At 36.9% G+C, this 72,089-nt stretch overlaps 1 pseudogene; it reads left to right on the top strand.

The window, feature by feature from the left end:
- The first annotated feature begins 24,471 nt into the window (after positions 1–24,471).
- Positions 24,472–24,837, top strand: LOC113925107 (annotated as a pseudogene).
- Positions 24,838–72,089: the final 47,252 nt, after the last annotated feature.

The following is a 72,089-nucleotide window of genomic DNA, read 5'->3' on the forward strand; positions in this document are numbered from 1 at the left end:
AATCACAGCACACACAAAGTACAAAAATTAACTTGAAGTAGAATATAATCTAAGTGTAATGAAAATTATAAAACTTAAGATAAGAGAAATCTTAGTGACTTTGAGTTAATCAAAGATTTCTCATATAGGACCAAAAAAGCACAAATTGTGTAAGATTGATAAATTGGGCTATACCAAAATTAAGTTTTATAGACACTATTAAGATACTGTTAAGAAAATGAAAAAGCAGCCATACTCTGGGAGAAAGTATGTGCAAAGCATACATTTGACAAAAGACCTTTAAGTATAAAATATAAAAATCTTTTATAATGCAATAATATGAATACAAACAACACTATTTTTTAATAAGCAATAGATTTAAATAGGTAATGTCCCAAAGAAAATATACACATGACAAATAAACCATGAAAAGACACTCAACATCATTAGTCATTCAGGAAATGTAAATAAAACCACAATTAAATACCACTACATACAAATTAGAATGGTTAAAATTCAAACTGACAGAACATATTTTGGCAAGGGCATGGAAAACCTGGAACTCAAACTGCTGGTGGAGATGCAGATTATACAACCATTTTGGAAAGCCATTTAGTAGTGTCTTGTACACTTAACATTTGACACAGAAACTCTACTTTTACATATTTATTCAAGGGACAGGAGAATATAAGTCCACATGAAGATTTGAATTTGAATCATCATCGGTGATTTGTTCATAACCAACTGGGAACAATTCAAATATCAATCTTTGGATAAACAAATTGTAGTATGCCCATATCATGGAATATTAATCAGCAATAAAAAAGGAAACATCTACTGATATACTCATTGACGTGGGAATCTCAAAACACTATATTAAGTGAAATAAGCCAGACATAAAGACCACATAGTGTATGTTCATTTATATGAAACTTTAGAAAAGTTAAAACTATAGCATTAAAAAAAAGATCAGTGGTTGCCAAGAACTAAGGGCAGAGGGAGGCAATTAATTGCAAAGAGGGATGAAAGACTTTTGGGGGCTATATAAATGTCCTATATCATGATTAGAGTGCTGATTACATAATGTACACATGTCAAAACTCATTAAAACTTTATAACTGATTATAATGTAAATCATATCTTAAAGGTGATTTTTAAAATATTGTAGAATAGAAAATTTGAAATAGTCATTATGTGCTTATTACATATTGTTTACATAGAAACCCCAAGAGAATCTATCAAGAAGGTATTTTAAAAATGTCAACTGTTGTTGACAATTCCACAAGATTATCTGACAAAAATATAAAACCTTATACTGTAACCCATATGGAAGTAAAATATAACAAGGGAATTCATGTGAAAAGCCTTTCAAAGAAAACACAGACAAATATCTTCATAAATTTAAGGCTAGAATTTATCTGACAAAAAAATTCATAAATTAAATATTGATTTCTTTCATCAAACCAAAATTTAAAATTCCTATGACAAAAGATACTAGTTTTCTAATGCTCCTTAACAAATTATCCCCAAAACTTTGCAGGTTAAGCCATAAACATTTATTATCTCACATAATTTCTCAGCATTAGGAATCTAGGATGGCTTAGCTCTGCAATGCTGGCTCAGGATTTCTCATAAGTTTGCAGTCTAGGTGTCAGCCAGACTGTGGTCTCTGAAGACGAGTTGGGACTACTTCCAAGTTCATTCACCTTGATGTTTGGCAAAAGGCTTCAGTTCCGGACTACTCATAACATGATTTCCACCAGGACAAGTAAAACATGCATGCATGAGATAGAGTGGAAGAACCCAAGATGGAAGTCACAGTTGTTTTTTGACCTACTCTCAGAAGTGGTCATTTTTCCCATGGTCTATTTGTAAGAAATGAACCAGTAAGTCCAGCCCACACCTAAGGAGAAGAGATTACATAAGGTTTGGAATACCAGGAGGTAGTGATCATTGGGAGTCACCTCAGAGGCTGCCTACAAAAGACACCATTAAAAAATTAAAATAGAAAACATTGACAAGGAGAAAATACTTGCAATACATGTAGCAAACAAAGTAACTGTAGCCAGGACACATAAAGAAATCTAAGAAAACAAAAAGAAAAGGCAAAAACAAACAACAACAAAAAAAACAAAAAACCCAAAGGCAAAATAAGCAAATTTAACTAGAAGGGCCTAAATATACTGGCAAATATTTATCTGGAAAAGTCTTTGACCTTATAATAAACAGAAATAATGTGAAATAAAACATGTATTATTTTGTACCTATTATATTAGCAAAAACTTAAAAGCCTATCAATACTTGGCAAGGATTGGGGCCATAAAGTGTCTCACATATTTAGATAGGAGTGCAAAATTACTTTGGAAAGCAATCTTGCAATTTCTAGTAGAGTTGACAACAGAAATACCCTATGGCCTTGGCAATTCTAATCAGATACATACCCTAGAGAAACTGCTACACATAAGTCCCAGATAACAGTCTTCTCCAGACAAGTAGAGAATGTTCACTGCAGCTTTGTTTGCTTTTACAAAATTCTAGGAACATCCTAAATATTCATCAAAAGAGGAATGGATAAATAAATTATAGAAATGAATACAATATAACCAATAAAATGAATGAGTGAAACCTAAGTATATTCACATAACACAAATCACAAAAACAATACTGAGTCAAAAAGAAAACTGTGGAATAATATGTGAAGCATATTCACATGCACACAAATATTTCCAATACACACAAAGCACAATTATACTACTTACAGATGCATAAAAATAGTAAAAGTATAAAAACATGAGTTATAAGGATAAATTAATAACTTAATGACAATAGTTGGGGAAAAAAACAAAAGGGCATTATTTTAATAATACAATTGGGAAAAAAAAACAATGTTAATTCCAGATGGCAATATATTGTTCTTGTAATTTTCTGTATTTATTAAATTTATCATGCAGTATGTTACTTGAGTACCTGAGCACCTGACAACCTAAATATGAGTAAGACATACTCCTTGTCCTAAAGGAACTTTCACCCTCATATCAGTGAGCTCTTATTACATAAGGAACCACATTAAAATTCAATGAATTTAGGGGTGCCTAGGTGGCTCAGTCAGTTAAGTGTCTGACTTAAGCTCAGGTCATGATCCCAGGGTCCTGGGATTGAGCCCCACGTCATTGGGCTCCCCACTCAGCAAGGAGTCTCCTTGTGCCTCTGATCCTCCCCCCGCTCGTGTTCACTCTTACGCGCATGTGCTCTCTCTCAAATAAATAAAATCTTTAAAAAAAAAGATCTCAGTGACTTTAAAGAATGATCACTTACTCTCCTGCACCTGAGCTCGGCTGAAAAGCTGCAGATTAAAGCTGTACTTCTGGACACAATCTACTGTGCTCCACAGTGATCTCAGGGGTAGCCTAAGCATGTCCTGTTCATGGTGATGACAAAGATCGTAAAAAAAAAAAAAAAAAAAAACCAGAAACCCACGAAGGTATCTTGAAGACTAGGCTTGTAACTGCCATGTAGTAACTCTATCAGATTTTGTTGGACAAAGCAAGTCTCATGACCAAGACCAGCTTCAAAGAGTGGGAAAGATGCACCAGCACCCTGATTTCTGTATCAATTATTTCACTGCACTTCCACCTATTCCTTCTCTTTTTGGTCTTAAACTTCCTACTGGTCTTAAACTTCTTATTAACATATTTCTTCCTAAAGTAGAATTGAAAGATCTTTCCGCATTAAAGGTTAGGCTTCTAAAAGTTATAAAAAGATTCTTCAGATGGTAGTTAATAATGAATGTAGCTCAAAAATAGCCACTTTTTTCCTAATTAGATATTTCCAGAGGAAAATATATAAAAATAGCCATATCTCCTTTCATCTTATTCAGCTTTAAATGAAGCAAAATTAATTTTTTTAATTCCATTGTTTCTTTTAAAATATCATGCCAACATAAAATAAACATAGTAAGGAACAAATAAATACCACTCCACTAATTCTTGTTCTTAAAATGTTTAAGGTAAACAAACAAGAAAAAAGTCTGTAACAAAGAAAATAACACTATTACCTTACATTTGTTAGTATGGCTTGTCAGGAGGGCAGTTATTAATTTATTGCCATTTTACAGATGAGGGCTTGAGACACAAAGAAATTAAAGGAAATTTTTAATGAATTAAATTTTTTTAAAAATTTATGTAGAAACACACCAGGTCGTGGGTCAGGATGATTTGGCTTCTCGCCTAGGACTCTTTCTATAATATCAAGCTATGACAATAGATGAATATGCATTTTTCCCCTGAGTTCAAGATAATAGTAAAAGATGATAGCTATCTGTCTAACGAGGCATGACTGAAGAGACCACAGTTCATTCCTCACATCTTACTAGCCCCACTTCTCAGGTTATAATTTTCCAAAAGCCTTAGCTTAAGAAGAATTATATTAATTTTTATATACTTTTTTCTACTTTTTAATTTTTTATTTTTAAATTTATTTTTACCAAAAATTGACATTTCGCCCATGCCAATCTCTGATTTTTACTTAATCATCTTACCTCCATAGATAGAAATTCACATTATCACCTTCTGCTTTTCTCCTGAGCAATGCTTTTTCTGTTTTCTGGGAACATCCATGATTTTTTAGTATAGTCTACAGTACTATGATTTCTAATAACTCAGGAGAAAGAAAACAAAAACACCAGTTGTAGTCAACTAATGAAGTAGATCATTTTAAAGAAACTTCTTCTAATCTTTCCTTATAGTTGAAATTTTCAGTCCTGTAATGGTTAATTTTTTTTATTTTTTTATTACGTTAATCACCATATATTACATCATTAGTTTTTGATGTAGTGTTCCATGATTCATTGTTTGTGCATAACACCCAGTGCTCCACGCAGAATGTGCCCTCTTTAATACCCATCACCAGGCTAACCCATCCCACCACCCCCCTCCCCCCTAGAACCCTCAGTTTGTTTTTCAGAGTCCATCATCTCTCATGGTTCAACTCCCCTTCCGATTTCCCCCACTTCATTCTTCCCCTCATGCTATCTTCTTCTTTTTTCTTTTTTTTTTAACATATGTTGCATTGTTTCAGAAGTACAGATCTGTGATTCAACAGTCTTGCACAATTCACAGCGCTCACCATAGCACATACCCTCCCCAATGTCTATCACCCAGCCACCCCATCCCTCCCACCCCCCAACACTCCAGCAACCCCCAGTTTGTTTCCTGAGATTAAGAATTCCTCATATCAGTGAGGTCATATGATACATGTCTTTCTCTGATTGACTTATTTCATGCAGCATAACACCCTCCAGTTCCATCCACGTCGTTGCAAATGGCAAGATCTCATTCCTTTTGATGGCTGCATAATATTCCATTGTGTATATATACCACTTCTTCTTTATCCATTCATCTGTCGATGGACATCTTGGCTCTTTCCACAGTTTGGCTATTGTGGACATTGCTGCTATAAACATTGGGGTGCACGTACCCCTTTGGATCCCTACATTTGCATCTTTGTGGTAAATACCCAGTAGTGCAATTGCTGGATCGTATGGTAGCTCTATTTTCAACTGTCTGAGGAACCTCCATACTGTTTTCCAGAGTGGTTGCACCAGCTTGCATTCCCACCAACAGTGTAGGAGGGTTCCCCTTTCTCCACATCCCCGCCAACATCTGTCGTTTCCTGACTTGTTAATTTTAGCCATTCTGATGGGTGTGAGGTGGGATCCCATTGAGGTTTTCATTTGGATTTCCCTGATGCCGAGCGATGTTGAGCACTTTTTCATGTGTCTGTTGGCCATTTGAATGTCTTCTTTGGAAAAATGTCTGTTCATGTCTTCTGCCCATTCCTTGATTGGATTATTTGTTCTTTGGGTGTTGAGTGTGATAAGTTCTTTATAGATTTTGGATACTAGCCCTTTATCTGATATGTCATTTGCAAATATTTTCTCCCATTCTGTTGGTTGTCTTTTGGTTTTGTGGACTGTTTCTTTTGCTGTGCAAAAGCTTTTTATCTTGATGAAGTCCCAATAGTTCATTTTTGCCCTTGCTTCTTTGCTTTTAGCGAAGTTTCTAGGAAGAAGTTGCTGTGGCTGAGGTCGAAGAGGTTGCTACCTGTGTTCTCCTTTATAATTTTGATGGACTCCTGTCTCACGTTTAGGTCTTTCAACCATTTGGAGTCTATTTTTGTGTGTGGTGTAAGGAAATGGTCCAGTTTCATTCTTCTGCATGTGACTGTCCAATTTTCCCAACACCATTTGTTGAAGACACTGTCTTTTTTCCATTGGACATTCTTTCCTACTTTGTCGAAGAGGAGTTGACCATAGAGCTGAGGGTCCATTTCTGGGCTCTCTATTCTGTTCCATTGATATATGTGTCTGTTTTTGTGCCAGTACCGTACTCTCTTGATGATGACAGCTTTGTAATAGAGCTGGAAGTCCGGAATTGTGATGCCGCCAGCTTTGCCTTTCTTTTTCAATATTCCTCTGTCTATTCGGGGTCTCTTCTGGTTCCATACAAATTTTAGGATTATTTGTTCCATTTCTTTGAAAAAAGTGGATGGTATTTTGATGGGGATTGCATTGAATGTGTAGATGGCTCTAGGTAGCATTGACATCTTCACAATGTTTGTTCTTCCAATCCATGAGCATGGAACGTTTTTCCATTTCTTTGTGTCTTCTTCAATTTCTTTCCTGAGTATTTTATAGTTTTCTGAGTACAGATCCTTTGCCTCTGGTTGAATTTATTCCTAGGTATCTTACAGTTTTGGGTGCAATTGTAAATGGGATCGACTCCTTGATTTCTCTCTCTTCTGTCTTGTTGTTGGTGTATAGGAATGCCACTGATTTCTGGGCATTGATTTTATATCCTGCCACTTTACTGAATTCCTGTATGAGTTCTAGCAGTTTTGGGGTGGAGTCTTTTGGGTTTTCCACATACAGTATCATATCATCTGCAAAGAGTGAGAGTTTGACTTCCTCTTTGCTGATTTGGATGCCTTTTATTTCTTTTTATTTTCTGATTGCTGTGGCTAGGACTTCTAATACTATGTTGAATAGCAGTGGTGAGAGTGGACATCCCTGCTGCGTGCCTGACCTTAGGGGAAAAGCTCTCAGCTTTTCCCCATTGAGAATGATATTCGCTGTAGGTTTTTCATAGATGGCTTTTATGATATTGAGGTATGTACCCTCTATCCCTATACTCTGAAGAGTTTTGATCAAGAAAGAATGCTGTACTTTGTCAAATGCTTTTTCTGCATCTATTGAGAGGATCACATGACTCTTGTTTTTTCTTTGGTTAACATATTGTATCACGTTGATTGATTTGTGGATGTTGAACCAACATTGCAGCCCAGGGATAAATCCCACTTGGTCATGGTGAATAATCCTTTTAATGTACTGTTGGATCCTATTGGCTAGTATTTTGGTGAGAATTTTTGCATCCATGTTCATCAAGGATATTGGTCTGTAATTCTCCTTTTTGATGGGGTCTTTGTCTGGTTTTGGGATCAAAGTAATGGTGGCCTCATAAAATGAGTTTGGAAGTTTTCCTTCCATTTCTATTTTTTGGAACAGTTTCAGGAGAATAGGTATTCATTCTTCTTTAAATGTCTGATAGAATTCCCCTGAGAAGCCATCTGGCCCTGGGCTTTTGTTTGTTGGGAGATTTTTGATGACTGCTTCAATTTCCTTAGTGTTCAGGTTTTCTATTTCTTCCTGGTTCAATTTTGGTAGTTGATACATCTCTAGGAATGCATCCATTTCTTCTAGGTTATCTAATTTGCTGGCATAGAGGTGCTCATAATATGTTTTATAATTGTTTGTATTCTTTGGTGTTGGTTGTGATCTCTCCTCTTTCATTAATGATTTTGTTGATTTGGGTTATTTTTCTTTTCTTTTTGATAAGTCGGGCCAGGGATTTATCAATCTTGTTAATTCTTTCCAAGAACCAGCTCCTAGTTTCGTTGATCTGTTCTACTGTTCTTTTGGTTTCTATTTCATTGATTTCTGCTCTGATCTTTATTATTTCTCTTCTCCTGCTGTGTTTAGGCTTTATTTGCTGTTCTTTCTCCAGCTCCTTTAGGTGTAGGGTTAGGTTGTGTATTTGAGACCTTTCTTGTTTCTTGAGAAAGGCTTGTATTGCTATATACTTTCCTCTCAGGACTGCCTTTGCTGTATCCCAAAGATTTTGAACAGTTGTGTTTTCATTTTCATTGGTTTCCATGAATTTTTTTAATTCTTCTTTAATTTCCCCGTTGACCCATCATTCTTTAGTAGGATTTTCTTTAGCCTCCATGTATTTGAGTTCTTCCTGACTTTCCTCTTGTGATTGAGTTCTAGTTTCAAAGCACTGTGGTCTGAAAATATGCAGGGAATGATCCCAATCTTTTGGTACCGGTTGAGACCTGATTTGTGACCTAGGATCAATTCTGGAGAATGTTCCATGGGCACTAGAGAAGAATGTGTACTCCGTTGCTTTGGGATGGAATGTTCTGAATATGTCTGTGAAGTCCATTTGGTCCAGTGTGTCATTTAAAGTCTTTATTTCCTTGTTAATCTTTTGCTTAGATGATCTGTTCATTTCAGTCAGGGGGGTGTTAAAGTCCCCCACTATTATTGTATTGTTGTCAATGTGTTTCTTTGCTTTTGTTATTAATTGCCTTATATAATTGGTTGCTCCCACGTTAGGGGCATAGATATTTACAATTGTTAGATCTTCTTGTTGGATAGACCCTTTAAGTAGGATATAGTGTCCTTCTTCATCTCTTATTACAGTCTTTGGTTTAAAATCTAATTTGTCTGATATAAGGATTGCCACCCCAGCTTTCTTTTGGTGTCCATTAGCATGGTAAATGGTTTTCCACCCCCTTACTTTCAATCTGGGGGTGTCTTTGGGTCTAAAATGAGTCTCTTGCAGACAGCATATTGATGGGTCTTGTTTTTTCATCCAATCGATAGCCTGTGTCTTTTGATTGGGGCATTTAGCCCACTTACATTCAGGGTAACTATTGAAAGATATGAATTTAGTGCCATTGTATTGCCTGTAAGGTGACTGTTAGTGTATATTGTCTGTGTTCCTTTCTGATCAATGCTGCTTTTAGGCTCTCTCTTTGCTTAGAGGACCCCTTTCAATATTTCTTGTAGGGCTGGTTTCGTGTTTGCAAATTCCTTTAGTTTTTGTTTGTCCTGGAAGCTTTTTATCTCTCCTTCTATTTTCAATGACAGCCTCGCTGGATTAGTATTCTTGGCTGCATATTTTTCTCGTTCAGTGCTCTGAAGATATCATGCCAGTCCTTTCTGGCCTGCCAGGTCTCTGTGGATAGGTCTGTTGCCAATCTAATATTTCTACCATTGTAGGTTACATATCTCTTCTCCTGAGCTGCTTTCAGGATTTTCTCTTTCTCTCTGAGACTCGTAAGTTTTACTATTAGATGTCGGGGTGTCGACCTATTTTTAGTGATTTTGAGAGGGGTTCTCTGTGCCTCCTGGATTTTGATACCTGTTTCCTTCCTCACATTAGGGAAGTTCTCTGCTATAATTTGTTCCAATATACCTTCTGCCCCTCTCTCTCTCTTTCTTCTTCTTCTGGGATCCCAATTATTCTAATGTTGTTTCGTCTTATCGTATCGCTTATCTCTCGAATTCTGCCCTCGTGATCCTGTAGTTGTTTCTCTTTCTTTTTCTCAGCCTCTTTATTTTCCATCATTTGGTCTTCTATATTGCTGATTCTCTCTTCTGCCTCCTTTATCCTAGCAGTTAGTGTCCCCATTTTTTATTGCACCTCATCAATAACCTTTTTGATTTCGACTTGGTTAGATTTTAGTTCTTTTATTTCTCCAGCAAGGGTTTCTCTAATAACTTCCATGCTTTTTTCAAGCCCAGCTAGTATCTTTAAAGTCATGATTCTGAACTCTAGGTCCGACATCGTACTAATGTCCGTATTGAGTAGGTCCCTGGCTGACGGTACTACCTCTTGTTCTTTTTGCTGAGGTGACTTTTTTCGTCTTGTCATTTTGTCCAGAGGAGAAAAGAAGAATGAGAGAACAAAATGCTAACAGGTTAACAACGTCCCCAGCAAATATACTCTATACAAATCAGAAAAGACCTGAAACCAGGGGAAAAGAAAGGGAAAGAAAGAAAAAAGAAAGAGAAAAAAACAAAAAAGAAAAAGATAAAAACAAAAACAGAACAATACAAAAAAAACAGAATATGATCAAATATGATCAGGCTAGTGCATAGATCAGTGCCACACACTAGATTTTGGGCGTATTTTGGTCTGTTAGAAAAAAGTGTCTTCTAAAATTTTAAAGGAAGAAAGACTTATTATACGTACAAAATAAGGGTTGATACAATGAAGGGATGGAAGATGACTGTAAAGATGAAAATTGTAAAAGATTTTATAAAAGGAATTGATAAGATAAGAAGTTGTTTGAAAAAAGAAAGAAGATTTAAAAAAAAAGGAAAAAAAAGGGAGAGAATGTGATCAGGCAGGAGACTAGAACAAAGCCATACACTAGTGATTTAGGGTATATTTTGATCTGTTAGAAGAAACTGTATCTCAAAATTTTAAAGAGAGAACAACTTATATATATATATGCCAAAAAGAAGGGTAACTACTATGAAGGGATAAAATATGACTCTAAAAATGAAAAATAAAAAATGTTTTTAAAAAAAAGGGATTGATAAGATGTTGGTTGAAAAAGGGAAAAAGAAAAATTAAAAAAAAAAAAACAGTTAAAAAAATTAACTTTGAAAAACTAATGAATCATGGTAAAACAAAAGCCATGAATTCTATGTGCAGTATTCCCCTAGAGCTGGAGTTCTCCCATTCTCCTTGATCAGTAAACTTGGTCTTGGCTTGCTGGCTGTTCGTGCAGATCTTCTGGGGGAGGGGCCTGTTGCTGTGGTTTCCAAATGTCTTTGCCGGAGGCGGAATTGCCCCGCCCTTGTCAGTCAGGGCTAAGCAAGCTGCTTGGGTTTGCTCTCAGGAGCTTTTGTTCCCTGCAAGCTCTCGGTACAGCTTTGGAGGAGCAGGGTGAAAATGGTGGCCTCCCAATCTCCACCCAGAGGAGCTGAGAACTTGGGGCCCCGCTCCTCAGTGCGCCCCCAGAGAGAAGCAGTCACTCCCGTCTCCCTGGTCTCTAGCCACACTCCGTGCGCACCCGGACTATGACCAAGAGTTTCTATCTCTGGCACCCGGCCCCGTGTGGAGTCTCCAAACCCATCAGATCCCTGCGGTGCGCTCCCACGCCGCTCCTCCCCAGGGAGGAAGGGGAGTATCCCCAGCTCTGCCACTTGTTGGGTCCCTCCTGGAAGAGCAGTGGCACGACTGGGCTGCGGATCACAGTTTATGGCAATCCCGAGCTGAGAGCCTGCGCCTCGGCTCCATCTCTGCAGCTGGCTTCTGCGCTCCAATACCTGGGAGCTCTCCTGCACTCAGGCACCACCGGTTTTTCTGTGACCCCGAGGGTCCTGAGACCACACTATCCCGCGAGGGTTCCACCGCCCCGCTTAGCCACTGGAGCGACGTCCCTCAGCGGAGCCAATTTCTTAAAAGTTCCGATTTTGTGATCCGCGGCTCTCACTTGCCAGAAGCGGCCAACGGAGGCCCCCTCCCCCGCCGTCTATCCTCCCGAATATCGCCTCGGATTCACTTCTCCACAAGTCCTACCTTCCAGTAAGTGGTCGCTTCTCTGTTCAGAGAGTTGTTGCTACTCTCTTCTTCGATCTCCTGTTGAGTTCGTAGGTGTTCAGAATGGTTTGATCCCTATTCAGCTGAATTCCTGAGACCAGACCCTGTAATGGTTAATTTTATGTGTCAACTTCACAAGACCATAGGGTACCCAGATATTTGGTTAAACATTCTGCATGTGTCTATGAGGGTATTTCTAGATGAGATTAACATGTGAATTTGTAGACTGAGAAAAGCAGATTGCCCTCCCCAATGTGGGTAGGCCTCATCTAATCCACTGAAGGCCTGAATAGCACAGTTCTCAGGCCTTCAGACTTGACTGGAACTTTATCATAGGCTTTCCTGGGTCTGGACTACTCAGCCTCCATAATCATGTGAGTCAATTCTATATATAGAATAAAGAGTTAGCTCACTATACACACACACACACATATACACACACATAGATATGGATAGAGATAGATATACACATACATATGCATATACATATAGATTTCTCCTGTTGGCAGGGCGTCTGGTTGGCTCAGTTGGTTAAGTGCCTGCCTTCAGCTCAGGTCATGATCCCAGGGTCCTGGGATCGAGCCCCATATCAGGCTCCCTGCTCAGCAGGGAGTCTGCCCCTCCCTCTCCATCTACCTCTCCCCCAGCTCATGCTCTCTCTCTAAAATAAATAAATAAAATCTTAAAAAAAAAAAAAGATTTCTCCTTTTGCCTCTGTTTATCTGGAGAACCCTGACTCTACAAGTACCAAAACAAAATCCTAAAAAATTCCATAGCTGACTTCTTTTGGAACCAATCAGCCAATATTCTGGGCTACTAATGTACTTACATAAGAATCTTGGTATTTAAATAAATGGCAAGATGGCATGAAGCCAATTAAATAACAGCTCGGTACCTAATATAGAATGATGGGATATTACAACTAAAAGGGAGTTTAGAGGTTATCTAAACTCAAACTTTTCCCTGCACACATAAGGAAAAAAATTGTAAGAGGTTAAATGACTTGCCTTAGCCAAAGATAGTTAAAGACAAAAGTAGAAATGAAACATAGGTCTCCAGATTGTCATTATCCAATCTTCTCTGTACTGCATTACATTGTTGTCTTTATAGTTGTGATTATAGTTTGACTTGAGGTCTCTGAACTTTCTCTGTGGTCTCTCATTATGAACATATGAACACTGGTTGGAATAAAGTTTAACCGTATATCCCACCAAACAGCAGTCAGCCAGCAGCACATACCTACTAATCACTGATACTGACTTAATTACATTCACAAGGCAAAAGCTTTCCAATATAAAATTATGGTGATTATAAGTAAAGAACAGAATATATTTTACTGCCTCTACATTTACTTAATCTTGAAACATTTTTCCAAATATCTAGTGGACAAAGTCCTTCTTGCTGAGAAAATTTCACAGTATCATAAGAGAAAATATTAAGAAATTTTATCAACTCCACAATTCATAGTAAGAAGCAAAGACCTAGGATGGGTGACTAAGAGCCATGTACACAGGAAAAACTCCCTGAAAGACAAAATAAGCAGAAACTGAAAAATATCAAGGAAACTCTTCATACACTAGCCACCAAAGGAGATTTAATCAATGCTACTTATAAAGGGCGTTTGGATCTGAGGACAGAACCCAGATTATCTAACACCAACTGGATGTTGTCCACCTTAAAATCTAGGTTCAAATATGATATCATCTACCTAGAATTTCCAGGATTTAAGCTATTCAAGATGATCAGATCTCCTGAGTTTAGATACCAACAATTTTAAAAATATGATCCCTCTCCAACAACTTCTGGATGCACTGTCTTGATTTCCATTTCATTAAATGGTTTAAGAAATAAATGCGCACACACATATACACATTTACACAGTTATAGTTCATTATAGTCATTGGAATTATATCATCAGCACACACTGAATTGTACTTCATTTATTACCATTATGAGTTGTCATTTAAAAATCCTTTTAGAACAATTCCTTTGTTTGCATGTTTCTGAAGTCTAGTGTCAGTCAAAAGAGAAAAGATCCCCACATAACTTCTCCAATGTCTTTATAAAGTAGTATTTTTTTTTCTCCTGTAAATTTGTATTCATCATATGGTTTTTGTATAAAAGCACTGGCAATGACAAGTGATCAAAGAGAAATGGAACTTTTTGCTGGAGAAGTAGAATTAATGTCTCTTTCTCTCTTTCTCCTAACTCTGTAATGTTCCAATCCCCTCCTAGGAATGCCAGGAATGAAACAGAGCTCGGTTAGGTTTCTATGGCTATTTCTTTTATTTTTTTTTAAGATTTTATTTATTTTTTTGAGAGAGAGAATGAGATAGAGAGAGAGAACATGAGAGGGGGAGGGTCCGATGCGGGACTCAATCCCGGGACTCCAGGATCATGACCTGAGCCGAAGGCAGTCGCTTAACCAACTGAGCCGCCCAGGCGCCCCTGGATTTTTCTTTTAGTAACTGAACCCAAACCTACCTGAATCGCAGCAACCATAAATGGGTTAAACTAAAAGAATTTGCTGAAGAAGTCAATTTTCTGACAGTTCTAAATATAAGTATTACTGATCCCAGAAAAAGCCTTCATACTGCCTAGTCTTCAACCTCAACTTCATAGTCTAGAAGGGAACATGAATACAAAGTACTGGTAGAAAACAGTTGATCCAATATAGTTTACAACATATTCTGAGCAAGTGAGTGTGGCTGGGAAGCATACTAAGCTCTGGGATCAGTTACATCCAGAATTGTGTAAGACTGCTGAATCACAGACCTGTACCTCTGAAACAAATAATACATTGTATGTTAAAAAAAAAGAAGAAGAAGAAGAAGAAGAAGATGGCAGGAAGGGAAAAATAAAGGGGGTGAAATCAGAGGGGGAGATGAACCATGAGAGACTATGGACTCTGAGAAACAAACTGAGGGTTCTAGAGGGGAGCGGGGTGGGGGGATGGGTTAGCCTGGTGATGGGTATTAAAGAGGGCATGTACTGAATGGAGCACTGGGTGTTATACACAAACAATGAATCATGGAACACTACATCAAAAACTAATGATGTAATGTATGGTGATTAACATAACATAATGAAATAAAATTTTTAAAAAATTACATCCAGAAGTGAAAAAAGGTCACAAATAATATCTAAGTGGGATAACCCACTGATGAGCTATAAGAGAACTAACTGTACTGATAGTAATGTAGAGACAACTTGTTTGTTCCAGTTTAATAATCCTTGTATAGAAAACCCAGCAGCAAAGGGAAACAAACATGTTGGGTACAACAAGAACCATTCCATAAAAATGATTCCAACATTTTTTTAATCTATCTTTAGTGTCCTATATTCATGCTATTCAACATATTTCCCCCAACTTCAGATTATCATTCACCAAATGCCCTTCAGATCACATGTAACCATCCCATTTAGACTGGCTGAGTAAAGTCATCCTTTATGTGTATTAGGCAATTCCTTCTTATAAAACATGTTGATTTCTTTTTTTTGTCTCATATTTAAATTCTTCAGGTTAGATTTTAGTTGGGAAATATCAGTTAAACTGCTGTATTTATTTATTTTGACACTCAAAAATTATTTTACTTGCTACAGAGCAGAAGTATAATTTAAACATCTGCTGCTGAAACACCCATCTTTGATACAAGGCATACCCATTGGCAAAGAAATAAGTATTCCCAAAAATAAATACATAATGCATACTCTAAACACATTTGTACCACACATTGAAAAATGAAAGGAACAGATTTCCTTTTGGATCATAGATAAATGTTATCATTTCCCTGGAAAACAAGCCTCAACCAATTTGTCAAAATTATTGCGCTCAAAGTAGGAAGTCTTTTTTTTTTCAATCTACTGAATTTAAGATATTTGGACTTCATAAAACAGAGGGGATTTAAAAGGCTTTTGTGTGCATATTGTCATTCTGAAAACAAGAACTATAAGCACCTGCTTTTAAGTTGCTCCCTATATGCTCCCAAACCAGTGAGATCTAAACCAGGAGAGCTCAATTTGTGTCTTCTATCTCATTCATAAATTTCTCGGGCTTCAACCAAAATTGAATGCAGTTTACATATGTAATATTTATAATGAGTTAAGTTTCATGTTCAACCCACACCCTCAAAAATGTTAAAGTTGTGAAGGCATTATGAAATTATAATACAGGCAAATTCTGGCAGCTCTGTAACCTCCTTCCAGGTGGAATTCTTAAGTTAACAAAGCTAAGAGTCATTGGTCTTTACCATGTTAAAGATAACCAGATCCAAGCCCTAAAGTCTACCACTTCATCTATAGTTCTGTTATTCATCTTTGAAAATCAGCAAGTGATAAAAATTCCTTTCTTAACACTTAATAAACAGCAAGCATATATTCTCTTGATTTCTCATTTTTAAAAATTGACATGAAAGCACATGTAGAATAGGAAATCTTGCATTCCATTTAAAAGGACTCTTTTCTACACATTATCCTGGAAAGTCTTTACATCGAAGTGATTTCACAGATGTGTCTGAATAAATAAAAGAAATTTTCAGTTGTCTAAAAAAAATTTCTCTCTAGTCAATGAACCAGAAACAATGATTGCTTGAAGAAACATATACTTTTTTAGTTTAGTTAACTATTCCACTGAGCTCTGATCTAGAATCAAAATCTTAGTGTCTTTTCTTCCTGTCATATATTGTAGAGACAAAAATACTCATAAAAGCACTCTGTTTTTCTCTATGAAAGTACTAGAGTCATATGGGGTCCATAGTCACATTTAAACCCACACTTTTTATCTAAATATTTATTGTCATTTTAACTTTTATGTTAATCCATAGATTTATACATTTGCTTGTTATTATTGGCTTATATGTTTAGATTTCATATGGGTATCACATGACATTTTTTATTTACTATAAATTAGAAACATCCAGTACTCTCTACAACAATCAATGTGTTTTTTACATGGAATTCTCCATCTCTGCTATCAAACCAAGTCAAGTGAATAGGTATCAGCTTGAGAATCAGCCTTAGCCGTCCCATATTCCTCTCCCCTATTTTCTTGATGCTCATAGTTCTACTCTTCTTGTTTTTTTCTCCAATTATACTGTGACACCTAGTCTTTCATCCTGCTGTATGGGTCTTGGTCACTGCCAAATAACTTAAAGATATCTTTTTTGTCTATCTTCTCCTCACTCCTGAGTGATTTTAATTTCTCCTTTCACCCTTTTTGTTGGCCCACCTCATCTTTGTTCCTTCATTTCCAAATTGAAGATATCTTGTTATTTCATACGATTTTAGACAATCCTGATGTGTAATAGTTATTTTCATTCTTATAGAGATGGGCCTATTTTTAGCAAGTTGCAAAAAGATGAAACAAATTTTAGGGGCACCTGGGTGGCTCAGTCAGTTAAGTGTCTGCCTTCAGCTCAGGTCATGATCCCAGGGGCCTGGGATCAAGCCCCTCGTCAGGCTCCCTACTCAGGGGCAGTCTCCTTCTCCTTCTCCCTTTGCCCCTCGACCCCTCCCCACTTGTGTTCTCTCTCTCTCTCTCTCTAAAATAAAGAAATAAAATCTTTTTTAAAAATTAAATTTTTAGGTTCAACAAGCTCTCTATACACACATGTGGCTTTTTCCAAGCCTAAAATTAGTTGAGCTATAATTGCCTACATTTCATATATAAACATATGGATATGGTAAATAAAAATTTTTAATTATTTTCCTAAAATAACCTTTCTTACATGATTCAGCCTAAAAGAGCTGAAAAAAAAAAAAAACATCTAGGATTACTCAGGACTTCAGAAAAAAAATTTACAGGACAGATTTCTGGCTTCATGGCAGCTATTAGCAAATTTCCTCAACTCTTATTAATCATTTCCCCAAAATGCGGCTCTCAGTCTGACATTCTATGAGACAATGCCCAGTTTAAAATCTTAAACCCAAGGTTTATGTCAATCTTCACTGCTATTTTTGAACACATGGACTTATTTAACTTCAATAATGTGGTAATTACTACCTAATCATAAAACAGCTAATTTAGAACTATTTATATGATTGTTTTCATCAATTTAGAATTTAAGACCCAATGATACTAGTTTATTTAATGCTCTTCTTAAGGCTTTTATTTCCATGTTTGGTTTTTTTTTATTGCTACCTAAAAGCAAACATTTTATACCACCATTTTTTGTTTTCTTGACTTTTAATCATTCTTTATTCTAAACCATACCCATGAGACACAAAGTTGCTTAAGCATTTTACATAAATTTACCCTAAAGATTCAGTTTTTTCTATTCTCTATTCTGGCACATCCTAGTATACATTCAACCTACTTTATTCGAGGGATCCAGCCATCCCTGGAAGCAATAAGTAGTTTGCCATACATAGCAACCAGACCCGCCCACCACATAGTCTAACTATAATCTGTTCTGATGGCAGCTAGGGCCATTTCAGGGAACTTGGACACTTGTGAAGCATGGATCTCCCCCACCCCACCCCCACCCCACTGACACACACAGAAGACTCCCTTAAGGATTCTTGCCAAAATAAGCAACATGAGAATTCACTACCCTAAGGTCAGAGCAAAAATCCCAAGAAGAATCCAGACAGGAATGAACTATGGGTCTAACTGGGTCAAGATTGAAACCCACAGCAAGGTCCAGAAATGGTCCAGGTTCTGGGTTTGTGGCTACAAGAACACTTCAATAATTATCTTTTGCCATATACAAGACCTATGGCTTCCAAACATGGCTGATCATTAGAACTGCCCAGGGAGGTATTTTAAAGTGCGGAAGCCTGGGCTTTAGCTTCAGAGGTCCCAATTCTGAGGTGGGCCCAGAAATACCACCTTCTACCACTGTTTATCCTAATTAAAACAACTATCTTCATAACAGAATTAACTTAAAGAAAAAATTCAATCCCTTAGAATTGCCCTAAAACAGTAGTGTATTAGCATAGCTTCCAACAATAATAAAAATGGCAAAAGAGATCCTATACCCATATCTCCCTGTTGGTAGACTATCACACACTTGCATGTGCTAGGTGTCAACTAAGTTCTTCTAAGTGGAGGACAGTATAATATCATTTGCTATTTAAATCCTGGCATACATGTCACCTGTTACTTTATAGCTTATGCCACATTACTTAGACAAAAGCAAGACATGTGAAATTATTATTAAATTTACAGATCCTGAAGTTATTATAAAACTTTGAGACATTAAGTATGATATTACAGTTTAGTCCAGCCTTATGAACATTTGGCAAGAACAGAAAAGAACTAATAAATCATCTACATATGAAGTGAAAAATATTCTTAATACTATTCTACTGCTAATGGAGAAAAGAAAGAGTTAAACAGGTTCTTTAGCAACAGATAAATCTTAAAAAGTGAAATCCTCTTCAAAATACCCAACAAAGTTTATATTTTTTATTTTTTTTTAAAGATTTTATTTATTTATTTGACAGAGACAGCGAGAGCAGGAACACAAGCAGGGGGAGTGGGAGAGGGAGAAGCAGGCTTCCCACGGAGCAGGGAGCCTGATGTGGGACTCGATCCCAGGACCCTGAGACCATGACCTGAGCCGAAGGCAGACGCTTAACGACTGAGCCACCCAGGCGCCCAAAGTTTATATTTTTTAAAAATGAGCTGTTCATTGAGCAACTATTCATTGTATTGACTTAAATTTGGCCATACTTGGATGTCAGAAGTCCTCAATATTTGGATAAGATTAAATTTTAAAAAACACATCAATACTGAAGTTCAAACAAACATTTTTATCTCCTTTGAAGTTCTCCTTCAGAAGTCCTCTCAAGAGGCATAAACTTGTTTCAGTAATACAACTTAAATGAGTTTTGTAACTCATGTGGAATGACCTTCTGAGTCAATAGAAATTTAAACATTACTTTAAAGTCACTCCTTGAAAATCTTACAGTCATAGAATTATAGAGATAAAATATATCTTTGTATGTTCTGGTCACATTCTCATATTACAGTTGAAAAAGGAAAGCCTGAAGAAGATAACTTCCTTAATAATGCAAAGCTAGTTATACTTACAAAACGAGGACAATTACCTAGAACTAGTTACTAGATCCAGAAATAAGCTGCAGTCTTACCTGAAACTCTTTAAGATCTCCTATTTCTGCACTGAAAATATTTATTAGAGAAAACAATCCATATATGAAATGAAATTCAATTCAGATAAAAATGCCTATCCACAAAAGGAGAGAAAGGATATTAGTTTGAGCTCCTCAATACTCATGAAGTTAAATTCCTAAAGACTTTAAGCTCCTTGTGGAATTATTCTAATTCCTCCATGAAATGTGAACATAAGGTTGTTACTAACTCTGTGATTAATACCCCAAATGTAAACACAGTGACTCAATAAAATATTGTCAAATATATCCAAGGCAAAATAGCAATTTATATAAACTCTTCATTAAAACCTACCCAAATAGTCCCTGGTGGAGGGTAGATGTTTTAAAAAGACTGAATTTAACCCCATGTCCAAAAACAACATTCTTATTTTGAGTATAATAAGTAAGTACTCTGCATGGCCTATACAGTCACAAGTTTGCTGAACCAACAGTTATACTTGATTTTGAAAAAAGAAATAATAAGATCATCTCATTATTCCACAAATCTGCAGAAGAATATTTAACAGTTCCCAATTACATAAGGCACAAAATGCTCATCCTAGCATTTAAAGCCTTTCCCAATTTGAGTCACTGGAAAGTGATATACTCCAAAATAAATTTAAAATTTATTGTAGTCGGTGCATCAACTGACATTGGTCAAAGTTTGAGCCTAAACATCTGGAGACCAGACCTGACTCTGAAGTGGTACAACCAGGATACTATTGCACTCAAACCACCAATGTCCTGCGACATTCTTTTATCCTACTTTTTCCTTATACCTCTCTACCACAGACATGCAAACACCACCACCACAACCACAGCCACCACCAGTACCACCACTGCCATCACCACCACAAGTGATACAGAATGAATAAACCCTACCTTTTGATAGGAACATCTGACATTATACCTCTGGAGTCACGGGGATATTTTTACTGCAAATGGAAAATGAACCTTAACAGCACCACCCTTCAGATTCCATGGCTGTGTCACTCCAGAAGAAAACCTTGCCATATATTTCACTATCCTGCAGCCCTTTGTGAAGATTCTACAAAACTGAGCCATCAAATTAACCTAACAAAAGCCAATTGTTCTAAACCTTGATATAAATCAAAGCAAGCTATTCCTTTCTTTTACATTTTTGTACTTTGTCTCTAACTTCTTACTAGATCTTCTTTATCTCCACAATTCCTTCCACTCTCCCCTCTAGTCAGTCACATATCTTCTCTAGGAAGGAGCTCTAATCATACATACAGAACCACATCCACACATTGTCACCAATGTTCCTGAATGTCCCAAAATAACTTACGTATAATGAAAATAGGTCAGACTTGTAAAAGGATACTACAAAATGAAAATAGCATGGTTCATCTCCCTCTCTGATTTCTCCCCCTTTGGACTTCCCTCCCCTCCTCTATGGTCCTCGGTGCTATTGTTTTATGTTCCACATATGAGTGAAACCATATGATAATTGTCTTCCTCTGTTTGACTTACTTCACTTAACATAATCCCCTCCAGTTCCATCCATGTCGATGCAAATGGTGGGTATTCATCATTTCTAATGGCTGAATAATATTCCATTGTGTCTATGTACCACATCTTCTTTATCCATTCATCTGTTGAAGGGCATCTCGGCTCCTTCCACAGTTTATCTTTTCAAGGAACTAGCTCTTACTTTCATTTATTTTCTCTTTGGATTTTCAATAGACAGAGTAAGACACATTTCTAAAGTTCTGAATTAATATCTTCTAGATATAATAGTCCATAGTTGAAATTTCTAGAAATATTCTGGTGCTCAGAATATATATATTATATAATAACAAATTTTTGGGTCTAGGAAAGCTTACTATTTCATAGAAGGATGATTCATTTGTATTAGAAAATTATAGAGCATGAAATGATTTTTACTAATGTAAATTCAAGAATAAAACAAACTAAACTCTATCATCTAGCACCTAATTATATTTATTAGTCCACAAAAAAGTTAGTTTATGTCCCTGTCAGAAAATTATATCTTGTAGAGTAGATGGTGATGAGTAACACAAAATTTTAACAATTCTAAGAAGTAATGCACAAATTATCTTCCTGTGTTATACAAATTTTAAAAATTTTTTGGCAAGAGAATTCAGCAACAGAGTAAATATGATCACATAATGTCACAAACAGTACTTCACAAGTGGTCTCAAACTTACTTCAGAACCTGGTTCAGTGCAGGTACACCAACAATATTTGTTGAATAAATGAAATGTGGAGTCCAAAAAAAAAAAAGGAATCTTGCAAACTCAGAAAATTACCTAATCTTGCACACACAGAAATAATTCTCCAATAACCTACACCAGATCAGGAAAACCCCTAACCTAATCCCAGGAATTCCTTAAAAGAAAAAAAATCACAAAATCAAAATAAAACTAAAGGGTTATTTCTAGCATAGCCTAAATTTTCTTATAGGTCACAAGAGTTACAGATTTGGAGGAAGATAGTTTATTCTGAGTAGAGAGGATGAGATATCTCCTTCAGAGAAAAATATGAAGGAGCTGGCTGTCAGCACAGACATTTCTAAATTAACTTATTAGATAAAATATTTACTTCTCTTTATTTTCTTCTTTCACTCACAGCTACTTTACTGTCTTTTCAGTCATTAAAAGAAAACAAAATGGAGGAAAGGCAGAATTCTGGTCTTGTATCTAGAAGGAAATCCAGCTATCACATTCAGTCATAGAACTAGGCTAAGCTAAGAAGCTGAATCTAAACCAAAACGTTCCCTTACCTCACTTTACAATACTCAGCATGCAAAGGTGGTTGGTTTACAACTAAGCTACCTCAGCAATACACAATTAGTATTCACAAATTCACAAATAATATTCACTATACATTGAGTTACTTTACAAATGTTTAACTATACCCACATCTATAGAGTATCTATTAAACATTACTTATTAAAATTGCCATGCCCTGCAGTGAAACCTATACCAAAGGATCAGATAAGTAACAGATAAAATAAATGAGTCCTTTTCTCAGAGTTCAGCATGAATAAAACAATATTCTGCACTTTTTGTGTGTCAATACAGACAACAGTAAGAAAATGTTTCTTCTAATAGCTTTGGGGGAGGGAAGTAGGTGTATGGTTGTGAGAGGGATAGAATGGGAAATCTGTATTTTTTTAAATCATAAAACCAAGTAGAAATGATTCCCTAAAATGGTTCAAAGTTTCGTTGGTTGATGATCTTGAACTTTTTTAAATGGAGTTTGTTTTTCAAAGCATCTCCAGGTTCACAGAAAAATTCAGGGGAAAATAGAGTTTCCATGTAACCCTTGCCTCCATATACACACAAATCCTGCCCCCACTATCAACATCCCACAACAGAGTGCATATTTGTCACAAGTCATTATCCAAAGTCCAGAGTTTACATTAGGATTAACCTAGGTTTTGTACATTCTATGGGTTTTCACAAATGTATAATGACATCTATCCACCATTATAGTATCATACAGAATAGTTTCACTTCCCTAAAAATCTCCTGTGCTCTGCCTGCTCATCTCTCCCTGTTCCCCAATATCTAGAAAGCCCTGATCCTTTCACTGTCTCCATGGTTTTGCCTTTTCCAGAATGTCATAAAGGTGGAATCATATGATGTACAGTATTTTCAAATTGGCTTCTTTCACTTAGTAATATGTATTTGAGGTTCTGCCACATCTTTTTTGGCTTGATAGCTCATTTCCTTTTAGTATTAATTAGTATTCCATTCTCTAGATGTACCATAGTTTATTTATCTATTCACCTGCAAAAGACATCTTGATTGCTTCCAAGTTTTTGGCAATAATGAATAAAGCTATGATAAACATCTGTGTGCAGGTTTTGGTGTATATACAATTTTCAAATGACTGGATAAATCCCAAGGAGCATGATTGCTGGACTGTATGGTAAGAGTATGTTTACTTTTGTAAGAAACTATCAAACTGTTTCCAAAGTAGCTGTACTATTTTGCACTCTCACCAACAAAGAATGAGAACGCCTATTGCTCCACATCCTGACCAGCATTTGGTGTTATGAATGCCCTGGATTTCAGCCATTATGATTGGTATCTCATTGTTGTTTTAATTTTCATTTCCCTGATGACATATGATATGGAGCATCATTTCATATGCTTATTTGTCATCTTTATGTCTTCTTTGCTAAGGTATTTGTTCAGAACTCTTGACCATTTTTTAATAGCATTGTCTGCATAGATGTTTATGAGAGATGTTGGTCTGTTGTTTTTATGGAATTTTTTGTCTGGTTTTGGTATTAGGGTGATGCTGGAAAGCATTTTCTCAGGCTTCTAAATTTTAAATATTTTCTTCTGAACATGTCTTCTGAATATCTATCTTCTGCAACTTTTTAAGCAAAACTATGGAAGACTTCTTCCAAGAAAGAATATATATTTTTCATATTTATATATGTTATATGTTTGTATATTTTCATTATATATTATATATTTATATTATATACTATATGTTTATATATTGTGTTTTCATATATTTATATATTATATATATTTATGTATATAAAACAAACCGTAACTATATGCAGTTTATAAGAAACTCACTTCAGATTTAAAAACACACATAGACTGAGAGGAATGGGTTGGAAACAGTAAGCAAAAGAGAACAGGGGTACTCTTTTCTTCCCTGGCTGCTTGAAGCTCGGCCGCTATCAGTAACTATCCAAACCAGGAAGTTCGTGACCAACTGACTACTTCAGCAGAAACAGATGGTCATTGATGTCCTTCACCCTGGGAAGGCAACAGTACCTAAGACAGAAATTCGGGAAAAACTAGCCAAAACATACAAGACCACACCAGATATCATATTTATATTTGGATTCAGAATCCATTTTGGTGGTGGCAAGACAACTGGCTTTGGCATAATTTATGATTCCTTGGAATATGCAAAGAAAAATTAACTCAAACACAGACTCACAAGACATGGCCTATATGAGAAGAAAAAGACATCAAGAAAACAGTAAAAGGAACGCAAGAACAGAATGAAGAAAGTCAGGGGGACTGCAAAAGCCAATGTTGGTGCTGGCAAAATGTGAGCTGGAGATTGGACAAGAGAAGGAGTAAAGATGCGGCAGTGGCTTCATCTGTGGTGATTGTGCAGATTTTTCATGAGAGGATTAATAAACTAAGAATGTTGAAAAAAAGAGAGAGCAGGGGTAGCTATATTTATATCAAACAAAAGAGACTAAATCAATATGGTCACAACAGACAAAGAAGGATATTATATAACGATAAAATGGTCAATTCATTAAGATGATATAACAACTGCAGATACATCTGCACCCAATATCAAAGCACCTAAAACATTAAATGGTAAATATTTTTAATATTAAAAATAAAGCAAATATATAAATATTGTGGCAATGGCATCTTGGTGTGGCAATGGTATGGGTGTATGTGTATGTCCAACCTCATCAAATCATATACATTAAATATGTGCAGCTTTTTTTGTGAATACAATGATACCTCAATAAAGCCACTTTTAAAAAAAGAAAACAAATGAGCAACAAAATGGGGACAAATCAAAAAACAGTGTTTAACTGTAGACAACAAACTGATGGTTACCAGAGGGGAGGTGAATGGGGGAGGATGGGTGAAATAAGTGAAGGGAATTAAGAGTATACCTACCATGATGAACACTGAGTATTATATAAAATTGCTGAATCACTGCACTGTACACCTGAAACTAATATAACACTGTATGTTAACTATACTGGAATTAAAATTTTTTAAATTAAAAAATAAGTTAAATGCCAATAGAAATAAAAGAAATATATCCAACACTCAATAAAGTAAAAATTCACAATGGTTGACATCCAATAAAAAATTAGTAGGCATGCCAAAATGCAGGACAATACAACCCATAATAGGAGAAAAAACAATCAACAGAAAACAAACCACTACTAATAAAGATACTGGAATTAGCAGACAATAACATTAAATAGTTACAACTTCATCCCATGTGTTCAAAAAGTTCAGTGGGGGGTGCCTGGGTAGCTCAGTTGATTAAGCATCTGCCTTAGGCTTAAGTCATGATCTCAAGGTCCTGGGATTGAGCCCCATGTCAGGTTCCCTGCTCAGTGGGAGTCTGCTTCTCCTCTGCCTCTCCCCCAGCTCACGCTCTCTCTCTCTCTCTCTCAAATAAATAAATGAAATCTTAAAAAAAAAGTTCAGTGGAGACATGGAAGTTATTTTTTAAGACAATGCAAATTGAGCTTTTAGAGATGCCAACCACAGAGTCTGAGATGAAAATACACTGAATGAGGTTAATTAAATATTAGATTTTGCCAAAGGAAAAAAAATAGTGAACTTCAAGACTTAGCAACAAAACTATGCAAACAAAACACAAGGGAAAAAAATCAAGTAAATAAATAAAACACAACATCAGGGAGCTGTGGGACAGCTTCAAGTAGCTTAATAGAAGTATACCTAGAGTCTCTATAAAGGCAGAGGACAGAAGACATATTTAAAGAAAGAATGGTTGATTTTTTCTAAATTTGAAGGAAAACAAACAAGCAAACTTGGCTTTGGAGCTGCAAATACATAATAGTCTTGCTCTAAGAGCTCACAGTCTAATAAGAGAAATGCACATTTAGAATAACCTCAATAAAACTGATATCTGTAATAAGTATAAGCAAGGAGGTAAGATTTCACAAAGAAGGTTACTGCTAAGTAGGAATTTTAAAGATAAACTGAAATTTGGCAGGAAAAGAAGTCATGGAGATAAGAGAATGGCCAAAGAGAGGACACTCCAATCAAAATAGGGGTATCAGCAAAAGCACTGAAATGAAAAGCTGCAAAGTGTCCAAGGAAGGGCAAGTTCAGCACTGTTGGAACATGGATAGTAAATATGGACAGTCATATGGAGAGGGGCAATGGATTGGAGTTAATCACTAGAGTAAAGATGAAGACTATGATGACTTCTGCATTCTCTGCTAAGGTGCTTATCCTGAAAGCCATGGGAAGCTATTTCCAGGTTTTAATAGGAAGGGTGGCATGGTTAATAAGATTTGCATTTTGAAAGGTTAGTATAAGCCACACATGGAGGTAGCGGGACAAGACAGAAGCTGCTACAAATGGTCAAAACTAGAGACAATGAATGTTTGGAACTAAGGCTGGACAATGGAGTGGTAGAAGAAAGGTGATGTTTCAGGACAGGTCCCTGTTGATATTCAGGAGTTAAAATCAGTAAGCATGGATTATTTGTTAATTGTGGGAGATAAAGAAGGAATCAAGAGAGACTTCCAAATGCCACATATGTACTACTTAGAAACATAAACTGCAGACCTTCTGTTTGTCTTCTAGGCTGAAGTTTCGTCCATTTTTTCCCTAATTGCCACTCCATCTGCTTTCTGCCTTCCAGATATGTGTTAAAATATTTTATTTGTTCAAGAAACACCTATCCACTCTTCTCATTGTGTTTATTTCATTATCATTACCCAATTCTCATTTTAACATTTGCATGGGAGGGAGATGTGTTCAAATGAATGGACTTCATCTGCCATCTTGAACTGATACACTTCATAGCAGGTAGTCAGGGAAAGTTAAATTGTGCCTAATCCAGGACTGAGCCGTGGTGAAGCCCATTTATTTAACGATGGAAAAATTATGTCTATTGCTTGGCAGATATTTAAGGGTGTATTTTATTCTTGGTTTTAAATTTCAGTAGTATAATCATCATGAGTATTACTGGTCAGATTAAGTACGAACATCTAGAAGTGGAATATTTCGTCCACATTTATTTTCTACCATTTATTTTGGTTTTATTTCTCTTCATTTAAGCAAGAACAGCAGCCTGTTCATTTCCACTTCAGTCCAATATCAATGTCCACTTCAGAACACATCTCCCTTCCTCACAACAAAGCCTTTGCTGAGCTCAGGGATCATGGCTAGTGACCACGTGGAATGGAAAGGACAAGAGAAGCAGCCAAAGGGACAAGAAACAGCTGGAAACCATTGAAGAAATATATAGAAATAAAAGCATGCAGAATAAAAGAATATGAGTAATGCTTAATATCCAGTGTCACAAAATATTTTGGAAGTTCTAAGTTGTCTTTTCCTGAGTAACAGCCTTAAATATCTATGTCCACTGTCTACTTTAAATCTTTCCTGGAGTGAGGACGTGTCATGCCTGATATGAACTAAGTCAATACAGAATAGCAGTCACCAGCAAAGACTAAAATCTTACTGTGCGAAGGACAAATGAAGGTTTCCTTTAACAACAGAATGGCTCTGACTTGATATTTTGTTGATTTAGTGCTTTGACTTTTGACATCCAGTTTGAGAACTCTAGTGCAGACCAGTTGGAAACCATAAGATCCATGAGTTCAGGGATTCTTGAAGGTCAATTGCTCTTCAAATTCCCCACTATTTTATGAAATTGCCTCTCCAATTTCTTTGTACCTCCAACAACAACAGAACTGTATTGGCCAAGACAGGGTAACTTCCTGTCAGATACCACCAAATGAAAATAATGGCACCACTAATATTCACATAGGAAAATATGAATTTTGCCTTCACGGAGAATATTACTGTTCCAAGCACATCAGAAACCACGTCTTGTTCCTAATCCTTACTACCAACCACCCTGAGTATCCTGCTGGCATCACAAGGCTTCCATCAATATACTAGTGGAACACAACATGTCAGGTTGGCCAAGAAGATAATGTTTTTCCACCAGATTTTCAGAGCCCCCACCTTAATGAGAAAAGAAAGGATGCTTCAAGATTCTAATATAACTTTGACTTGATTCAGTGACTCCTGAAGGAGAAAAAGGACTTCTGTGGATAGGATGAGAGTTTTGTACTGTAATTATTTTGACTGAAAGGAAAATAGCACCTGCTGAATTTGTTTCCACCCTCCAGTCATTATACCAAAATGTTTTTTTATTCATCCATGAAAAAAAAATATACCTCTCACAACCAAAATAACTGTAGAGAAAACAAATCCATATGCATGTGTGTGGCCTCTGTGAAAGGAATGTTGAGATTTTAAGGCTGTTGACTAAGACCTGTCTGTTAGCCAAGCCACCACCATCCCAACAGGTATAATTAGTGATAAGGATGCTTTGTCCATGATTCTCTAACTAATCATGTCAACTCATAGTCATTATAAAGATTCCAGAGTCTTTCTCTAAAAGAAATATAGCATTTCTCTATCTCTGGTGTTTGGGCATGAATGACAGATTTTAATACTTAATGAGTATCTACTATGTTCCCAAAAACTATGCATGCTGTTTTGTATGTTATTTCATTCAAATACTATGGCAGTCCTATGAGGTAAGTGGTATTATTTCCATTTAACAAAGATGCAAAACTACACTCAGATTTGATAACTTACCAAGTCCAGCAGCTAACAAATGGCGGAGCTGGGATTTGAACTTAGGTTGATTAATTATCTATACATGATCAAAATGCCTCCTCTGGGCTATAATACACATAGTTCATTTATTTTCTAGTTGTTTTCCCCTGTTTTCACTCACAGATCCTTGTATGTTTCTTAATAATTCTTACCTAATTTCTTATTTCATATATTTGTTGGTTCCAATGTTTATTGTCCATATCATCTGCCAGACTGTAAGCTATTCAATGGCTGAAACCATGTCTGTCTTTTTCATCTTTGTATCCAAAGCACCTGACACAGAGCAGTCAGAACTCTGTAAATACTTGCTGAAATTAAAGAATAAGTAGATATTCCCCTTGGTGAAACTACCAATCTACTCACACTAATCTACTCATACCTTCCCTGATTGTGCCATGCTCATTTTGCCTCTGCAGTTTGGCTCTCATCACTGCACAGTCTTGGAAGAAAACCTCAAGTCTTCTCTCCCGCATCCAACCTTTACTGAACTACCAACACATAGCAAAAGGCCTCTCTCATTCTAAGAATCATTCCTGTCCATGGTGAAATGCTGAGTCTCCTCTGTCTCTGGATTCACATAACTTATTTTCTATTCCATTCATCTAATGCTGCTTTGTAAACTCATTTTTGGGTGTGTAATTTATCTTATGAGTGCGTGGGGGTTCACATCTAAGTTAAAAGATACATAAGTAAAAGTACTCTGTTATAATTCTTTATCTCCTCCCCCCGCCAAAAAATAGCACTTTTTATGTAGAAAATAGGTCCTTAAATATATGTTGAATGAATAAATCAATGAACACTTAAAAAGCAGGAAAAGGCCCTGATAGAAAAATTTTAAATGAGCAGTAAATATTATCTGTGGTAAAATAGGCTGTGGGTATGAAATACAGTCAGAGTACTTTAATATCAGAGAGACTGGTTATTTAACTTCAGCCTTTCCTTTTACCTAGAGAAAGTAGAAATATATGAGAAGAAAATATACTAAATGAGAACAAGTGGTACTTTTGTTCCTTTCTAATGGTGGAATTTACACTCTTCCCACAGACCCCATGCTCCTTGAAAGAGGAGAAGAATGCTGCTGATGAATAGAAGACACACCCTATGTTCTTTCTCTCTTCCTCCTTCCCCTCAAGCTTTCCATGTCTGGCTACAAAATAAAGATATAGAACAGAAGCAAAAAGAAACTACCAATGGGATTTCCAGACCACTCTAGCTGTTACTGCACAAAGGACACACAAATAAATCATTATTTCACCATTTTCATCTGCCTGCAGACAAAATTCAACATCTCTAACCTGTCTTAATTTAGGCTGCCAATAAACAAAAAATGAGCTACAAAATTGGACCTCAGAAAAAGAAACTTGTGTTATTTCAAACCAAATGAAGCTTGAAATGTTTAGTTTGGTAAGTATCTATTCATACAGTTGTCTATGGCTGAATATTCCATAAAGTAATAAACAGCCACTGAAATAGTTCTGTATTCAGAGATGTCTCCTTCAGCAGTCTGTGATTTAGCCCCTTAGGTAAGTTCAGGTTTGACATGGTTTAGAAAGATCAGGTCCTTAGGCTCTTGTCGCAGCTGAAGTCTTCCCATTGTCCCAGCAGCTAGAGAGGAACTGGTCCTCCAGCACCCACGTCCATCCATACAGCTGAGCTTGTGTTGCTGACTTCCACTAAGAAAACAGAGTGAGGGGCCCCCAAGACTCACAGACATAATATAAATTTTAAAAAATAATAATACATGCATGATTCCAACTGTCCACACATTCTCAGTTAGGTTGCACCTATGTTATATTACTCAGCATGTGGTTTCAATTGTAACAACAATGCACATTTGTTCAAGAGTATGCTGGCTGTTAACTTGACTTCTCACTGTGTTTAAATATGCCATGGCCTGTGACTCCCTTTTAGGGGTCAAGTGTCTGGCATGTGCCTGCTATGTTATGGTCAGTATAATCTTATAGATTATCCAAGCTGCAGAACCAGAATCTTTGATGTCAAAGGCCTCTGTATATGTAATAGGTACATAATGTATATACACTGAACAAAAAGAAAGGCATAAAGTAGAAAAAAAGACAACCCACGGGCATGAAACAGCCATTCCCTTGCTGTTTCTGGACTGACAACAGTCTTAAGGCTTTGCTCCCTCTTCAAAATATAGAAGCCAAGCTGACCACCTTTAACTGTTGTTCACTTGAAGACCTCTTGCCTTAACACTAAAGGATTATATTACACTTTGGAATTTCACAGCAGAATTTGATACCACTTGGTATTTATCGAAATATTTGTGTTCACAGCTTTCAGTATTTCAACGTCCATGATTTATGGTTCCCTCACCTTCACATTTTTAGCTATAGCCTCTTTAAGGATACATAAAAAGTTAAAAGGAATTCATTGAAACTACCCCAAAGGGCATCCATTTATTTTCAGCTATTAAGGATTTTTAAGATGAGACAGAGCATTGTGATGTGATTTCCCTAAATAACAAGGCCTAGAAATCATATCAGAATTTTTGTTATTCTTCTGAAAAATAAAAAAAAAAACTAATGATAGTTTCTGGCATTTCAGGAATCATTTTCTGGAACAGTGCTTCCCTTTCACTGTATCTTGTTCTCCGCATTTACTTCCACTATGTATAAAGGTAAATGCAATCAAGCCAAGGGTGCAATCTTCAAGTCAAAAGATCTGAATGCAAATTCCAGCTCTGTAACTCACTAGCCATGAGAGCTAATTCAACTCATTAAAACCTTTCATGGTTTGGCTTCCTCAAATATTAAATAACTAATAACTCCTCCTCATGGAGTAAGTCTGAAGATGAAATCAGACAGAGAATGGAATAGTAAACAAAAAAATATGTTTGTTAAATCATGGACCAAAGATTCAAAAAGACCAAAGTCAGAGAAAATTAGTTTCTTGTGGCTAACAGATGAAAGAAGAAAAGAGCAACAAGATAAAAAATGCTAAGAAAGGAGAAAACTTGAGAACACTAACCACAAGCACCACCACCATTTATATTTAGAGGTGCCCCTATTTTGCACCAGTACAAAGCATGACTTCCAGGCCAACTTCACCCCCTCACTCCAAGGCACGAGAACCATGCTACAGCCACTGAGCTGCTGCACTGTGCTGCCATTCCTCAAACTTCATGGCATCAGAAGAGGCAGTTCGCCGGCTGTTCACCATTGGCCAATGATCTCTTTTGAAATTTAATCCCAAATCAAAATCTGTCCAACGAAAGCTTCAAATAACAAAGGACACATTAAATGTTCACTCACAACACTTTCTCACTCCTCCCCAAGTGTTCTCAGTCCCCAAATGGCATTCTCTCTTGGTGATACACTTCCTCAAGTTATGCATTTGAGTATTACAACACAGCAGTACTAACCCAGAGGAATCTGAACCTAAATCCTATCTACTCTTCCTTTTTATCCCACCAAGCTAATTCATCAAGAAATCTAGATTTATTTAGGAGAGAGTTTCCTCTGAGTTTCTACCAATTAAATTGTTTGCATTTTGTAATTTAATTAGTACCTTGGATACTGAACAGATTGCCCTCTCTCAAAAGATTAAAGGATGATGGCATTTATCTTTGTGTTCTCAGGGCCTATGACCCTGACAGGGGTCACATTTTGCAGGAAAAATAAGCAATTATGACTTGTGGGACAATGGCAAAGTAAGAGAGTCCTGAGCTTAGCTCATCCTATGGACACACTGAGATAACAGACACATCAATGCAACTAACTCAGAAAATGACCTGAAGACTGGCAGAAAAAACTTTCCACAATTAATCTAGGGAGGGGGCCACCTTGTAAAGGGTAGGAAGGGCAAAGACACAGTTGGGAAACTTTAAACCACCAATGAGACTAATTACAAATAGGAGGGATACCATAAGCACAGAGAAGCAAGAGGATCAGATCCTACACCAGGTACCCAGGCACAGGGGATCTGCACTGGGAAGATGAGTCCCTACAACATCCAACTTTGAAAACCAGTAGGGCTTAACTTCACAAGTTTTTACAGTCAGTGGGGCTTAATTCTGGGTACCTTAAAAGTCAGTGGGCTTAGCTCCCTGAGAGCCAGAAAGTGATAAAGAATGAGTCCCTAACCCTTAAAGAGCCATCATAACAAATAACCCTGTGGAGATAGAGCATAGAAGCAGCATTTTGAAAAGCACCCGGGGAATAAGTAAAGGAGATTGATTTACTAATTTCAGAACTCATGCTGGAGGGGCAGGGATCTTTAAGAAACTTCTCCAAGAGCAAAGGAGTTGGTGGGTGCCATTTCTCCCCCAACCCCCACCCAAGCCTAAATAGCCAGACACTTGTAGGAACAAGTACAAACACTCTCCACTTACCATGTTAACTCTGCTCATCCATGCCATCCCCCACTCTGTTCTCCTGCAAATCCACCCCATCCAACCCATCCCACTCAGCAGGCGTATCTTCCAAAGTGGCTCCTACCATGCAAACAGCCGCAGCAAAAACCGGTGCCACTCCAAAGTGACTCTTGCCCTGGGGAGAGGTGGGGATAACCACACACACCAGCTTGACCACAGTCCCAGCAGCAAAACCTTATAGCTGGCAGCAGAGAGAGAATGCCATGCCAATCAGTGCAGCTACATCCCCAGCAGATGGACTGGGGCAGGCACCTGGTCTGACTGCTGGGCATCCACCAATGAAAGCCTCTCAGGAAATAAGGCAGAGAGAGCAACCTGCAGGTCGATGCACTTCAGCACCAACAGAAGGACTAGACACAGATATCTGGCCTAATTGTGGGCCTCACCCACCTACAAAAGCCTCTCAGAGGAAAAGGCAGGGAGAACAGAGAAAATGCCCCACCACAGCCATGGACCAATGGGCTGAGGGCACACATCTTGTCTGACTATTGATACTATCCAACTACAAGCCCACAGTGGCCCTAGATTGGCCACTTAATAGCACAGGAACCAAACCCTACTCAGTGCATACACAACAGGCAAAGTGGGCCACTGCAACTGACTAGACTGAAGGCAAACAGGGCTCAACCACAACAGTAGGGCACATGTGACCCACATAGGAGACACTCCTAAAGCTCCTGCTTCTGGTGAACAGAGAATATTATGCTACAGGGCACCACACAACCAGTTTTCAAAAGGCCACACTTTCAGGACCCAAAGACTTACCTAACTTTCCCAATACATAGAAAAAACACAGAGAGTTAGACAAAAGGAAGAGACAAAGGAGTATGTCCCAAATGAAAGAATAGGACAAAACCACAGCAAGAGAGCTAAATGAAAAAAAGATAAGCAGGGTGCCTGGATGGCTCAGTTGTTAAGCATCTGCCTTCGGCTCAGGTCATGATTCCAGGGTCCTGGGATGGAGCCCCGCATCGGGCTCCCTGCTCTGCGGAGAGCCTGCTTTTCCCTCTCCCACTCCCCCTGCTTGTGTTCCCTCTTTTGCTGTCTCTCTCTCTGTCAAATAAATAAAATCTTTAAAAAAAAAAGATAAGCAATATGCCTGATAAAGAATTCAAAGTAAGGATCATAAAGACACTCACTGAAATTGAGTAAAGAGTAGAGGATTTCAGTGAGACTTTCAACAAAGGGGGGGGATTATATATATATATATATATATATATATATAAACAGGGATGAAGAACTCAATAACTAAAATTTAAAAATACACTAAAATCAACAGTAGATTAGAGGAGAAAGAAGAACAAATAAGCAACCTGGAAAACAGGAAAAGAAAAAAGAATAATAAAATGAGAATAGGTTAAGTGAACTCAGTGACATCACCAAGCATAATACAATTCACATTATAGGGATCCCAGAAGGTAAACAAAGAGAGAGGTGGCAAATAATTTATTTGAAGGAATAAGAGCAGAAAATTCCCTAATCTGGGGAAGAAAACTGAGGGTTTTAGAGGGGAGGGGGGTGGGGGGATGGGTTAGCCAGGTGATGGTACTGCATGGAGCCCTGGGTGTTATACGAAAACAATGAATTGTGGATCACTACATCAAAAACCAATGATGGGGTGCCTGGGTGGCTCAGTCGTGAAGTGTCTGCCTTCTGCTCAGGTCATGATCCCAGAGTTCTGGGATCGAGCCCCCTATTGGGCTCCCTGCTTGGTGGGAAGCTGCTTCTCCCTCTCCCACTCTCCCTGCTTGTGTTCCCTCTCTTTCTATGTCTCACTGTCAAATAAATAAAAAATCCTTAAAAAAAATTCTTAAAAAAGAATGATGTATTGTATGGTGACTAACAAAACATAATAAAATTAAATTAAGTTAAAAAAAAGAAAGAAATTTAGAAACAAAAAAAAAAAAGAAAAGAAAAGAAAACAGACATCCAGATTCAGGAAGCAGAGAGAGCCCTTAGAAAAATTAACCCAAGGAGGTCCACATCAAGACACATAATAATTAAAATGGGACAAAGTAGTGATAAAGAGAGAATTTTAAAAGCAGCATGAGAAAACAGTCACATAGAGGGGAATTCCTATAAGGCTACCAGCTGATTTTTCAGCAGAAACACTGTAGGCCAGAAAGGAGTGACACGATATAGTCAAAGTACTGAAAGGAAAAATCTTACAATCAAAAATACCCAGAAAATTTATCACTCAGAATATAAGGAGAAAGAAAGAGTTTCCCAGACAAATAAAAGTTAAAGGAGATCATCACCACTAAACCAGTTTTACAAGAAACATTAAAGGAAATTCTTTGGGTAGAAAGAAAAGACCTTATAAAACCAGTATAGAGGTTAAAGCACAAAAGTAACAAAATGAATTATATCTATAAAAAATCACTCAAGGGATTCACAACATAAAAGGATGTAATGACATCATATACATAAAACGTGGGCAAAGGGGGAGTAAAAATGTAGTGCTTTTAGAGCGGGTTCAAACTCAAGAAACCATAAACTTAATATAGATTGCCATATGTATATAAGATGTTATATACGAACCTAATGGTAACCACAAACCAAAAACCTATAATGGATATACAAAAAATAAAGAGAAAGGAATACAAACATTATCACAAGAGAAAGCCATCAAACCACAAAGAGCAAGAGAAGAAGAACGAAATAGAGAAGAATTACAAAAACAACTGCAAACCAAGTAACAAAATGGCAATAAGTACATACCTGTCATCAATTTCTTTGAATGTAAATGGACTAAATACTCCAGTCAAAAGACATCGAGTGACTGAATGGATTAAAAAAAGCAAGACCCATCTATACGATGCCTATCAGAGACTCCTTCAAACCTAAAGACCTAGGCAGATTGAAAATGAAGGGATGGAAAAACGCTTACTCTGCAAATGGAAGCAAAAAGAAAGCTGTATAGCAATACATATAACAGACAAAATAGACTTCAAAACAAAGACTGCCACAGAGACAAAAAAAGGAAACTTACATAATGATAAAGGGAACAATCCAACAAGAGGATATAACAACTATAAATATTTATGTATCCAACCTGGGAGCACCTAAATATATAAGGCAACTATTAACAAACATAAAGGAAGAAATTGAGAGTGATACAGTAATAGTATAGGACATTAGCACCCAACTTAATGTCAATGGACAGATCTTTCTCAGGGCACCCAGGTAGCTCAGTTGGTTAAGCATCTGCCTTCTGCTCAGGTCACGATCCCAGGGTCCTGGGATTGATCCCCACGTCAGGCTCCCAGCTCAGTGGGGAGCCTGCTTCTCCCTCTCCCTCTGCCTGCCGCTCTGCCTACTTGTGCTCTCTCTCTCTCTGTCAAATAAATAAAATCTTTTTTTAATTTTATTATATTAGTCACCATACATCATTAGTTTTTGATGTGGTGATCCATAATCCATTGTTTTCGTATAACACCCAGTGCTCCATGCAGTACGTGCCCTCCTTAATACCCATCACCAGGCCAACCCATCCCCCCTCCCCCCTCCCCTCTAAAACCCTGTTTGTTTCTCAGAGTCCATAGTCTCTCATGGTTCATCTCTCCCTCCGATTTCCCCCCACTTCGTTTTTCCCTTCCTTCTCCTAATGTCCTCCATGCTATTCCTTATGTTCTACAAATAAGTGAAACCATATGATAATTGACTTTCTCTGCTTGACTTATTTCATGTAGCATAATCTCCTCCAGTCCCATCCATGTTGATGTAAAAGTTGGGTATTCATCCTTTCTGATGGCTGAGTAATATTCCATTGTATATATGGACCACATCTTCTTTATCCATTCATCTGTTGAAGGGCATCTCAGCTCTTTCCACAGTTTGGCTATTGCAGACATTGCTGCTATGAACATTGGGGTGCATACGGCCTTTCTTTTCACTACATCTGTGTCGTTGGGGTAAATACCCAGGAGTGCAATTGCTGGGTCACAGGGTAGCTTTATTTTTAATTTTTTGAGGAACCTCCACACTGTTTCCTAAGTGGCTGTACCAACTTGCATTCCCACCAACAGTGTAAGAGGGTTCCCCTTTCTCCACAACCTCTCCAGCATTTGTTGTTTCTTTCCCTGTCCATTTTTGCCATTCTAACTGGTGTAAGGTGGTATCTCAGTGTGGTTTTGATTTGAATTTCCCTGATGGCTAACGATGATGAATATTTTTTCATGTGTCTGTTAGCCATTTGTATGTCTTCTTCAGAGAAGTGTCTTTTCATGTCTATTTTTTGACTTGCTTATTTGTTTTTTGGGTGTTTAGTTTGAGAAGTTCTTTATAGATCTTGGATACCAGCCCTTTCTCTGTAGTGTCATTTGCAAATATCCTCTCCCATTCTGTGGGTTGCCTCTTTGTTTTGTTGACTGTTTCCTTTGCTGCACAGAAGGTTTTTATCTTGATGAAGTCCCAAAAGTTCATTTTTGCTTTTGTTTCACTAGCTTTTGGAGATGTATCTTGAAAGAAGTTGCTGTGGCTGATGTCAAAGAGGTTACTGCCTATATTCTCCTCTAGGATTTTGATGGATTCCTGTCTCACATTGAGGTCTTTCAGCCATTTTGAGTTTATCTTTGTGTATGGTGTTAGAGAATGGTTGAGTTTCATTCTTCTGCATGTGCCTGTCCAATTTTCCCAGTACCATTTATTGAAGAGACTGTCTTTTTTCCATTATAAATAAATAAAATCTTTTTAAAAAACAGACAGATCTTCCAGATGGAAAAGCAACAAGGAAACAGTGGTTTTGAATGACATATTGGAACAGATGTACCTAACATATATTCAGAACATTCCATCCAAAACCAGTGGAATACACATTCTTTTCAAGTGCACATGAAACATCCTCCAGAACAGATCACATGTTAGGCCACAAAACAAGTTTCAATAAATACAAAAGATTAGAATCATATCATGCATCTTTTTTGGTGACAATGGCATAAAACTAGAAATTGATCACAAAAAAGAAATCTGGAAAGAACACAAATATATAGAAGGTAAATAACATGCTACTAATAAATGAATGGGTTAACCAAGAAATCAAAGAGGAAATCAAAAATACATGAAGACAAATGAAAATGAAAACACAATGGCCAAAAATCTTTGGGATGCAGTAACAGCTGTTCTAAGAGGAAAGATTATGCCAATACAGGCCTACTTGAAGAAATAAGAAAAAGGTCAAATAAACAACCTAACCTTATACCTAGAGCAGCTAGAAAAAGAACAAAGCCCAAAGCCAGTAGAGGGAAGGAAATACTAAACATTAAAGCAGAAATAAATTAAATAGAAACTAAACAAACAATAGAACAAATCAATGAAACCAGGATCTAGTTCTTCGAAAAGATCAGCAACATTGATAAACCTTTAAATGGACTAATCAAAAGAGAGAGAGAGGACTCAAAAATCAGAAATGAAGGAAGAGAAATAACAATTGACACCATAGAAATACAAAGGATTATAAGATTATATTATGAAAATACACGCCATCAAATTGGACAACCTAGAAAAAAATGAATACATTCTTAGAAACATATAACCTTCCAAAACTGAATCAGGAAAAAATTGAAAATTTAAACAGATTAAAAGCAATGAAATTGAATCAGCAGTAATAAAAAAAAAAAAGACCTCCAACAAACAAAAGTCCAGGACCAGATGGCTTCACAGGCGAATTCTACCAAACATTCAAAGAAGAGTTAATACCTATTTTCTCAAACTATTCCAAAAAATAGAAAAGGAAGGGAAACTTCCAAACTCATTCTTTGAGGCCAGCATCATCCTGATACCCAACCAAATAAAGACACTAAAAAAAGAAAACTATAGGCCAGTATCTCTGAACATAAATGCAAAATTCCTCAACAAAATAGTAGAAACCAAACCCAACAATACATTTAAAAAAATCATTCACCAGGATCAAGAGGGATTTATTCCAGCGATGCAAGGATGGTTCAATATATGCAAAAAAATCAACATGATATATCACATAACAAGAGAAAGGATAAAAATTGTATGATCATCTCAATAAATTTAAAAAAACATTTAATGAAGTACAACATCTACTTATAATAAAAACTCAACAAAGTAGGTTTAGATGGAACATACCTCAACATACTATGGGCCATATATGAAAAACCCACACCTAACATCATACTCAATGGTGAAAAACTTGAGAGCTTTCCCTCTAAGATCATGAATAAGCCAAGGATGTCCACTCTCACCACTTTTATTCAACATAGTACTAGAAGTCCTAGACACAGCAATCAGAAAAAAAGAAATAAAAAGCATCCAAAATGGTAAGGAAGAAGTCAAACTTTCACTATGTGCAGATGACATGATACCATACACAGAAAATTCTAAATCCTCCACCAAAAAAAAAATATTAGAACTGACGAATGAATTCAATAAAGTCAAGGATACAGAATAAGTATACAGAAATCTGTTGCATTTATATACACTAATAATGAAGTAGCAGAAAGAAAAATTAAGAAAATCTCACAACTGCACCCAAAAAAAATACCCCAGAATTAACCATGGAGGTGAAAGACCTATACTCTGAAAACTATAAAATGCTGATGTAAGAAATTGAAGATGACACAAACAAATGGAAAGATACTCCATGCTCACAGATTGGAAGAACCAATATTGTTAAAATGTCCCTATTACCCAAAGCAATCTAGACACTTAATCTCTATCAAAATACCATTAACATTGGTCAAAGAACTAGAATAATAGTAAAATTTGTATGGAACCACAAAAGACCCCAAATTGCCAAAGTGATCTTGAGAAAGAAGAACAAAGCTGAAGGTATTACAATCCCAAATTTCAAGATATACTACAAAGCTGTAGAAGTCAAACAGTATGGTACTGGCACAAAAACAGATACATATATTGGTACAACAGAATAGAAGCCCCTGAAATAAACCCACACTTGTATGATCAGTTAATCTATAACAAAGGAGGCAAGAATACACAATGGGGAAAAGACAGTGTCTTCAATAAGTGGTTCTGGGAAAACTGGACAGTAATATGCAAAAGAATGAAACTGGACCACTTTTTTATACCATACACAAACAATAAACTCAAAATGGACTAAAGACCTAATGTGAGACCTGAAACCACAAAACTCCTAGAAAAAAAAAATAGCAGTAATTTCTTTGACATCAACCCCAGAAACATTTTGCTAGATGCATCTCCTAAGGTAAGGGAAACAAAAGTAAAATGAAATTATTGGAGATACACCAAAATAAAAAGCTTCTACACGGCAAAGAAAAGCATCAACAAAACAAAAGGGCAACCTACTCAATGGGAGATGTTTGCAAATGACATATCTGATAAGAGGTTAATATCTGAAATTTATAAAAACTAATACTATTCAACACTAAAGAAACAAAAAATCCAATTTACAAATAGGCAGAGAATATAAAAATATAACATTTTTCCAAAGAAGACAACCAAATGGCCAGCAGACACAAGAAAAGATGCTCAACACCACTAACCATTAGGGAAATGCAAATTAAAACCAAAATGAGATATCACCTTACACATGCCAGAATGGCTAAAATCAAAACTACAAAAAATAACAAGTGTTAGTGAGGATGTGGAGAAAAAGGAAACCTTGTGCACTGTTGATAGGAATAAAAGCTGGTGTGGCCACCATGGAAAACAGTATGGAGGTTCCTCAAAAACTTAAAAATACAACTATCATATAATTCAGTAATTCCACTATTGGTATTTACCCAAAGAAAATAAAAACACTAATTCAAAAAGATACATACACCCCTATGTTTGTTGCAGCATTATTTACAATAGCCAAGATATGGAAGCAACCAAGTGCCCATTGATACATGAATGGATAAAGAAAAAGTGATGTATATATATACAATGAAATATTACTCATCCACAAAAAGAATGCGATCTAGCCATTTGTAACAACATGGGTGGACCTACTGGGTATAATGCTAAGTGAAATAAATCCGTCAGAGAAAGACAAATACCATATGATTTCACTCATGTGTAGACTTTAAGAATCGAAACAAATGAACAAACCAAATAAAAAAAGGACAAACTGAAAAACAGACTCTTAAATCCAGAGAACAAGCTAGTGGTTGCCAGAGGGGAGGTAAGTAGGGAATGGATGAAATAGATAAAAGGGATTAGGAATACACTTATCTTGATGAGCACTAAGAAATGTATAAAATTGTTGAATCATTATATTGTACACCTGAAATAAATATAATACTGTAGGTTAATTATATTTCAATAACAAAAAAAAAAAATAGCAGTTAGGCTGGGGGCCTTGTTTCCAACCATGGCCTTCTCACCATAAATAGACTCAAAAGGTCTCATAAGCATGCATCGCTGCAGCTATTAAATCCAAAACCACACATCCAGTTCACACCTATCTCCTAGGCTCTAGAAAAAGGTATCCAACTCAATATTCTTACTTGGATGTCCCACAGGTATTTCAAATTCATCATGCTTAAAACCAAATTTACCATTTCTATCCCTCACTTCTTGACCCCCAAACTTTCTTTGCTTCTTCTCCTGAATTTCCAGTTTGAAGAAGAGACCTCAAATCCAGAATCATTAGATGTTATATTGTGGTTTATAATAAGAAATCTATATTTGGTCTTTGTCTAGTGTTACTGGTACAGGGCTCCTAAAATCCTTGGAACTTCCTAAGAGATGAGAGCAACAAAGGATGTTAATGATGTGATTTTTGGACCACACCTAAGGATGGCTGGTTGCCAGGACAACCGACCATGTGATTAGAGAGGAAATTTCAGTCCCACCCCTCTAACCTTTGGGAAGGGTAGAGGGTCTAGAGTTTGAATTAAATGCCAATAGCCAATGATTTAATCAATCATACCCGTGTAATGAAACCTCCATAAAAACCGAATAGGATGCAGTTTAGAGAGCTTCCAGGTTGTTGAATATGTGGAGATTTGGGGAGAGTGGTGCACTTGCAATGAACATGGAAGCTCTGTACACTTTTCCCATACCTTGCTCTATGCATCTCCTCCAACTGGCTATTTCTGAGATGTATCCTTTCATCATAAATCAGTAACCTAGTAAGTAAACTATTTCTCTGAGTTTTGGGAGCTGCTCTAGCAAATTAATCAAACCCAGGGAGAGTATGTGGGATCCTCCAATCAAAAGCCCATCAGAAGCACAGGTATCATCCTAGACTTAAGACTGGTGTCTAAACATTTCTGCAAAGAAGACATCCAAATGGCCAACAGACACATGAAAAAGTGCTCAACATCACTCGGCATCAGGGAAATACAAATCAAAACCTCGATGAGATACCATCTCACACTAGTCAGAATGGCTAAAATTAACAAATCAGGAAATGACAGATGTTGGCAAGGATGCAGAGAAAGGAGAACCCTCTTACGCTACCAGTGGGAAGGCAAGCTGGTGCAGCCACTCTGGAAAACATTACGGAGGTTCCTCAGAAAGTTGAAAATGGTGCTACCCTATGACTCAGCAATTGCACTACTGGGTATTTACCCCAAAGATACAAATGTAGTGATCCGAAGGTGCAGGTGCACCCCAATGTTTATAGCAGCAATGTCCACAACAGCCAAACTATGGAAAGAGCCACGATGTCCATCAACAGATGAATGGATAAAGAAGATATGGTATATATATATACAATGAAATATTATGCAGCCATCAAAAAATGAAATCTTCCCATTTGCAACGATATGGATGGAACTAGAGGGTATTAGGCTAAGCAAAATAAGTCAATCGGAGAAAGACAATTATCATATGATCTCACTAATACGTGGAATTTGAAAAACAAGACAGAGGATCATGAGGGAAGGGAGGGAAAAATGAAACAAGATGAAACCAGAGAGGGAAACAAACCAAGACTCTTAATCTCAGGAAACAAACTGAGGGTTGCTAAAGTGGAGGGGGGTGGGAAGGATGGGGTGGCTGGGTGATGGACATTGGGGAGGGTATGTGCTATTGTGAGCACTGTGAATTGTGTAAAACTGATGAATCACAGACTTGTACCCCTGAAACAAATAATATATTATGTTAATTAAAAAAATAAGAAAAAAACTTAAAAAGATTGGTGTCTAAAGTAAAGTGGGGAAGGGAACAGTCTTGTAGGACTGAACACTCAATCTGTGGAATCGGATATTATCTCTGGGTTGACAGTGTCAGAACTGAGTTGAATTGTAGAAAACCCAAACATTGGAATTAGTACTGGAATTATGTAAGAATTATTTTTTTACTCTTCCCTTGCTCTCTTCTAATGAGTAACTGTTTCCTATCAAGTCTACATCTAAATTATTAAGACTATTTCTTCTTCTCCAGCAGTTTTGCCAATGCCTTGCCTCAGGATTTCATCATCACTTATTTGAACTATTACAGTTTTCCGGCCAAAGCTCTGACTTGCCACTGAAGCCAGAATATCATTCTAAAACATAAATCAGATCATTTGATCTTTCTAAGCCTAACTCCAAACATAACTGCAACCTGACGCCATGTCAGAATCTGTGGAATGGAGTTTAAGCAGGTATCAGAGAAAAAAATATAGTATTACTGGGGTGCCTGGGTGGCTCAGTTGGTTGAAGGTCTGACTTGATTTCAACACAGGTTATAATCTCAGGGTCTGGGACTCAGGCCCTGCAACAGGCCCTGTGCTCAGCACACAGAGTCTGCTTGTTGCTCTCCCTCTGCTCCTCTCCCTCTCGTATATGCACGCTCTCTCTCTCAAATAAATAAATAAAATCTTTTAAAAAAACTTATAGCATTATATACCAAATTCAATAAAAAAGGAAAAACTTAAAATTAATTAAACACCCAACTCAATATGCTTGTTTTAAAAAAAAACAATAATGGGGCGCCTGGGTGGCTCAGTCAGTTAAACAACCCATGCTTGATTTCAGCTCAGGTCATGATCTAAGGGTCATGAGATGGAGCCCAGAGTCAGATTCCCCACTGGGCGTGGAGCCTGCTTATGATTCTCTCTCCCTCTCCCCCTCCTCTACCACTCACACGAGCTCTTTCTCTCTTTCTCTCTCTCTCAAAAAATTTAAATAAAATAAATAAAATAAATAAAAAACAATTACAAAGTAAACCAAAATAAGGCAGAAGAAAGTAATTAATAATAAAAGTAGAAATTAAGGAGTTAAAAACTGAGAATGACTATAACCAAATAACAAATCCAAAATCTGATTTTTTAGAAAGTATCAACAAAATAGACAAAACACTACCTAACCTAATTAAGAAAAGAGAGAAACCATAAGCACAACAAATTAGAAATCCTACAGAGAAGGAAATAACAACCAAAAAGAGGAAAATTTTAAATTATAAGGGATCAGGTTGCATGACTCTGTGTAAATAAATTTAAAAACCTAAATGAAATCAATGATTTTTAAGAAAACTATAAGCAAAAGTTACCCCTGTAGAGACAGATAATTTAATTATACCTAATGCCAGGAAAGAAATATACAAAGTAGTTCAGAGATTTCCCCCCAAAAAAGCATTAGACCCAAATAGTTTCATTTCTACCAAATCTTTAAAAAATAGATAATTCTAATGCTATTTAACTGCTTCTAGAATATAAAAAAGGAAAATTTCAAACTTTCTTTTGTGATGAAATTATAATATTCCTCTCTAAATTTGATGATATTTAGAAAAAGACAAAAAAGAAAACCACAAACTACTTTCACTTATGAAAAGATATAAAAATCTTTTTTAATTTTATGTTATGTTAATCAGCAAACATTATATATCATTAGTTTTTGATGTAGTGTTCCATGATTCTTTGTTTGCGTATAACACTCAATGCTCCATTCAATAACTACGCTCTTTAATACCCATCACCAGATTAACCCGTCCCCCCACCCCCTTCCCCTGTAGAACCGTCAGTTTGTTTCTCAGAGTCCATAGTCTCTCATGGTTCATCTCCCCCTCCGATTTCCACCCCTTCATTTTTCCCTTCCTCCTACCATCTTTCTTTCTTTTTTTTTTTAACATTATAATGTATTATTTGTATCAGAGATACAGGTCTGTGATTCATCAGTCTTACACAATTCACAGCGCTCACCGTAGCCTATACCCTGCCCAATGTCTGTCACCCAGCCACGCCATCCCTCCCACCCCCCACCAATCCACCAACCCTCAGTTTGTTTCCTGAGATTAGGAATGCCTCATATCAGTAAGATCATAGATACTTGTCTTTCTCTGATTGACTTATTTCACTTAGCATAATACCCTCCAGTTCAATCCACGCCATTGCAAATGGCAAGGTTTCATTTTTTTTATGGCTACATAATATTCCTTGTATATATATATATGACATCTTCTTTATCCATTCATCTGTCAATGGACATCTTGGTTCTTTCCATAGTTGGGCTATTGTGGACATTGCTGATATAAACATTGGGGTGCACATACTCCTACGGATCACTACATTTGTATCTTTGGGGAAAATATGCAGCACTGCAATTCCTGGGTCATAGAGTAGCTCTATTTCCAACTTTTTGAGGAACCTCCATACTGTTTTCCAGAGTGGCTGCACCAGCTTGCATTCCAACCAACAGTATAGGAGGATTCCCCTTTCACCACATCCTCGCCAACATCTGTTATTTCCTGACTTGTTAATTTTAGCCATTTTGACTGGTGTGAGGTGGTATCTCATTGAAGTTTTAATTTGGATTTCCCTGATGCCCAGCGATTTTGAGCACTTTTTCATGTGTCTGTTGGCCATTTGGATGTCTTCTTTGGAAAAATGTCTGTTCATGTCTTCTGCCCAATACTTGATTGGATCATTTGTTCTTTGGGTGTTGAGTTTGAAGTTCCTTATAGATTTTGGATACTAGACCTTTATCTAATATGTCATTTGAAAATATCTTCTCCCATTCTGTCGGTTGTCTTTTGCTTTTGTGGACTGTTTCTTTTGCTGGGCAAAAGCGTTTTATCTTGATGAAATCCCAATAGTTCATTTTTGCCCTTGCTTCCCTTGCCTTTGGCGTTGTTTCTAGGAAGAAGTTGCTGTGGCTGAGGTCGAAAAGGTTGCTGCCTGTGTTTTCCTTTAGGATTTTGATGGACTCCTGTCTCACATTTAGGTGGTTCATCCATTTGGAGTCTATTTTTGTATGTGGTATAAGGAAATGGTCCAGTTTCATTCTTCCGCATGTGGCTACCCAATTTGCCCAACACCATTTGTTGAACAGACTGTCTTTTTTCCATTGGACATTCTTTCCTCCTTCGTCGAAGATTAGTTGACCATAGAGTTGAGGGTCCATTTCTGGGCTCTCTATTCTCTTCCATTGAACTATGTGTCTGTTTTTGTGCCAGTACCACACTGTCTTGATGATGACAGCTTTGTAATAGAGCTGGAAGTCGGGAATTGTGATGCCGCCAGCTTTGCTTTTCTTTTTCAACATTCCTCTGGCTATTCAGGGTCTTTTCTGGTTCCATACAAATTTTAGGATTATTTGTTCCATTTCTTTGAAAAAAGTGGATGGTATTTTGACAGGGATTGCATTAAATGTGTAGATTGCTCTAGACAGCATAGACATTTTCACAATATTTGTTCTTCCAATCCATGAGCATGGAAAGTTTTTCCATTTCTTTGTGTCCTCCTCAATTTCTTTCATGAGTATTTTATAGTTTTCTGAGTTGAGATTCTTTGCCTCTTTGGTTAGATAAATTCCTAGATATCTTATGGTTTTGGGTGCAATTGCAAATGGGATCGACTCCTTAATTTCTCTTTCTTCTGTCTTGTTGTTGGTGTATGGGAATGCCACTGATTTCTGTGCATTGATTTTTATATCCTGCCACTTTACTGAATTCCTGTATGAGTTCTAGCAGTTTGGGGGTGGAATCTCTTGGGTTTTCCACATAAAGCATCATATCATCTGCAAAGAGAGTTTGATTTCTTCTTTGCCAATTCGGATGCCTTTTATTTCTTTTTGTTATCTGATGGCTGTGGCTAGGACTTCCAGTATTATGTTGAATAGCAGTGGTGATAGTAGATATCCCTGCCATGTTCCTGACCTTAGGAGGAAAGATCTCAGTTTTTCCCCATTGAGAATGATATTCACTGTGGGTTTTCCATAGAAGGCTTTTATGATATTGAGGTATGTACCCTCTATCCCTACACTTTGAAGAGTTTTAATCAAGAAAGGATGCTGTACTTTGTCAAAAGCTGTTTCTGCATCTATTGAGAGGATCATATGGTTCTTCATCTTTCTTTTATTAATGTATTGTATCACACTGATTGATTTGCAGAGGTTGAACCAACCTTGCAGCCCAGGAATAAATCTCACTTGGTTGTGGTGAATAATCCTTTTAATGTACTGCTGGATCCTACTGGCTAGTATTTTGGTGAGAATTTTTGCATCCACGTTCATCAGGGATATTGGTCTGTAATTCTCCTTTTTGACAGGGTCTTTGTCTGATTTGGGGTCAAGGCAATACTGGCCTCATAAATTGAGTTTGGAAGTTTCCCTTCCATTTCTAATTTTTGGAAAAGTTTCAGAAGAATGGGTATTACTTTTTCTTTAAATGTTCGACAGAATTCCCCTGGGAAGTCATCTGGCCTGGGCTCTCATTTGTTGGGAGTTTTTTGATAACTGCTTCAATTCCCTTAGTGGTTATGTGTCTGTTCAGGTTTTCTATTTCTTCCTGGTTCAGTTTTGGTAGTTGATACATATCTAGGAATGCATCCATTTCTTCCAGATTATCTAATTTGCTGCCATATGGTTGCTCATAATATGTTCTTATAATTGTTTGTATTTCTTTGCTGTTGGTTGTGATCTCTCCTCTTTCATTCATGATTGTATTTATTTGGGTCATTTCCTTTTTTTTCCTATTTTTTTTTTGATAATTCTGGCTAGGCGTTAATCAATCTTATTAATTCTTTCAAAGAACCAGCTCCTAGTTTCGTTGATCTGTTCTACTGTTCTTTTGGTTTCTATTTCATTGATTTCTGCTCTGATCTTTATTATTTCTCTTCTCCTGCTGTGTTTAGGCTTTATTTGCTGTTCTTTCTCCAGCTCCTTTAGGTGTAGGGTTAGGTTATGTATTTGAGACCTTTCTTGTTTCTTGAGAAAAGCTCATATTGCTATATACTTTCCTCTTAAGACCGCCTTTGCTGTATCCCAAAGATTTTGAACAGTTGTGTTTTCATTTTCATTGGTTTCCATGCATTTTTAAAATTCTTCTTTAATTTCCTGATTGACCCATTCATTCTTTAGTAGGATGCTCTTTAGTCTCCATGTATTTGAGTTCTTTCTTTCCTCTTGTGATTGAGTTCAGTTTCAAAGCATTGTGGTCCAAAAATATGCAGGGAATAATCCCAATCTTTTGGTACCAGTTGAGACATGATTTGTGATCCAGGATGTGACCTATTCTGGAGAATGTTCCATGGGCACTAGAGAAGAATGTGTATTCCGTTGCTTTGGAATGGAATGTTCTGAATATATCTGTGAAGTCCATTTGGTCCAGTGTGTCATTTAAAGTCTTTATTTCCTTGTTGATCTTTTGCTTAGATGATCTGTCCATTTCAGTCAGGGGGGTGTTAAAGTCCCCCACTATTACTGTATTGTTGTCAATGTGTTTCTTTGCTTTTGTTATTAAATGGTTTATATAATTGCCTGCTTCCATGTTAGGGGGATAGATATTTACAATTGTTAGGTCTTCTTGTTGGATAGACCCTTTAAGTATGATATAGCATCCTTCTTCATCTCTTATTATAGTCTTTGGTTTAAAATCTAATTTGTCTGATATAAGGATTGTCACCCCAGCTTTCTTTGGATGTCCATTAGCATGGTAAATTGTTTTCCACCCCCTCACTTTAAATGTGGAGGGGTCTTTGGGTCTAAAATGAGTCTTTGCAGACAGCATATTGATGGGTCTTGTTTTTTCATCCAATCGATAGCCTGTGTCTTTTGATTGGGGCATTTAGCCCACTTACATTCAGGGTAACTATTGAAAGATAGGAATTTAGTGCCATTGTATTGCCTGTAAGGTGACTGTTACTGTATATTGTCTGTGTTCCTTTCTGGCCTATGTTACTTTCAGGCTCTCTCTGCTTAAAGGACCCCTTTCAATATTTCGTGGAGGGCTGGTTTTGTGTTTGCAAATTCCTTTAGTTTTTTTTGTCCTGGAAGCTTTTTATCTCTCCTTCTATTTTCAATGACAGCCTAGCTGGATATACTATTCTTGGCTGCATATTTTTCTCATTTAGTGCCCTAAAGATATCAAGCCAGTCCTTTCTGGCCTGCCAGGTCTGTGGATAGGTCTGCTGCCAATCTAATGTTTCTACCATTGTAGGTTACAGACCTCTTGTCCCAAGCTGCTTTCAGGATTTTCTCTTTGTCTCTGATACTTGTAAGTTTTACTATTAGATGTCAGGGTGTTGACCTATTTTTATTGATTTTGAGGGGGGGTTCTCTGTGCCTCCTGGATTTTGATGCCTGTTTCCTTCCCCAAATTAGGGAAGTTCTCTGCTATAATTTGCTCCAATATACCTTCTGCCCCTCTCTCTTTCTTCTTCTGGGATCCCAATTATTCTAATATTATTTCATCTTATGGTATCACTTATCTCTCGAAATCTGCCCTTCTGCTCCTGTAGTTGCTTATCTTTTTCTCAGCTTCTTTATTCTCCATCATTTGGTCTTCTATATCACTAATTCTCTCTTCTACCTCATTTATTCTAGCAGTTAGAGCCTCCATTTTTTATTGCACCTCATTAATAGCTTTTTTGATTTCGATTTGGTTAGATTTTAGTTCTTTTATTTCTCAGAAAGGGTTTCTCTAGTATCTTCCATGCTTTTTTCAAGCCCAGCTAGTATCTTCATAATCGTCATTCTGAACTCTAGTTCCGACATCTTACTAATGTCCGTATTGATTAGGTCCCAGGCAGTTGGTAATGCCTCTTGTTTTGTTTTTGTTTTTGTTTTTGTTTTTGTTTTTGAGGTTTGTTTTTCCATCTTGTCATTTTGTCCAGAGGAGAATAGATGAATGAAAGAACAAAATGTTAACAGGGTAACCACGACCCCAGAAAAATACACACTAAACAAATCAGAAAAGACCTGAAACTGGGGGGAAAGAAAGAAAAAATAATTAAAAAGATAAAGATAAAAAAAACAGAATATGATCAAATATGATCAGGCTGGTGAATGGATCAGTGCCACACACTAGATTTTGGGTGTATTTTTGTCTGTTAGAAGAAACTGCATCCCAAAATTTTAATGAAAAAAAACTTATATATGTAGAAAAATAAGGGTAAATACGTTGAAGGGATGGAATATGACTGTAAAGATGAAAATTATAAAAGATTTTATAAAAGGAATTGATAAGAATTTGGTTGAAAAAAGAAAGAAGAGAAATTAAAAAAAAAAAAAAAGGGAGAGAATGTGATCAGGCAGGAGACTAGAACAAAGCCATACACTAGAGCTTTAGGGTATTTTTTGGTCTGTTAGAAGAAGCTGTATCCCAAAATTTTAAAGAGAGAATATATATATATATATATATATATACCAAAAATAAGGTTAACTACAATGAAAGGATAGAATATGACTCTAAAAATGAAAAATAAAAAAGATTTTTAAAAAGGGGATTGATAAGATGTTGGTTAAAAAAGGGAAAAAGAAAAATTAAAAAAAATAGAAAAAGAAAAAAATTTTAAAAATTAAATTTGAAAGACTAAAGAATCATGGGGGAAAAAGCTATGAATTCAATGTGCTGTGTTCCCCTAGTGCTGGAGTTCTGCCATTCTCATTAATGGGTAAATTTGATCTTGGCTGGCTGTTCTTATTGATCTTCTGGGGGAGTGGCCTGTTGCTGTGGTTCTCAAATGTCTTTGCTGGAGGCAGAATTGCCTTGCCTTTGCCGGGGGTGGGCTAAGTAATCCCCTTGGGTTTGCTCTTGGTAGCTTTTGTTCCCTGCAAGCTTTCGGTACAGCTTTGGAGGATAAGACTGAAAATGGTGGGCTCCCAATCTCTGCCCCAGAGGAGCCAAGAGCTCGGGTCCCCACTCCTCAGTGAGCCCCCAGAAAAAAGCAGTCAATCACTCCCATCTCCCTGTATCTGGCTGCACTCCATGCTCACCCAGCCTGTGACCAAGCGTTTCTGTCTCTGGCACACGACCCCATTTGGATTCTCCAAACCCAGCAGATTACTGCAGTGAGCTCCTCTGCTGCTCCTCCTGGGAGAGGAAGGGGAGTCTCCCCGAATCTGCCGCTATTTGGGTCCCTGCTGGAAAAGTAGTGGCCTGACTGTGCCGCGAATCATGGTTTATGGCAACCCTGAGCTGAGAGCCCACTCCTCAGCTCCATCTCTGTAGCCGGCTTCCCTGCTCCGATACCTGGGAGCTCTGCTGCACTCAGGCACCCCTGGTCTTTCTGTGACCCTGAGGATCCTGAGACCACACTTTCCCAGCAAGGGTTCCACCCCCACCTTAGCCACTGGAGCTATGTTCCTCAGTGGAGCAGACTTCTAAAAGTTCCAATTTTGTGCTCCACTGTTCTATCACTTGCTGGTAGCGAGGCTCACTCCCCCTGCAGTCTATCTTCCCGTATATCATCTTGGATTCACTTCTCCACACATCCTACCTTCCAGAAAGTGGTCACTTTTCTGTTCAGAGAGTTGCTGCTATTCTTTTCTTCAATCTCCTGTTGAGTTCATAGGTGTTGAGAATGGTTTGATACCTACCTAGCTGAATTCCTGGGACCAGATGAAATGTAGGTCTCCCACTCCTCCGCCATCTTGCTCCTTTCAAAGGTATAAAAATCTTAAACAGAATATTAACAAATATAAAAGATGGCCATGTGAGGTTTATTCTGGAATGCAAAAATAGTTCAATATTAGGAAATCATTAATATAATCTATCCCATTAATAGAGGTAAGCATAAAAGTCATTTGATTGTCTTCATAGATTTAGTAAAGGCATTGACAAAATCAAGGGCCCATTCATTTTTTTTTTTTAACAAAAAATTCACTAGGGATGCCTGGGTGGGGCAGGCGGTTAAGCCTCTGGCTGTTGGTTTCAGCTAAGGTCATGATCTCAGGGTCATGAGATCAAACCCTTGCATTGGGCTTCATGCTCAGCATGAAGTCCGCTTAAGATTCTCTCTCCTCTCCCTCTGCCCCTTCCCCCATGCTCGCTCTCTCTCTCTCAAATAAATAAATCTTTTTAGTAAAAAATCTATAAATTATGATTTAACAGACACTGCCTCCACACAAAATCTAGAATCTTACTTAGTAAGAAAATACTAGATGCTATTCCACTAAGATAGAGACTAATACCAATGCTAGTATCTCTGCTAATGCTTAATGTTGTGATGGAGATATTATCCATTAGCTATTAGATACCTATTAGCTATTGGATAAGAGAAAACATTTAGAAGTATTTGAATTGGAAAGAAGTAACCCAAACGAAGCAACAAAATTTACTACAAAAAATAAGAAAAAATAGTAAATTACCTAACTCTAAAACCAAGAGCTTTCATATCTATAAACAAAAAAAAAAATGACTAGAAGATAGAATGTCAACAAAAGAAAAGGAAGCTCAGACTGTATCTGAGGAAAACCAGAAGATGCTGCAGAAATACTCAAAAGTTCCCTTCAACAAATAGAAAGCCATATCTGGTTTTGGATAGGATGATTCAATATCATAAAGATGTCCTCTCTAAGCTAATTTATAAATTGAATACAATCCAGATTTTTATTTAAATGTCATCAGGTATTTCTCTGATGGAAAATTCATTTTTAAAAATTAGCAAGAAAAGCTAGTTAAATATTAGAAAAGAAGAGCAATGAGGAAAAGCAAGCACTAACAGACTTTTTAAAAATACTATTAAGCTTCTTGGGGTGCCTGGGTAGCTCAGTTGGTTAAGTGTCTACCTTCAGCTCAGGTCATGATCCCCAGGGTCCAGGGACTGGCCCTGTGTTGGGCTCCCTGCTCAGCGAGGAGTCTGCTTCTCCCTCCCCCTGCTCATGCTCTCTCTCTCTCTCTAATAAATAAATAAAATCTTTTTTAAAAGAAATACTATTAAACTTCTATAAGTAATACAGTTTGATACTGGCCCAAAGTTAGACAAGCTAATGGAATAAAATATAAAAAAACAGAAAAAGATCAAATTACATATAGACATTTAGTTTATAGTAAAGGTAGCATTTCCTATCAGTGGGTGTATCAGTCAAGATCCAATCAGGTGACAAACCACACAGTTATTGGAACAAGGAAATTTTAATATAAAGAATCATTAAATAAAGAATAAATAAGACAAGGGTATGAGAAGTTCAACATAGGAAATACAGTCAATAATACTATAATAACTCTGTAGGGTGACAAATAATAATTACATGTATCATGGTGAGCACCACAGAATGTACAGAACTATTGAATTACTATGTTGTACACCTAAAACTAATACATTATATGTCAACTATACTTCAATTAAAAAAAATGTTTATCTAGCATCATCACCATAATTTTTGAGGTAACCTATAACTTAGCAGATTGAATTAATCTTTCTTATTCATTAAGGCTTATGTAATTTAAATATGACACCCAAGAAATACTTTTATTTTTAAATTCTCTAACGTTTTATATCTTAAAAAATTAAAAGATATTTGGATTTTTCTAAGAAAAAAATGAAAAAAAGAAGTAACATTTTAGGGGCACCTGAATGGCTCAGTCAGTTAAGCATCTGCCTTAGGCTCAGGTCATGATCCCAGGGTCCTGGGATCGAGCCACACATTGGGCTCCCCGCACAACAGGGAGCCTGCTTCTCCCTCTCCCTTTGCCCACCACCTTATGCTCTCTCTCTCTCTCTCTCTCTCTCAAATAAACAAAATCGTTTAAAAAAAAGAATATTTTAAAACTTATTTGAAAAATTATTAACTATAACAAGAAACTGGGAGTACAAGAGATTAACTAGTAAGAAGTAAAGAGAACTCTATGGAATACAGGAGTAGCAGAAATAAGGAGTGGTCACTAGCTCTAGTGCCAAGATAAGAGTACCTAAGAAAGAGCCAACTTTCACACATCACACTCACACACACACACACACCAGGCTGAGATCCAGACCTTGATGGAAAGGACACAGCCATACAACAGTGGATGAAAGATAAATTGCTCTGCTGACACACAAGCAAGACTCACTGAAACCCTCCCTCCGGGGCACTGAGGAGAGTCATCCTCAGAAAGGTTCCATGCTGCATAACTGCTGTAAAAACTACAAAAGGGAGTTCCAGAGGAAGTTTCTAACCACTGGATACTAGTGACCCCTGGTCAGTACAGGAGCTGGCTGCTAGAGAGCTGTCTGTTCTACAGGATCCAAGCATCCAAGTCTTCTCCAAACCACTTTCTCATCCAGTGTCCTTCCAGCACCTTCTTCTAACAAAACTTAACATCACACCAGCTGGCTAAGGAGAAAATTTTACAGTGCCAATCTCAATTATTACAGAGCAGCCAGTGAAGGATGTGGACTGGGAGCTGAGCAGCAATAAACTGTCGCAGTTTATGGGAAACATAGAGTTTTTATAAATGGTGTTAGGGTAAAACTGCACCTTTTTCTTGAATCATATACCAAGTAAATGCCAAATGAATCAAGGATTTAAATGTAAAAAAAAAATGAAGCTATGCAAATATTATAAGGAAACAAAGGTCAATACCTCTAACCTGGGAGTAGGGAAATATCCTGTGATCTAAATCCAGAGGAAATAAAAGAAAGGATTACTAAGTATAATTCCATAAAAGAATTTTAATTGCATACAAAAAAAAACAAAAGTAAAATAAGAAAATAATAAATGACAAGGAGAGAAAGTATCTGTTACATATCAAAGGCAATGAACTGCTATAACTGATCTATAAAGAGCTGTTAAAATAGAGTAGGAAAAGGTCAATAACCAAAACAAGCCAGAAATATGAAGAGACAGGGGCTCTTGAGTAGCTTAGTTGGTTTATCGGTTAATTGTAGGACTCTTGGTTTCGGCTCAGGTCATGATCTCGGGGTCATGAAATCGAGCCCCAGGTTGGGCTCTATACTCAGCATGGAATTTGCTTGTCCCTATCCCTCCCCTCCGCCCCCCTACCCCTCACTCACACTCTTTCTCTCAAATAAGTAAAATCTTCAAAAAAAAAAAAAGTGGGGGGCCCTGGGTGGCTCAGTCGTTAAGTGTCTGCCTTCTGCTCAGGTCATGATCCCAGGGTCCTGGGATCGAGCCCCGCATCGGGCTCCCTGCTCGGCGGGAAGCCTGCCTCTCCCTCTCCCACTCCCCCTGCCCGTGTTCCCTCTCTCGCTGTCTCTCTCTCTGTCAAATAAATAAGTAAAATCCTCAAAAAAAAAAAGGAAAAAAGAAATATGGAGACAGTTTATAGTAAAAAAAGTTCAAAGACTTTTAACCATTTGAAAGGATGTTCAATCCTTTGCACTGCATAATGCATTGCATAAAGGCAAATTAATTATACTAACTAAAATATCACATGCTGTACATGTATATACATACTAAGTATATTTGGTGTGTATATATAGTATAATATATAAATAAATATATATTTATATATGTATATACTACATACAGTATTTGTATTTAAGTATTTATACAGTAAATATATATATAACATATATATATGTATATAAATACATAAACTTGCCTCTATGGCCTCTAAATACCATATCCCACTAAAAGAATCAGGGCTCTTTGAAGAAATGACTGATTCCAGATCTGGCTCAGCAAATGCAGAACATGAGCCTGGAACATCTTATCATTCCAGAAGCAAAGAAGCTATCAAAGAATACTGGGATCATGTCAAAAGTCTCAGGAACTAACCTGCATGAGCTCCAACAGTACAAACTTAAGACAATATTTTCAAATGGACAAAATATATTTCAATTAACGGGTTCAAAATACACCTCCACGGAGCTGCTCCCACCCCCGCAAAAAAAATGTTTATCTTTGCAAGATTTTAGGGAACCACCATTTTGAAAACCAGTATTTAAATGGAAAGAATCAAAGTTTTTTTGATGCCCGTTTACAATGGCCTCTACATTAGGGGAATGATGGTCAATGAGGGAAAGTTCTTTACAGAAGTTTTCTGCAGCTAATAATGAAAAGAATATCACCATTTTGTAAACTGTAATGAAATAATGAACCTAGACAACAATCAATGGTTGGTAACTCACAGAAAGAAATGCCAAGATATTATGTACCTCCTGGGAAGTAGGAAACACCATGTAAGAAGTAATACCAACAACAACAACATAAAATTCAAACCTGAATATGACCGGTTCTCTAAATCTATCAATTTACTGAAAACACAAAGGAGAGAGAATGTGTTGAACAGCCCACGGAGATGCAAAAAAAAGCGGAAAAGAAGAGAGAATCTACTGACTGAAAGAGACTTAAGAAACATAATTAGAGGCACCTTGGGTGGTTCAGTCAGTTCAGCGTCTGCCTTTGGCTCAGGTCATATCCTGGGGTCCTGGGATCGAGACTCCCTCTCCCTCTGTCCCTCCCCAAGCCCCCCCCCACTGTTCGTGATCTGTCTCACACACTCTCTCTCTCTAAAATAAATAAAATTTTTAAAAAAACATAATTAAATGATCACAATGTATGACTTTACATATATAAAAATATATGTATACATATATTTTTTGTATATACAAATATATACATATATATAAAAAATATATAATTGAGAAAATGTGAATACTGATTGGGCATTTGATCATATTAAGGAATTTTTTCTTAAGTGTAATAATTGTGACTGTGTTCTATGAAGAATCTGCCTTTTTGAGATACATAATGAAATATTTAGATATAAATATTTACAGATATGACGTTTGCTTCAAATGTTTCTGAGGTGTGACAGGGGTGTTAGTGGTTGGACACAGATGAGACAGGAATGACTGTGTGTTGAAGATTATGGAAATCAGGAGATGTATACCTCAGCTCATTTTTTTTCTTTTCTTTCATATATGTTTTTAAATGTCCATAATAAAGTTTTCATAAAACATAATGAATGGTAATAGTCATAATCAGATGTGATCCAATAGACTAAATAAGAGATAGGTGAACACACAATTATATAGTAAGAAAGTCAGGATTGGGGCGCAGTTAGTTAAGTGTCTGCCTTCAGTTCAGGTCATGATCTCAGGGTCCTGTGATCAAACCCTGCATCAGGCTCCCTGCTAAGCAAGGAATCTGCTTCTCCCTCTCATTCCTCCTCTGTGTTCTCTCTCTCTCTCTCTCTCTCTCTCTCTCTCTCAAATAAATAAATAAAATCTTTAAAAATAAAGTCAGGATTAGAACAGGTCTTAACTCCCAGTCAAATGTTATCATCACTGTAGCAGCCACTCATGCCCACCTCCAAAACCATTGATATGTAGTGGAACAAAAGCCTATATAAATTTCATTCTCTAAAACAAAACAAAACAAAAAAACACTACTTTTCACAAAATATACAGCATGGTACCTAAACAAAAAAATTATATTCCCAAGACAGATTTTACTTGTTCGGAGGGACCTAAACCAAATCACCAAACAAATCTTGGACTACAAATTGCAACCCTTTGGGGGTAAAAAAAAAAAATGGTGTTAGGCAACATGAAGAAAAACAAACTCTGTTCTTAAATAAACCTCACAGACAGAACCTGGATGAGGATTTGACTGTAGTCATATATCCAGAAACATAAAAGAACTTTCCACCTCCACCATACCATGCTCCAAGAAACCAAATATAAAGCGATATCGTTCTTTAATGATAGAAATAAATCTAGTTACTGAAGACAATGCTTTCATGTATAAAATGTACTACTGGCAATAAAAGAGGTCTCTAAGCTCACAGTGTGACACTTCAGAGGGAGCACTTGGTGGGTGAGTCAGAGCTGTAGACTCAGGTTTTGCTTTCCAAGAGATGCCCTTCAGAGTTTCCATGCTGAGCTTTCCATCCAGAATCTAGAACATGTTGTTCTGTCCCAGACTTTCAAAGGCCCACTGCATCCTAGAGGAAAGGAAGTTCTGAAATTAGGTAACATTTCAAATCTAATAGTTCTTTTATTCTGCTATAAATCTATTAGACTAGAGAGGTTGCAAAAGAAATGTAGATGACCAGACAGCCTCTCTCAAAGACTATGGATTCATATTTCAGTATGACATCTTCAAGTACCTTGTAAATTTAGTTCTATTATTAATAATAATAATGTTCAACACATATCTACCAAGGCAGTAGCTCTCTGAAAATACTAATAAATTTGTCTTAAATAAAGCTACCTTTAGAAATTTTGTGGAAATTTCCACCTATACTAAAAACAAATTCAGACCTTATTGTGTTGGATTGAATTAGATCAAGAATTTAGGATTTTGCTGCAGCTTACATTAGATCACTCAATGGGCTCAACTTTCCATAACCTCTCTCGTGCTCATTTTCCCTTTTGGATTTAAAACATTTCGATCATGTCTACTGGTAAAGCAGAACATATGAGAGGGGGAGGAGACTAGGGAAGAAACCTTTTCACATTTTATACTTAATTTTGTTTATTACCATACAAAGGTCTTTGTAACATTGTGGGTTTCTAATTTCCTAAAAGACTGAGAAGTCTCTGGGCATTTACTGGCATAACTCTAAATGACTCATCTTAGCTCTTTTTCACCTCCCTTTCTTTCCTGTTTCTTCTGCCCCTAATATCGCAACACCTAGAAGTGGCTGAGTAAGCTAAGCTTTAATTAATTAATGCCAAAGTTAATTATAGTTAACCATAATACATCAACTGGATAGAATATCACATAACATTAAAAGACTATTGCAAATTGCTGTACCAGGGAAAAGACGGGATAAACTAAGTAAAAAAAAAAGCAAAGTACAAAATAATATGTAAGACCTATTTTTAAACTTATTCCTAGAAAAATATAGAAAGACAGTTATCTAAATGCTAATTCTGCATGACAATGAATGAATTATTCCTTGTCTTCTAAATATAAAATGCACTTATTCATTAATAGAAAAAATATATATATTGATAGTTTGATAAAAAAAGAACACTGTCTTATTTAAGATTTATAACTAGAATCATTAAAATAAAGCATAGATCATTTTAAAGGGGTAAGGGGCTCACAGAATATTAACACAAATGCAGATGTGAAAGTATATAAGCAAATTCATAAGAGTATTGTCACAGGAATTAGCATACTATAATGAGGAACTTTTGGAATTCATAAGTAATGCCCTCCTATAGGATGTCGACTCTATCTCCAGTCTGACTGTTAAAGCATAACGCTGAGCTAATCTAGAATATCTGAATTCCAAATATTTGACACTGGAATTAATCTTGAACTCACTCTGGATCAATGCCTTTTAAATGCTTGGCTGAAAGACATAATTTTTATGAAGGATCGCATGAGAGTATGCAGACTATACATTCCTCTGATATAACCTTTCCTTGGATTAAGCCAGAAAAATCAGAAAACTTCATAACTGGAGAACATTATGTGATCCATTCTTTCAACTCCATTTACTCCTACACTCAACCTCTCCCCTCTGTCCCGTTAGAATTGTGTTTACCGAATTGCTTTTGAATTAAATGTACCAAAGCCATCAGCCTAAAATGAAAGACAGTGTTTCTAATAAGTATATATGGCATCATGCACAAGGACTTACCAAAGAACTTTATCTGAGTCTTAGTATCAGAAATTATGTTTTTCCTCAACAACTAGTTCCTTTTTTCCTTGTGGGCCCTGAATCCTCCCATTTCCCCTGTCCCTGGTGAAAAGTACATGGAGATTTGTGGCCAGTAATTTGTTTCACAGCCTCACTCCCAGCTCTATATATACATTCTTGACCTTGTTTTCCCATTACCTCATATTCCTTGTTTATTTTTAATTATTTTCTTGTGCCATATTATTTGATTCCTTTCAAGTTACCTTTGGAAAAAGGTAGCATATGATTGGTTCTTTAATTAATCAAAATGAAAAATAATTAAAATTTCTACTTCTAAGAATTTAATATGCAGTCACCTTTCAGCAGACAAGAGCCCCTGACATACAGAAACTGTCTAATTAATGTCAGTTGTTATCATCATTACGTAATTGCACTGTAATGTCATAGAAGTGTTCATAAGCCAAATAAATGCACACATATGTGCAAACACAAGCAAACAAATAAATATTTAATGCAATAACCTGGACTATCCTCTCATCACAGTATTTCTAATGCCTAAAACATTGCCTGGACAATGTAGGCAATCCATAAATATTTTGTTAATAACTGAGTTACTTAACAGTGAATTCCTGTTATTATATTTATGTTAGCACATATTTTTGAATATACATGCTGAGGAAAAGCTTGGTATAGTGAAAATAATATGTACTTTTTAGACAGTTTGTGTCCTACACAAATGGTGATAATTAATGGATACCAACACCAGATAAGAAAAATATTTTATTTTCTTATTTGTTGAATCATTTGCAAAAGCATATGCAAAATCATATGCAAAAGCATATGCTGTTGAATCATTTGCAAAAGCATATGCAAAAGCATATTTGCAGTATGCTTTTCTCATTAGAATTTTCTGGTTTTATGAAGATCAAATGAAACAGTCTAATAGAGCCCGGTACTTAAAAAAAAAAAAAAAAAGTTCAACAAATGCTAAGCTGCTTACTTTTCCTCTTCCCTCTGACAATACGCATTCCTATAGCAGTATCACAGATGTGTGTGTGTGTGAGACAGAGACAGAGAGAGGGAGGGAGGGAGGGAGGGAGAGAGTCAAAAGCTTAATTCACTCAAAAGACTTTACTACCAAAGGACTGCCTGCATTTTCATCTACAACTCTCTTTACCAACCACGGATGGTCCTTCTCTTCTTCCCTTAGCTACCATCCTGACTGTCTGATTTTAAAAAGAGGTAGGGAGGGAAGAGAGGTAGGGTAGATGGAAAAGAAGAAGGAAGGAACAAATTAAGAAAGGAAGGAAGAGAAGGAAGCAGGAAGGGGGAGAGGGACAGAGGAAGGAAGGAGAGCAGAGGAAAGAATCTGGTTGTCTCACTAGAAAAGAGGATTGCACATAATAACTATTAGATATGAACAGAATATCCATTCAGAGCATTGTACAATGTTAAAATACAGGTCACCATTCTTTCTTAGAAATCATTGATTTCAAGATTGCTAAACTTGAGTAAATAGCAACTCTTTAGATATACATTGTGCTTTTAGGGACATACTAAGTGGAAAATAAGGCAGATGGACTCCCTCAGAAAAAAAGCTTTAAGAAATCACCAGCTCCATGGCTAATAAAATAGATAACCTGCCTACAGACATCTAGTGTGCAAGAAGCTAAATAATATGACTACCAATCATTCCCAGATGACTCCTGAACCCGTGCATTCATTCTTTTATGTGTGGTGCACTTCATGATGCAGACTTCACAGTGGTGAAGTCTTTTTCACATCTGACACCAAGTTTTTCAATCTGTGATGAAGTCTGCTTTTTTCTCTCCATTCATTTCTCCCCCTCCACTTTATGGGAGAATAAAAAAGGAAGTATTGACCTCTAAGACTTTTGTTCAAGGCAATCTTCCCTTGAACTTCTCTATTCGTTTCATTTTTTTGTCTTATCAAATACCACCTCAGCCAGATCCCCAGGTCTCTGTCCCTGATATAGGCAGCATGTTGTGGGAAATGCTTGCTTTAGTATTTGTAGGCACTGTGCTGGGATGAGGTATCAGATGACAGGCTTTCATCTGGATATAATTTATTTATTATATCAGTACTTTATATTAAAGAAAGTGCACCAGTGTGAAAATTGAAGGGAAAACATATTTTGGCTAAGGGGTAACCTGGAAATTATTAAAGTTAAAGCTTATGGTCAAAGGGTGCCAGCTTCATGTTATTAGAATAATATGTTAATGTTTAAGTCATGTAACCTCTATGGGTCTTTGAAACACCTGCAATGGAAATGGTTTTCACACTATGATAATGACAACAAATAGACTGAAGCTCACTGCTTTACTTCTGAGTCTACTCATGTGACCGAACTTTATGAGCCAATAAAACATATCCTAACATAAATATAATAAAGATTCAGCAAAATACCACCCTAAGTCAATTTTCTTCACAACTCTGCTTTCTTTTTTCACTGCTACTCCCACCTCAAGCTCCACCCTCTCCAACTCTTCCCCTCCTTCTCTTCTCTTTTACTTAGGTTTCATTTGATGCAGCTGCTGCTGGGCAACTAGTGAATGAGGCTGCCCCTGGGATAAACTAGAAAGCATGTTAGCTGCCCTATAACATATTTTCTGTTATTAAATAAAGATGACACCATGGACTAGATTCTGCCCTTTGCCAAACAGTATTGCAAAAGGTATATATCACCCCTCATTAAACAGTAAGTATTTATGTCCACTTATTTCACTTGTATTTTTAGCATTAGTGTCTAAACATATGTGTGCACACACACATGCACACATACATATGATTCTCAAGATATGAATTTCTCCCAGGTATCCCAGAAGTCATATAATGCCAAGAAGTCCTCTCAAGACAGGCCTAAGGGCCACTTTCATTTATAATTGGTGAAACTACCTCAAATGACATTCTGAGAGGTGAGGTACATCAGATTACAGTAATTTGCATTTATTATTTCTTAAATACAAATGTCAAATCTCTGGAATTTTTTATGCATACACAAAGTAAAGCTTGTTGGAGGAAGCTTCAAACTGGAAATTCCCAAGGACCAAAGAAAGTGAAATCTATATTCAATGTATCCCTGCCCTCAATAAGTCAGCAAATTGATTATCAAAGAGCCAAGTTACAGAATGAATAGTATCTCCCAAAGTTCATATGTTAAAGCGTTAACCCCCAGTGTGACTCTATTTGAAGATAGGGCCTTTAAGGAAGTGATTAAGGCTAGTTAAATGAGGTCATAAGGGTGGAGATCTAATCTCATAGGACAGATGTCCTTACTAAAAGAGGAAGAGAGATCAGAGATCTTTCTCTCTCTCTCTACATCCACACAAAGGAAAGGCCATGTGAAAAGGCAGCTGTCTGCAAGGCAGGAAGAAAGGCCTCACTAGAAACCAACCCTCATGGCACCTTGACATTAGACTTCTATCCTCCAGAACTATGAGAAAATAAATTTCCATTGTTTAAGCCACCCAGTCTGTGATATTTTGTTATGGGAGCCCCAGCAAACTAATACAAACCAGAAGTCTCTTTTCTTCCCAAAATACAAGTGATAATTGTAGACACAGAAAGGATCTTAAGATCAGTGAGACCCGCTTGTTAAAAATAATATTCACTGGGGACATCCTAAAGGACCTCCATTAAGAACATTCTTCTAGAAAATAGTCTATATATTATCATTGAGACAAGTCAAATCAACAGAGGTGTATATTTAGACATCATCATTTTGGTCCCTTTAGACTCATGGCATTAATTTCTACCGAGGGATAGGGTTAAGAAATCACTATGAAAATTGTTTAACATATCTACTGTACACTTTTGAGAATATGGCCTTCTACACATCATTATGATATCCTAAAGGATAAGGTTCTCTCAAGTTTCAGTAACAAAATAATTTGTTTCACCTGAAACAACTATTTTCATTTTCCAGTGGCTGTGACTCCTATAATGATCGTGTTTGCCTCACCAAACTTGAGGTCTAGTTCTACAGGTTATATAGATTCTCAAAGTTTGACTTTTCGTGTGTGAACCAGTTTTCCTTATCTATTCTCCCCTTCTTGCATAGATTTCCTCAAATATTTATTTTGTGTTTTATTCATTTTGCATGCCATTTCAAATTCTTTGTGGAATGAGGAGGGAAGTAAGTGCGTGCTTAAGTATATTTCATCTCATACAACTTTTTATTTTAAGGTGGAAAACAGACCCAGAATACTTTAGTGATGTGCTCCAGGTCATACAGAGTGTGGTGCAGATAAGATTAGAATCCTCTCACTCACTCTAGGGTTCCTTCTCTTCCATCATAAAATTTCTTCTAACAGTGAAGGAGGAAGAAAATTCATTCAAAAGGAAAAATATCTCCCTTGGTACATGTGGCTCTGTTTTCCCAACAGGGTTAAGACAAGCCTTAACTGTGCTATGCCAAATGTCCCCACACTGAAGAATGGTCAGCCATTTCTGGTCTCTGCCCACTAAGGCCATCAGAGCCCTCAGTCATTATATTAAAATAAAAAGTCTCCTTATATTTCCCAAAGCCCATTCCCACCACATTTTTCTCATTTGTTTTTGTTTTTGTTATTGTTTCAAAAGAGAAACAAAAGAAGCAGAAAATACTTCCCCAATCTAATGAAAAATTAAGTCTGTAGGGGCCGGGAGGATCAGAGTTTAAAATATATGCATTTTACACCTGAAACTAATATAACCTTGTATGTTAATTATACTTCAATTAAAAAAAGATTTAAACAGAGCTGCTTTGTTCTGATTATGATATAATGTATAATATACATGATTATGTATATTCACTGTAAAAATTACAAAGTGTTAAAAGTAATGAATGACAAAGTAAAAATAACTATAATCTGAAAAAATAAAATAAAATATAGGCATTTCACACCTGACACTAAAATTTCTCTCAGGAAGGCATTATAAGTAAAGTGTTGGCAAAAATGACCCTAATAATTTCCTTCACGCTCTCGGGTTGACCCTTCCCACACTCGCCTTGGCCTTGGCCATGTGAATAGTTTTGGCCAGTGAGACATTTGCAAGTGTAACACAAGCAGAGACTTGAAAAGCCACTTGCACACTGTGATTTTTGGAACTCTGAGACAATCATATGAAGCAGCTTAGGCTTGCTGCGTATAGAATGAGAGACTGAATTGAGCATATTCAAGCTGTTCCAGCTCGAATGCCATTCAACCTACAAAACCAACCAATCTACCTACTCTTGACATATGAATGAGGCCATCCCAGGCATTTGGCACCACCAACTTCCATGTGACCACAGATACATGAGAGAGTCCAGTAGAAGTCAATCAAGCCAGACCCGACTTAAAAGAGCCCAGCTGACCCACTGAATAGTGAACTGAATAAAACAGTTTTTCTTTTAAGGCACTCAATTTGGGGGTAAATTATTAAGCAGCAAAAACTAACCTTACAGAATGGAACTGACTTTGTTTAGGAAAATAAGTTGAAAACATCTAGGTTTGGGGACAACCCATAAATTAAACTACTTTGGCACAAGCAAGAGCTCAAAGTTAGAGGTTATCATGAGATTATAAACAGTTCTCTGTTCCCACAAAAACTGCAGAAATCTTGGAAAGTGGGAAATAAAAGGAAAACCGAAGTTTCAGCCAATCTTATCTAGTTCTTAAGAGGCAGTGAGTCTCTGGCTGACATCTTGGAGGAATAGAGATAGAGACAGATAAGGATATGGGTAAAGACAAAGAGATATACAGACAGCATTAGATATAAATATATAAATATATATAGAAAGGGATATCTCTAATTTGCTACAGTCAACAACATATTATTAAAAACCTCACATAGACTATCTATAAACAAGGCAACTCTTAGCAAATTCATTAGTCAGAATGAGTTCTTTATGCCAACTTGAGTGAGGCTTGTGTCCAATGTTGTTCTGCTGCTTTAAGAATACACCTTCAAACTAACACATGAGCCATGTTTATGAGACTTCTTCCAGGTGTGACTATTAACCCTATACTTATTTGGGCATATCTTTGACGTCATCTTCATTTTTTTTTGTTAGTCTCTAGGCCTTTCCTGACAAATTGCTCAGTCAGTATTCTTATCCTTCCCTTCTTTACATCTCTAACTTTGACTAGCATCTTACCCCCAGCCCACCACAAGAGCCCTCTCCCCCATTATACTCTGAACTGCTCTCCCGGGCAGCTCTACTTAGAAACAAGCCAGCTTCTGATCATCTATTCTTAAATCATCTATCTTTAAAGCATGAGACTAAATATTGGTCCCTACTACAACCTCCAACATCCAGTGTGCAATTAATATACATTAGTGAACTTCAAATACATATCACCTCTTATTCAAAAGCAGTAATAACCACTACCATCAATCACATTTAAATATCTAAACTATTAGAATGGACAATATACACTACTACCCAAGCAAGAAGTCAAGTTTATTTTTATCCATGTTATGCTCATAAATGTTGACTGTAACTATACATACAGGCTGTGGCAGACTGTATTTTCCAGACATGTCTTATACATTTTTCTAGAAACTTACCACTCCCCATCAAAACAGAGTCTAGTTCTCCTACCCTTGAATTAGGGAAGGTTTGTGACTTACTTGCAACCAACAAAATGTTGTGGAAGTGATGCTGCATAACCTCTGAGGTGAGGTCAATAAGTGAGTGAGTGACCCACCACAGAAGCAGTCCAACTGCCCTGAGGTTATCATGCTGTGACAAAGCCCAAACCAGTCTATGCAAAGAAACTACACCTAAGAGACTCCTGAAGCTCATTATCCAGAGAATAATGATACTATTAACCCTGATAAAGCATGCTTTCAACTAGAATCTGCACTGACAAAGACAGGATCCAATCTCTATGGAGAGGGAAACATCAAAATTACCTAGATTGAAGCACTAGAGTGTGTCCTAAACTGAAGGGCAAATATGATACTGAGGCAAAAGAGCAGTGATACAGACCAGGTACCTACAGTGCCTAAGAGCTCACCCTATTCAGATAAAAATGCCAAGCTTTGGAAAGCAGAAATAATTCTAGGTTCTACCTACAGAGATGAAAGATTTCACACCACAGTTTCTGTATTTTGGTCCAGAGTGCTTCAGGCATTGAGTAGTAATGGGCTTTTAAGCTGAAGGTCTTCAGATGTTGTGACTGAGCAGCAATAATAAAGGTGTGAGTGACAGCAAAAGAGCATGGAGGAAAAAGAGAAGCAGATTAGGGTGGCAGAAGTCAAGAGCAGCTGAGCCTCTCTGGACACAGCCAAGTCAAAAGGAGTTAGTTGTACATAATTCAAATGAAGAACATTCTAAGCAAGAAAAGCATGTAAATATAAAGATAGATATAAGAATGTGTGGCAAGAGCCCAAGTGGAAAAGCAGAGGCACACAAAAATAATGAGGGGTGAGGATAACCAAGTATTACATAGGAATGAGGAACGCATATTATAGGAATGAGTGACCAAGTATTATAGGAATGAGACCATGGTATCAAAAACTTTGAATATCAACTGAGGAGTTTAGATTTTATCCAACAATCAGGGAGTTGCAGAAGTTTCCTAGATCCACCATGGGCGGGGGGGCGGCAAGAGGGTGAAGAGAATCTGAGCAGGCAATATTCTAGGCCCCTTTCTTCCACTCTAACTTCAATGACTGTAATTTCAACTGTTTTACAATTACTCTTCTAAGTAATCTTTCATTTGAAAGATATCTTTTAAAATGCTGGAAGAATTACGATAATAGACAAAGCCTTTTCACTGTACACCATTGATTAGGAAAGTAATGTGATAAAAGCCTTGTTTAAGGATTGTTTCTCGGCTTTGTTCATGATATAAGTGAGAAAGTAAATATAAGAAAAAAATTAAAATGAAGAGCATGAGAAAACAAGATGGAAAGGAAAAGAGAAAACACTTTTTAAAATTAAGAATAGCTTGACTAATTCTTGACTAATAGCTTGACTAAGAGCCCAACCCCTATTTCCTTTGTTATCCCCTGCAATCTTGGACCTTCCCAGGCTTTTTTGGTCTCTATTTGGCCTTTTAATCCAGTCCTTGATTTTCCTTTGCTCTGTTTCTTTCTGGCCTTCCATGCAACCTTTTATTTCTCAGGTCCTAGGCACCCACCCATGATCACAGTGCTGCTTTTGACTGGCACTATAATTCTTTGTTATTTTCAGTTGGCTTTACATTACACATTTAAGTCTCGCCTGTCCAAAGTAATAACCTCTTCTAAAAATATTTTATTTTTGGTGCTTAGCCTTCTCAAAGTTCCTTACAGACATTATCTCATCTATTTCTCTTGAAAGTAGGTACTCTGATGACAGAGGGGCCCCAAAAGGTAATTGTGCAGATTTGGGGGTATACGTGTGCCTGGGACCTCAAAGGTGTCAATCCTGTCTATCTGGGATGAAAGATGGATGTTCTCAATTATCATTAGTGCCAAAAGCTCTTTCATTCAAAGAGAGGGAAAAAGTTCCATCACCAGCAGGGGAAAGTAAAGATCTTATGTTTAAAAAAAAAGCATTACTGTCCACCAAAGAAAAGAAGCACAATATATGTCACCATGTTTCTTTTAAATTCCAAATTTTTACTTCTTCTAGAACTTAGAGGATTTTATCTCTAGGGGTATTATTGTATTCTTATGCATTCCTAAAAAATACATACAGAGTCAGCTTGCTCTTACTCAAAAGTCTGTAAGATCCTTTTATTCACAAACACACACCAACACACACCATTTCCCCATACCACATACCAATTTGTTTAACCATCTTCTATGTAATGAGTAAAGCAGACATTCTGGAGAGGAGACTCTTTAATTTATGCAACTGGAATTGCCTCACCCAACCCAGTATGAGAAAGTGAGAATAGCAGAGATAAAAAGGAATCTTTGGGTGTCTCCCTTTCTTCCACACTCCTTACTATACTGTTAGTGATGTTTCACTGAATTTTAGCCACTGTGACTTTAGGACCCTAGAAACGTCTGAATGTATAACATGGGAAAACATTAACATTTTATTAACTTAGAAGATTCCAGCCTAAATATATTTTTTCTCTCTGCTGAACATATGTTTAAAAGATTATGGGGAAAAAAATTTCTAACTTGAGCCTTCAGTTCCAATAAAGAATGACTCACTTGTGTATTTTCATAAGACATAAAGATTATTTCACTTCAACTATGCTCAGCTTCTAAACCTTTACATGCCCCTGAGTAGGTACATGCAATTAATACTGTAACCCAAAATAAAAATGAGATACTAAAACTAAAATGAGGCAGAAAATTTTTAAGAAGAAGAAAGAAGTCCACTGAAAGTGCTGTCTTGCCTTAGACCAAAATAAAGACTAAAAGACCTTCCAAGGACAATTTATAAGAGTCAAATATCCCAAAGGACTGTGCCTCTTGCAAGGAGTAGGGTCCACTTATCACTTAGATCTAGAAGTCCATGGTAACAAGCAGTGGCTTCTGGACCTTTCTTCCAATACAAGCTTTTGCTTTCTTTGATAACAACAGTCCTTTATCCTTGACAAAACAAAAACTGTCCACTGATTAACCGTGGCTTATTAAACACTTACTTCTTAATGCATAGAAAGAAACTGCTCCTCTCTGAAGAGTAAATCTTATTGAAAAGCCCCAAGCCATGGATTTGTTTAAACTGCTGATCAGTTTCCTAATGTACTTTCAAAAGAAACTACAGTGAACACCATGATAGTAACACAACAGCAACCTTGATAAACTCCCTCTTCTCCTCCATACCCCAAAGAACACCTGCAACAGGTCCATCAGGGACATTATATATAGACCCCAGAAATTGCTCTGACTATATAATTGTATTCTTACTTAAATGTCCTGATATTCTCATGGCTAAACATATGTATAGGAGCCTTGCACAACAGATGATCATTTTGACCAAAACAATAATATTTACCTAAAATCTTTCCACCTAACCATAACAATCACAATGTTTTATTTAAATGTTAGTTCAAGGTTAAGAGCTAAGAAGCTAGTGAGGAAAATGTCCTTTTTCCTTTTTTTTAATTTTTTATTTACTTTCAATTTAGTTAACATACACTGCATTATTAGTTTCAGGGGTAGAATTTAGTGATTCATCAGTTGCATATAACACTCAGTGCTCATTACATCAAGTGCCCTCCTTAATGCCCATCACTCAATTACCCCAGCCCCCCAAACTTACGCATCTACTACTCTCCCTTTCCTGCTACAACATTCTATTTGATACCAATACCCACCAATGGTTTACCTACATATTTATAAATTAAAGGGAAAATGTAGACTGAAGTGCCACAAAGTGAAGAAAAATTGCTGGCTATGAAATCTTGGCACTGAGAATGAATTTCATCCCTGAAATCACTTCTGGGACAGATAAGGGGCATCAGACATGGTAGCTCTTATGTCTGTTGCATCAAACCTAGACTCTTACTAAGGTTTTCAGCTTAACTAATTCATTCAGAAATCTTGAATCATGTCATTAGCTACCTGCTTACCATCACTTTTCCCCTAAATATGAAAACTAGGATGATAGCTATAATTATTCCACATCGGTGGGATGTTCCAGCCAGATGTTTGTAGACATTATTCAAAGAGCCCAGATTCATGCCATCAATAAAAATTAATGAAAGAAAATCCTATTTCCATTAACCTTAAAAATATGTATAAATATGACATTCATAGGGCATGCTAAACTTTAGGGGCTCTCAAGATCTCCTCTCTTCAATGCCAGAATCAAGAGAAACAATGGAGCCTTTCAAATACATGAAGTTGAGGATGGAACTTTTAGATAGAGCAATAAAGCAATTATAAATAGAATTGATCTGGAAGAAAGGCTTTCTTCTCTTTGAACTCTTATCTCTGTTCTAAAGTTCTCTCTTGGCTTTATCTCAGGCAGTTGGTACTGTGAAACAAGCCTAGGGAAGACTGCCACTTAGAGGGCTTAGAGGGAGCCCCTTGGATAGCCAAACAGAAACAAAGTAGGTCCTAGGAGGGGCAAAGAATCTAACAGCCTGATGACTGCTATGCTAGTCCTGGCTTTATGCTAATAGGTAAAAAGGCATCCTGAGACTCTCTTAGAGCACAGCCCACTTCACCAAAGACACCAGGCAGTGATTTGGGTCCCTATCCCTCTTTAGTAATGGAATGTTTATTGTTCTGGAATGCCCTTTAACAGATAGAGTTATAATTGCAAATGTAGTTGGAGATATAGCTATAGATATATCTGTAAAAGCTCTCATTTTATTTGCCTGATTGACACTCTCTTTCCCCTCTACAAAGGATAATGACCAGTGTTCACCACTAACTGAAGGGTTGAAGCTAATATATCCCTCTAGGAAGCCTGAATACGTCTGCTCTCACCTATTAAGTCATATACATACCAAAGTCTGTTCTCCAACCTATATATATCTTGTGCAATAACTTTTACTAAACACAATCTAAACAATAAAAATGACTGCAAAAAGAGAAGATGTTTTGATACAAATTAAGTCTAATGACTTGAAAAGTCTAAGTAAAGGTAAATCAATTTAAAACATCATTGAATTAGGGGCACCTGGGTGGCTCGCTCAGTTAAGCAGCTGCCTTCCTTCAGCTCAGGTCATGATCCCAGGGTCGTGGGATCGAGCCCCACGTTGGGCTCCCTGCTCAGCGGGAGGCCTGCTTCTTCCTCTCCCACTCCCTCTGCTTGTGTTCCCTCTCTCACTGTGTTTCTCTCTGTCAAATAAATAAATAAAATATTTATAAAAGAGTTTAAAAAACATCATTGAATTAAACTGACACAAAACAACTATGAAATACTGGTGGAAAATTCATGAAAATGCAAGGAATCTTATACTCAGATTGTATAAACTGTATAAATTTTTTCTCTGCTTTAAG

This window comes from Zalophus californianus, chromosome 2 (assembly GCF_009762305.2).
Source record: "Zalophus californianus isolate mZalCal1 chromosome 2, mZalCal1.pri.v2, whole genome shotgun sequence".
Classification (NCBI taxonomy): domain Eukaryota; kingdom Metazoa; phylum Chordata; class Mammalia; order Carnivora; family Otariidae; genus Zalophus; species Zalophus californianus.